General features: G+C 35.7%; 1 pseudogene; it reads right to left on the bottom strand.

The window, feature by feature from the left end:
* Positions 1 to 38,216: 38,216 nt before the first annotated feature.
* LOC134807760 (keratin, type II cytoskeletal 8-like) lies at positions 38,217 to 39,637 on the bottom strand (annotated as a pseudogene).
* Positions 39,638 to 72,089: the final 32,452 nt, after the last annotated feature.

Below are 72,089 nucleotides of genomic sequence, written 5' to 3' on the forward strand. Positions count from 1 at the left end.
AAAATACTTAATACCTATCATAACAAAGGCTTTTGGGGATCAGTCAGGTGTGGGGGTCAAAGGTATCAAGAAAAGAGTTCATCTGTGGTTAACTGAGAGAGAATTTCTCACCCAAAATAATTTAGATTCCAAAATTTTAAAACATTCTTCTCAACAAATAAAGAATATCTTTGAGACACATGAACTAAAGCTATCATTTGGAGATATTTTACGCCCCTCATAAGATTGCTATGAGGCCTAAGTGAAATAAATTTATGTAAGATGAAAACATATGATAGGCACTCCACAGATTTTAGTTTGCTTCTTTCCTAAATGTTCTGCCCCAACAATATTTACTAGGTTTTGGAATGTGCAAATTAAAAGAGAAAAAATAAAAAGATCATTTTATTCATTTTTTCATAAATTATTATTCATATCATGCTATTCTCTTACCACCTGGGTTCGTTTTTACTTGATTCTAAACCTATCCATCCAAATATTTGGACTTTAAAATCCCTTTAGTCTCTCATAAGACCCATCAATCACATTCAATCACATCTATATTCATCCATAAAACATAAACATGAAAAAATGGCCAGTATTCAAAATAGCCTTTTATAGAAATCATTTTATTATTCCTTTTGTGAGCTAGTTTTCGAATGTCTTTCTAATCCTCTTTTCTTATTAGTATCACTGTAGTTGCTAATGCCATATCATTTTGACAACATTGCTTATTCATTTCATCCTTATTTTCTAATGATTTATAAAAGGATTTGAAATTCTGGATAGGCATGTCTAATAAGCACTATTTTTCTCATGTAGCTTTATGGGCTAAAGCCTCCATAAAATCTTTCAGATGTTAAGGAGCATTGCTATATATGTTATTAACAGCACATTTAGATATTCTTAGAAGTATATTACATCCAGAATCTACAAGGAACTCAAACAAATCAGCAAAAACAAAACAAACAATTCCATCAAAAAGTGGACTAAGGACATGTATAGACAATTCTCAAAAGAAGATATACAAATGACCAACAAACATGAAAAAATGCTCAACATCACTATTGATCAGGGAAATTCAAATCAAAACCACAATGTGATACGACCTCACTCCTGCAAGAATGGCCATAATAAAGAAAAAAATTAAAAAATAATATATGTTGGCAGGAATGTGGTGGAAAAGGGACAATTTTACACTGTTGGTGGGAATGTAAACTAGTATAACTACTATAGAAAGCAGTAGGGAGTTTCCTTAAAGAACCAAAAGTATAACTACCATTTGATCCAGCAATTCTACTGGAAAAGAAGTCATTATATGACAAAGATACTTACACATGTATGTTTATAGCAGCACAATTCATAATTACAAAAATATGGAATCCAGCCCAAATGCCCATCAATCTATGAGTGGGTAAAGAAATTATATATATATATATATATATATATATATATATATATATATATATACACATATATGTATATATATATAACCATGGAATACTATATACTATTCAGGCATAAAAAGGATCAAAATAATGGCCGTCAAAGCAACCTGGATGGAATCGGAGACCATTATTCTAAGTGAAGTAACTCCGGAATGGAAAACCAGTTCTTACAAGTTGGAGCTAAGCTATGAGGATGCAAAGACATGAGAATGATACAATGGACTTTGGGGATTTGGGAGAAAGGATTGGGGGGTGAAGGATAAAAGACTACACATTGGGTACAGTGTACACTGCTCAGGTGATGGGTACACCAAAATCTCAGAAATCACCACTAAAAATCTTCATATGTAAGTTGGGATGAATGACACATAGGCACTAATGGATATAAAATGAATAAAGTTTATTATTCACACAATAAACATCTAAATAATTACTGAGGAGAAGGGCTGAAGTTTGGTCTGGAGTGAAACAAGAAGATCAAGGGAGAAGGATGATTCTGATTTTAATTGTAGTTAGGAGGTGTGGCTAGGGGGAATGTTTACTCGTAGGCCGGGATATGTGTGCTTTTAATTTCCACCAGCACCGAGGGGGGAAGTCTGCAGCTTTCTTACCAGCTTATCCAGTTGTTAAGTAAAAGGGAAAGGGGAAGGGTGGATCTTGCAAATAGTTAAAGATCAAACATCAAAACTGGAGTCTTTGTCTTTATCATAGTACATAAGTCTAATTCTGAGGGTTTTTTAAAAATAAGGTTAATGATCTCATTGATAGACACTTTGACAGAAACAAGGAAAAAATATTTCAGCAACCCATCTAAACAGTGTTCATCTAAACTTTAATGCTGCATTTTACCCAACATGCTAATGAAGCTGTGGACCATAATATCAAGGCATTTGTCCATACTTTTGTTTCCAAGAAGCAAATACTACTGTTTGTTAAATGTTACGTAAGAGAAGTATTGGTGCTACAATAAGAGTTAGAGAGGGTACACTACACTCTGAAAAAGAATCTGCTAAAACAAGACAAACAGCATCTATATTACAAATCAGATTTCCTTTTATGCTGTGCGGTATTCACATTTGATTTTATAATTCAAATTTAGGAACACATTTTTAACTTTTGTTTCCACACCTGAGAGGTTTGCTAATGTGTAATTCCACTGAGAAAATACACACTGATTCTATGTGCTCTTAAAGTGTCATTAACATACAGTATACACAACCTGTTCAACTCCTCTCTGAACTGTACTATAAATAAATGCAGAGCAGTTATTGTAATTATAGAGTAAATATAACAAATTGACATAATTATAATTAAATCCAGGAAAAGTGGTGAGCACTTTGAAATGTACAAAATTAATTCAAGACCCTTATTTGTGGTTAAAATTTCTCTCTCCTTGGAGAAGCAAAATATTAACTGATAACTTAGAGGTATAAAAATCAAAGGCTACAAAGCTACTTTCCTGTATAGGGCAAGAAAAAATGAACTCTAAGCCAAACTTGAGCTCTGTAAGTGTTCACCCAGTTTACATGAAAATGAACTTAAAATGCCTCTTTCATGCCTACTTCAAGAGATTTGAAATAAATGTTCAGATAAAACAAGCAAGGATGAAAACATGCATTCACATACAATTTTGCCTCATTAATGAGTTTCTAGTGAAATTATGATTGGGCCTAGGTTATCCAGAAAATTGTCTCAATTCTCTAACTCACTTTGCAAATTAAGAAAGACATATACGACCTTGTTTTTCCAATTTTTTTTTCCAAATAGTCTTGCCTAAAAGTTTTCTTGTAATTAATGTAGAAAAAAAAAAAAAACTAACTCACTCTGACATTTTCCTTCTCTTCTTAGAGACTGCTTTTTTCACGCCCAACTTTTCTTTGCTTTGATGTTACAGGAGTGAGAAACTTGTAAAAGAAATCCTTGGTGAGCATTTGCTATCTATTTTGCAGTTGCACACAGGACCTTCTTTCAACTATGTTCATTAGTATGAAGAAGATGAGTACTGACCACTCATCCTTGCAAAAGAATATACTTTAAGATTAATATAAAGAATGTATCATGAATAGCACCTGCAAATTGTCTATTATTACAAAATTCTGTTCAGTAAATGAATGTCAGTGATTAAAAAATATCTTGTGGAAATAGTTTCAAATGTAGATTTTTAAAACAAAGAATAAAAAAGGAAGAAATGAGCAAACAAAGGAAAGAAGATGATGGCAAAAAAAGTTAATAATAAGGAGAGACGTATGTAGATATGGAGTAACTTAAATGTGTATTTTCAATAGATAACAATGAGAATTGAACATAGATAAATGACAACTACAATGAGTTTCATTGCACAATTTTTATGCATCATTAAATATGAAGAATAAAAGATGAGTACAAAGTCTAAAGACAAATCTGAGTCTATCAAGAATGACAGATGAGGAATAGGAGCACAGAGGACAAATTTCACTGCATTGGCAAGGTCTGATATTGTGAAGTGATTGGACTTCATATGACATGGAGAATTAAGAGAATTAAAATAAATTTGGAAAACTCTTCAAAGAAACATTCTCGGCCATTTCATTATGGTGAAGATGTTTCTTGTATTTTTATTCATTATTCAATCAAAATAAACTGTTAAGTTAATAAGGTCAATAGCACAAAAATGAATGATGTAAAACAGGAATAAAAATATTCATCTATATACTCCTCATATTCTCTTTCTTAATTGATGCACTTACTCTGATATGAGAGACACTACAGATATAAGCAACAACAGCAACAACAACATTGGAATGGAAGAAACCTCCTGAGCCTTGACTTCAGGGAATTTTCACTAGCTCAAATTGTTAAACTGTAGACTTCCCATCTGTTAGTGTCTCTGTAGGTGATTTCTCAGATGTATCAGAAGATCCTCAACATTCAGAGTATACTCATAGCATTAATATTTGAAGCCAATTTGGCAGCTCAGAGACCAAAGTTATTTCTGACAATGTACTGCTACAATATCACTTGGTTTCTTCCTTGTCCTCAGAGTCTATTGTTGTCTTGTTATGCACAAGTCGAAATAAAGGGTCGTTCCATAATTTTTTAAGTTTACTTTCCATTAAAAAAATAAAGTTTTTCAGTAGGCCCATAACCCTGAATTGTCATGATTACCTACAGACTTCATATTTAAGGTACACACCTGTGGAGCAATTTTTTTTAAAAAACATATTGGTTTGTAATACGCTATCATAGCAAATCCCAATGTAGACATCTCTGACATAGCAAGTTGAACTGGACAGGGTTGGCTGAGAATATCCTTTTAAGGGCCATTATGTGTGTTTATAGTAATGCTGTCTCATTTTGCCAACACTGTTTTATCTACGTTTCAGGGCCAGAGAGTTGTATTCTGCAAACTCTTCATATCAGAGAGTCATGAGAATTTGTAAAATGTATGAGAATGCTATATATTGTTCCAAGAAAGAAACTTACACATACCATAAGTATGAGGGCAGATGAAAAGGTATCTGAGATAAGCCTTTATTTTATTCCTTAAAGGTGTGAAAAACTCAGGCACAATATTTAGGATACTACAATTAACCTTCAATTTTGACATAGAGTCTAGTGACTTTATTGGCTGAGAATGCTGCTGATTTAACTAAATAATCTATTAACTCCTAGAGAACTGAAAGAAGTGAAGAAATATGAGCAAAGAAGGTAAGAAAATAGATTAGGAAAGAAGGTAAAGGAGAGAATGAAGAGAGTAAAAAAGAAGAAAACAAACAGAAATTAAAAGTACCTACTTTAAAGAGTACTTTAGCAATTCAATCAAGTTTTTGATACATTCTTACAATAACCGTAGGAAGTCAGAATTATTATGATGTTTTACTACAGTTGAAAAATTAGATTTAGAGAGGCTAAATGTTTTACTTTTCTCCTAGTGACATAAATTATGAACTGTAGAAAAGAGCCCAACTCTTAGATTTTTCTCCCCAAACACACGGGCTGGTCCACTTTACCCAATGGTAGATCACAAAATCCCATGATGGGTAACAGTGAAGAACCAGTGACTGCCTCAGGTTTCCATTTGGGGTCCTCATGATGCAGAATGTCTCTTCATCTTTTGGGAGATCAACAACTCATGTTGTCGGGAAAAGAGAGAGATCAGATTGTTACTGTGTCTGTGTAGAAAGAAGTAGACATAGGAGACTCCATTTTGTCCTGTACTAAGACAAATTCTTCTGCCTTGAGATGCTGTTAATCTATAACCTTACCCCCAACCCCGTGCTCTCTGAAACACGTGCTGTGTTAACTCAAGGTTAAATGGATTAAGGGCAGTGCAAGATGTGCTTTGTTAAACAGATGCTTGAAGGCAGCATGCTCCTTAAGAGTCATCACCACTCCCTAATCTCAAGTACCCAGAGACACAATACACTGTGGAAGGCCACAAGGACCTCTGCCTAGGAAAGCCAGGTATTGTCCAAGGTTTCTCCCCATGTGATAGTCTGAAATATGGCCTCGTGGGAAGGGAAAGACCTGACCATCCCCCAGCCCGACACCCATAAAGGGTCTGTGCTGAGGAGGATTAGTATAAGAGGAAGGCATGCCTCTTTGCAGTTGAGACAAGAGGAAGGCATCTGTCTCCTGCCCATCCCTGGGCAATGGAATGTCTCAGTATAAAACCCAATTGTATGTTCCATCTACTAAGATAGGGGAAAACCGCCTTAGGGCTGGAGGTGGGACATGCGGGCAAAAATACTGCTCTGTAAGGCATTGAGATGTTTATGTGTATGCATATCTAAAGCACAGCACTTAATTCTCTACCTTGTCTATGATGCAGAGACCTTTGTTCAGGTGTCTATCTGCTGACCTTCTCTCCACTATTATCCTATGACCCTGCCACATCCCCCTCTCTGAGAAACACCCAAAAATGATCAATAAATACTAAGGGAACTCAGAGGCTGGCGGGATCCTCCATATGCTGAACGCTGGTTCCCTGGGTCCCCTTATTTCTTTCTCTATACTTTGTCTCTGTGTCTTTTTCTTTTCCAAGTCTCTCATTCCACCCAACGAGAAACACCCACAGGTGTGGAGGGGCAACCCACCCCTTCATCTGGTGTCCAATGTGGAGGCGTTTCTCTAGGGTGAAGGTACGCTCCAGCGTGGTCATTGAGGACAAGTCAACGAGAGATCCTGAGTACATCTACAGTCAGTCTCACGGTAAGCTTGTGCGCTCGGAAGAAGCTAGGGTGACAATGGGGCAAACTAAAACTAAAAGTAAATATACCTCTTATCTCAGCTTTATTAAAATTCTTTTAAAAAGAGGGGGAGTTAGAGTATCTACAAAAAATCTAATCAAGCTATTTCAAACAATAGAACAATTTTGCCCATGGTTTCCAGAACAAGGAACTTTAGATCTAAAAGATTGGAAAAGAATTGGCGAGGAACTAAAACAAGCAGGTAGGAAGGGTAATATCATTCCACTTCCAGTATGGAATGATTGGGCCATTATTAAAGCAGCTTTAGAACCATTTGAAACAGAAGAAGATAGTGTTTCAGTTTCTGATGCCCCTGGAAGCTGTGTAATAGATTGTAAAGAAAAGACAGGGAAAAAATCCCAGAAAGAAATGGAAAGTTTACATTGCAAATATGTAGCAGGGCTGGTAATGGCTCAGTCAATGCAAAATGTTGACTAAAATCAATTACAGGAGGTGATATATCCTGAAATGTTAAAATTAGAAGGAAAATGTCCAGAATTAGTGGGGCCATCAGAGTCTAAACCACGAGGGCCAAGTCCTCTTCCAGCAGGTCAGATGCCCGTAACATTACAACTTCAAACACAGGTTAGAGAAAATAAGACCCAACCGCCAGTAGTTTATCAATACTGGCCGCCGGCTGAACTTCAGTATCGGCCACCCCCAGAAAGTCAGTATGGATGTCCAGAAACGCTCCCAGCACCACAGGGCAGGGCGCCATACCCTCAGCCGCCCACTAGGAGACTTAATCCTACGGCACCACCTAGTAGACAGGGTAGTGAATTACATGAAATTATTGATAAGTCAAGAAAGGAAGGAGATACCGAGGCGTGGCAATTCCCAGTAATGTTAGAACCGATGCCCAAGAGGGAGAGCCTCTCACAGTTGAGGCCAGATACAAGTCTTTTTCGATAAAAATGCTGAAAGATATGAAAGAGGGAGTAAAACAGTATGGACCCAACTCCCCTTATATGAGGCCATTGTTATATTCCATTGCTCATAGACAGACTCATTCCTTATGATTGGGAGATTCTGGCAAAATCGTTTCTCTCACCCTCTCAATTCTTACAATTTAAGCCTTGGTGGATTGATGGGGCACAAGAACAGGTCCAAAGAAATAGGGCTGCCAATCCTCCAGTTAACATAGATGCAGATCAACTATTAGGAACAGGTCAAAATTGGAGCACTATTAGTCAACAAGCATTAATGCAAAATGAGGCCATTGAGCAAGTTAGAGCTATCTGCCTTAGAGCCTGAGAAAAAAAATCCAAGACCCAGGAAGCACCTGCCCCTCCTTTAATACAGTAAGACAAGATTCAAAAGAGCCCTACCCTGATTTTGTGGCAAGGCTCCAAGATGTTGCTCAAAAGTCAATTGCCGATGAAAAAGCCCGTAAGGTCATAGTGGAGTTGATGACATACGAAAAAGCCAATCCTGAGTGTCAATTGGCCATTAAGCCATTAAAAGGAAAGGTTCCCACAGGATCAGATGTAATCTCAGAGTATGTAAAAGGCTGTGATGGAATCGGAGGAGCTATGCATAAAGCTACACTTATGGCTCAAGCAATAGCAGGAGTTGTTTTAGGAGGACAAGTTAGAACATTTGGAGGAAAATATTATAATTGTGGTCAAATTGGTCATTTAAAAAGAATTGTCCAGTCTTAAATAAACAGAATATAACTATTCAAGCTACTACAACAACAGGTAGAGAGCCACCTGTCTTATGTCCAAGATGTAAAAAAGGAAAACATTGGGCTAGTCAATGTTGTTCTAAATTTGATAGAAATGGGCAACCATTGTCGGGAAATGAGCAAAGGGGCCAGCCTCAGGCCCTGCAACAAACTGGGGCATTCCCAATTCAGCCCTTTGTTCCTCAGGGTTTTCAGGGACAACAACCCCCACTGTCCCAAGTACCTCAGGGAATAAGCCAGTTACCACAATACAATTGTCCCCCGCCACAAGCGGCAGTGCAGCAGTAGATTTATGTACTATACAAGCAGTCTCTCTGCTTCCAGGGGAGCCCCCACAAAAAATCCCCACAGGGGTATATGGCCCACTGCCTGAGGGGACTGTAGGACTAATCTTGAGAAGATCAAATCTAAATCTAAAGGGAGTTCAAATTCATACTGGTGTGGTTGATTCAGACTATAAAGGCGAAATTCAATTGGTTATTAGCTCCTCAATTCCTTGGAGTGCCAGTTCAGGAGACAGGATTGCTCAATTATTACTCCTGCCATATATTAAGGTTGGAATTAGTGAGATAAAAAGAACAGGAGGGTTTGGAAGCACTGATCCGACAGGAAAGGCTGCATATTGGGCAAGTCAGGTCTCAGAGAACAGACCTGTGTGTAATGCCATTATTCAAGGAAAACTGTTTGAAGGGTTAGTAGACACTGGAGCAAATGTCTCTATCATTGCTTTAAATCAGTGGCCAAAAAATTGGCCTCAACAAAAGGCTGTTACAGGACTTGTCGGCATAGGCACAGCCTCAGAAGTGTATCAAAGTACTGAGATTTTACATTGTTTAGGGCCAGATAATCAAGAAAGTACTGTTCTGCCAATGATTACTTCAATTCCTCTTAATCTGTGGGGTCGAGATTTATTACAACAATGGGGTGCGGAAATCACTATGCCCGCTCCATTATATAGCCCCACGAGTCAAAAAATCATGACCAAGATGGGATATATACCAGGAAAGGGACTAGGAAAAAATGAAGATGGCATTACAGTTCCAGTTGAGGCTAAAATAAATCAAGAAAGAGAAGGAATAGGGTATCCTTTTTAGGGGCAACCACTGTAGAGCCTCCTAAACCCATACCATTAACTTGGAAAACAGAAAAACCGGTATGGGTAAATCAGTGGCCGCTACCAAAACAAAAACTGGAGGCTTTACATTTATTAGCAAATGAACGTTAGAAAAGGGACATATTAAGCCTTCATTCTCGCCTTGGAATTCTCCTGTGTTTGTAATTCAGAAGAGATAAGGCAAATGGCATGTTAACTGACTTAAGGGCCGTAAACACCATAATTCAACCCATGGGGCCTCTCCAACCCGGGTTGCCCTCTTCGGCCATGATCCCAAAAGACTGGCCTTTAATTATAATCGATCTAAAGGATTGCTTTTTTACCATCCGTCTGGCAGAGCAGGATTGCAAAAAATTTGCCTTTACTATACCAGCCATAAATAATAAAGAACCAGCCACCAGGTTTCAGTGGAAACTGTTACCTCAGGGAATGCTTAATAGTCTGACTATTTGTCAGACTTTTGTAGGTCGAGCTCTTCAACCAGTTAGAGACAAGTTTTCAGACTGTTATATCATTCATTATATTGATGATATTTTGTGTGCTGCAGAAACGAGAGATAAATTAATTGACTGTTATACATTTCTGCAAGCAGGGGTTGCCAACGCAGGACTGGCAATAGCATCTGATAAGATCCAAACCTCTACTCCTTTTCATTATTTAGGGATGCAGATAGAGAATAGAAAAATTAAGCCACAAAAAATAGAAATAAGAAAAGACACATTAAAAACACTAAATGATTTTCAAAAATTGCTGGGAGATATTTATTGGATTCGGCCAACTCTAGGCATTCCTACTTATGCCATGTCAAATTTGTTCTCTATCTTAAGAGGAGACTCAGACTCAAATAGTAAAAGAATGTTAACCCCAGAGGCAACAAAAGAAATTAAATTACTGGAAGAAAAAATTCAGTCAGTGCAAATAAATAGAATAGATCCCTTAGCCCCACTCCAACTTTCGATTTTTGCTACTACACATTCTCCAACAGGCATCATTGTTCAAAATACTGATCTTGTGGAGTGGTCATTCCTTCCTCACAGTACAGTTAAGACTTTTACATTGTATTTGGATCAAATAGCTACATTAATTGGTCAGACAAGATTATGAATAATAAAACTATGTGGAAATGACCCAGACAAAACAGTTGTCCCTTTAACCAAGGAACAAATTAGACAAGCCTTTATCAATTCTGGTGCATGGCAGATTGGTCTTGCTAATTTTGTGGGAATTATTGATAATCATTACCCAAAAACAAAAATCTTCCAGTTCTTAAAATTGACTACTTGGATTCTACCTGAAATTACCAGACGTGAACCTTTAGAAAATGCTCTAACAGTATTTACTGATGGTTCCAGCAATGGAAAAGTGGCTTACACAGGGCCAAAAGAACGAGTAATCAAAACTCCATATCAATCGGCTCAAAGAGCAGAGTTGGTTGCAGTCATTACAGTGTTATAAGATTTTGACCAACCTATCAATATTATATCAGATTCTGCATATGTAGTACAGGCTACAAGGGATGTTGAGACAGCTCTAATCAAATATAGCATGGATGATCAGTTAAACCAGCTATTCAATTTATTACAACAAACTGTAAGAAAAAGAAATTTCCCATTTTATATTACTCATATTCAAGCACACACTAATTTACCAGGGCCTTTGACTAAAGCAAATGAACAAGCTGACTTACTGGTATCATCTGCATTCATAAAAGCACAAGAACTTCATGCTTTGACTCATGTAAATGCAGCAGGATTAAAAAACAAATTTGATATCACATGGAAACAGGCAAAAGATATTGTACAACATTGCACCCAGTGTCAAGTCTTACACCTGCCCACTCAAGAGGCAGGAGTTAATCCCAGAGGTCTGTGTCCTAATGCATTATGGCAAATGGATGTCACGCATATACCTTCATTTGGAAGATTGTCATATGATCATGTAACAGTTGATACTTATTCACATTTCATATGGGCAACTTGCCAGACAGGAGAAAGTACTTCCCATGTTAAAAAACATTTATTATCTTGTTTTGCTGTAATGGGAGTTCCAGAAAAAATCAAAACTGACAATGGACCAGGATATTGTAGTAAAGCTTTCCAAAAATTCTTAAATCAGTGGAAAATTTCACATACAACAGGAATTCCCTATAATTCCCAAGGACAGGCCATAGTTGAAAGAACTAATAGAACACTCGAAACTCAATTAGTTAAACAAAAAGAAGGGGGAGACAGTAAGGAGTGTACCACTCCTCAGATGCAACTTAATCTAGCACTCTATACTTTAAATTTTTTAAACATTTATAGAAATCAGACTACTACTTCTGCAGAACAACATCTTACTGGTAAAAGGAACAGCCCACATGAAGGAATATTGATTTGGTGGAAAAATAATAAAAATAAGACGTGGGAAATAGGGAAGGTGATAACGTGGGGGAGAGGTTTTGCTTGTGTTTCACCAGGAGAAAATCAGCTTCCTGTTTGGATACCCACTAGACATTTGAAGTTCTACAATGAACCCATCGGAGATGCAAAGAAAAGCGCCTCCATGGAGATGGTAACACCAGTCACATGGATGGATAATCCTATAGAAGTATATGTTAATGATAGTGTATGGGTACCTGCTCCCACAGATGATCGCTGCCCTGCCAAACCTGAGGAAGAAGGGATGATGATAAATATTTCCATTGGGTATCATTATCCTCCTATTTGCCTAGGGAGAGCACCAGGATGCTTAATGCCTGCAGTCCAAAATTGGTTGGTAGAAGTATCTACTGTCAGTCCCATCAGTAGATTCACTTATCACATGGTAAGCGGGATGTCACTCAGGCCACGGGTAAATTATTTACAGGACTTTTCTTATCAAAGATCATTAAAATTTAGACCTAAAGGGAAACCTTGTCCCAAGGAAATTCCCAAAGGATCAAAAAATACAGACGTTTTAGTTTGGGAAGAATGTGTGGCCAATAGTGCGGTAATATTACAAAACAATGAATTTGGAACTATTATAGATTGGGCACCTCGAGGTCAATTCTACCACAATTGCTCAAGACAAACTCAGTCGTGTCCAAGTGCACAAGTGAGTCCAGCTGTTGATAGCGACGTAACAAAGTTTAGACAAACATAAGCATAAAAAATTACAGTCTTTCTATCCTTGGGAATGGGGAGAAAAAGGAATCTCTACCCCAAGACCAAAAATAATAAGTCCTGTTTCTGGTCCTGAACACCCAGAATCATGGGGACTTACTGTAGCCTCATACCACATTAGGATTTGGTCTGGAAATCAAACTTTAGAAACAAGAGATCGTAAGCCATTTTATACTGTCGACCTAAATTCCAGTCTAACGGTTCCTTTACAAAATTGCATAAAGCCCCCTTATATGCTAGTTGTAGGAAATATAGTTATTAAACCAGACTCCCAAACTATAACCTGTGAAAACTGCAGATTGTTTACTTGCATTGATTCGACTTTTAATTGGCAGCACCATATTCTGCTGGTGAGAGCAAGAGAAGGCATGTGGATCCCTGTGTCCATGGACCAACCGTGGGAGGCCTCGCCATCCGTCCATATTTTGACTGAAGTATTAAAAGGCATTTTAAATAGATCCAAAAGATTCATTTTTACTTCAATTACAGTGATTATGGGATTAATTGCAGTCACAGCTACGGCTGCTGTGGCAGGAGTTGCATTGCACTCTTCTGTTCAGTCAGTAAACTTTGTTAATGATTGGCAAAAGAATTCTACAAGATTGTGGAATTCACAAGCTGGTATTGATCAAAAATTGGCAAATCAAATTAATGATCTTAGACAAACTGTCATTTGTATGGGAGACAGGCTCATGAGCTTAGAACATCGTTTCCAGTTACAATGTGACTGGAATATGTCAGATTTTTGTATTACACCCCAAATTTATAATGAGTCTGAGCATCACTGGGACATGGTTAGACGCCATCTACAGGGAAGAGAAGATAATCTCACTTTAGACATTTCCAAATTAAAAGAACAAATTTTCAAAACATCAAAAGCCCATTTAAATTTGGTGCCAGGAACTGAGGCAATCGCTGGAGTTGCTGATGGCCTCACAAATCTTAACCCTGTCACTTGGGTTAAGACCATCGGAAGTACTACGATTATAAATTTCATATTAATCCTTGTGTGCCTGTTTTGTCTGTTGTTAGTCTGCAGGTGTACCCAACAGCTCCGAAGAGACAGCGACCATCGAGAATGGGCCATGATGACAATGGCGGTTTTGTCGAAAAGAAAAGGGGGAAATGTGGGGAAAAGAAAGAGAGATCAGATTGTTACTATGTCTGTGTAGAAAGAAGTAGACATAGGAGACTCCATTTTGTTCTGTACTAAGACAAATTCTTCTGCCTTGAGATGCTGTTAATCTACAACCTTACCCCCAACCCCGTGCTCTGTGCTCTCTGAAACGTGCTGTGTCAACTCAGGGTTAAATGGATTAAGGGCTGTGCAAGATGTGCTTTGTTAAACAGATGCTTGAAGGCAGCATGCTCCTTAAGAGTCATCACCACTCCCTAATCTCAAGTACCCAGAGACACAATACACTGTGGAAGGCCACAAGGACCTCTGCCTAGGAAAGCCAGGTATTGTCCAAGGTTTCTCCCCATGTGATAGTCTGAAATATGGCCTCATGGGAGGGGAAAGACCTGACCGTCCCCCAGCCCGACACCCATAAAGGGTCCTTGCTGAGGAGGATTAGTATAAGAGGAAGGCATGCCTCTTTGCAGTTGAGACAAGAGGAAGGCATCTGTCTCCTGCCCATCCCTGGGCAATGGAATGTCTCAGTATAAAACTCGATTGTATGTTCCATCTACTGAGATAGGGGAAAACCACCTTAGGGCTGGAGGTGGGACATGTGGGCAACAATACTGCTCTGTAAGGCATTGAGATGTTTATGTGTATGCATATCTAAAGCACAGCACTTAATTCTTTACCTTGTCTATGATGCAGAGACCTTTGTTCAGGTGTCTATCTGACCTTCTCTCTACTATTATCCTATGACCCTGCCATATCCCCCTCTCTGAGAAACACCCAAAAATGATCAATAAATACCAAGGGAACCCAGAGGCTGGCGGGATCCTCCATATGCTGAACGCTGGTTCCCTGGGTCCCCTTATTTCTTTCTCTATACTTTGTCTCTGTGTCTTTTTCTTTTCCAAGTCTCTCGTTCCACCCAACGAGAAATACCCACAGGTGTGGAGGGGCAACCCACCCCTTCACATGTAACCAACCAGAGAAGTAATAAAAGAGAAAAATATATGTTACAGAAGTTTCTGTGTAGCATTCAGCATACTTACCATTTGCTATCAATTATCTTACAGTAAGTTTTTACTCTGTTTTGAGTTTAAAACTAAAGTTTTGTGTTATATAAGTGGTTAATAGCTAATACATATGACTCATTAAATAACATAAAATGAGCTGGAACCTCAAGCTATGTGGCTGATCCTTTCCACTTGAAAACTTTGCATATTCAAAAGAAAAAAATCTCAATTTTGGCAATTTTATCTATTATTCTTAATGTTAAAGTTGCTTAAAATAATTTTCAAAGACCAAAAATATTATGATAAAAACATTTTATTGAAATTATTTATATTCCTTACCTCTTTCTTTTAATTTTGAATGCGACCTATTAGAAAAAATGTAAACTTGCCGGGTGCAGTGGCTCACGCCTGTAATCCCAGCACTTTGGAAGCCAAGACAGGCGGATCACGAGGTCAGGAGATCGAGACCATCCTGGCTAACATGGTGAAACCCTGTCTCTACTAAAAATACAAAAAATTAGCCCAGTGGGGTGGCGGGCACCTGTAGTCCCAGGTACTCGGGAGGCTGAAGCAGGAGAATGGCGTGAACCCGGGAGGTGGAGCTTGCAGCAGTGAGCGGAGATCGCACCACTGCACTCCAGCCTGGGGGACAGAGCGAGACTCTGTCTCAAAAAAAAATAAATAAATAAAGTAAGCTTGTCCCTATAAACCACATAACCTACTTAATTGCCCTTATGCTCCTAGACTTAGATCATCTCATTTAACCTGCAGGTAATTGGAAAAGTGATGATTTGAAAGAAATAATCAAGAAAGGATCTCAGAGTCAGGTTTCATGTTGTAGAAGAAGGCAACGGTGAATGATTTTTCTACATCATGCTGCTCTCTTCCTAGATCCATAGGAAGATAAATTATCCCTCCCAGTACAGAGGCAGAATAAAAGTAAAAACAAAAAGTGAGTTGTGAAATCATCATCTGAGGATACAGGAGGTTAGAGTAGTAAACCAAAACAAACTGCAAGACCTATCAAACATTCAGTTATGGAGGAATGAAGGATAACATGCAAAGGAAAACACAAAGGGAAAAAAGAAAGGAAACAAAAGTAAAAATAGCATCATGGAGACTGACCACCATGCAATGGAGTCAGAAGAGAAACAACAGCAAAATACAGCATTGCAATGCAAGTGGCAGCATGTGCAAACAAATGAGAGAAAATTACCAAAGAAAGAGAAGATGACAAAAAGGCACAAAAGAAACAGTAGAGAATAGTCATTTTTTTTTGAAAACCACATAGCCCTAGTAGGAACTAAAAGTATTATTAAAATATGGTAATTCATAAACTCTCTTGCATAAGCCTAGGAAGATTCCAGAGAATAATGAAAAAGAAAAAGAATCTAGAAAAACACTAAGGCAGTGAAAGCATGACAATACTCTAGCTACTGTAAATTTAAAAATATGCACAATTCCATTATGAAAAAAATTGATAGTTCAAACTTAGTCTCTATTTTCATGTAATTTGTTTTTAGTGAATCCCAATTATAATTGATTATTGCAATGCAATAATAATTTTTTAAAAACCTAAAAACAAAAGCAAAAAAAAAACATTCTGAAGGAAAAACAAACACTGCACAAATAAAATCAGAAAAATAATTAAATATTGGATAGCCTAGAAACAAAGTTATCTGTAAATATCTTAGAATCTAAATAAAAACTTACTCTTCATACTTTCAATTTCTTTTATCACCCTAAGAAGAAGAGACAGTATACAAAACAAAAACAAAAACAAAAACAAACCCGCCTTTTTTTTTTTTTTTTTTTTGCTTTGGTTCAAGAAACTAAAGAGAAGTAAGTAATTATGAAAAAAAAAAAAATCTAGAGCCATAAAGACCTACTGACTTCCAGTCATTGGACACAGATGGAGAGTCACTGATTGAGTCCTCCTGAGCCCCTCTCCACCATAGGCAGCAAGGTACATAACTGATACTTTAGCAAGGGTCTATTACTCCACGATGATAATAGTATTTCAAGGAGGCAACACAGATGTAATGACAAGACTTGAGGGCATTGAAGTAAGAAAATGAGAGCTTACATCTGGTTTTTCCACAAGCTAGCTGTAAGACCTAGGGCAATTCCTTTAATCTCTGTGATTCTCCATTTCTTGGAGAATATACAACAGTTGTTATTTTTATAAACGTTGAAGATATATTTATAAAAACAAAACCAATATTATTTCTCTTAAACTAAATGTCTAAGGCCACTTTATTCGGGAGGTATAAAATGGTACTCTAGAACTAAACATCAATTGAATGCTGCAGTTTTTAGAAAGTCAACAGTAAAATACCTTAAAAAGTAGTAATTTAGTTGTCTTTTGCTTTTTAAACTCACATATCAACCTATTTTCTCTATATTTTCCATAATGTTCAAATGTGAAATAAATGGAAAATATTATAAAATGCACCAATTTTAATGCACCAATCATTTCACATCTCATTTTTTATATCAGTTTATGTAACCATTTAGAGCTAGGGTTCTCATCTCAGATTGAATTATTATCAAGGACAACTGAATTTTTTGAAGAAAAAAACCACTGCAGAAATAGAATAAGAAAATTAATTAAAATTGGGTAGGCTAGAAACAATGAAAGTTATGTGTAAATATTTTAGAATCTAAATAAAAAACATACTCTTCATACTTTCAATTTATTTTATCACCCTAAGAGGAGACAGTATACAAAAAAGAGAGAAGACACAGGGTAGAATTATATGCAGTCTATACATGAGATACATCTATTATCTGACGGCTTTTTATAGAAAAAAACGATAAAGTTAAAATCAACTATTAGTGGTGAAAAAGATAATGGTGAAATTTTCCTCTCAGGTAGTAGTCATAAATAACATGCATTTTCACAACATTTGATTTTCTAAGTCAGTGTTATTTTGAAAATTATTGAACATAAAACCCTCTAAAAAATTGTGATTGAAACCTCTTGTATATCCTCGAAGGAAGATCATTTACTCATTAATTCAACTAATGATTATTTAGCATTCACCATGTGCCAGGTGCTGTTCTAAGTGCTAGAGATTCAAAGGAAAAGTAAATTGGCCTTCTTATGAAACTTTCCTTCCAGTGGGTAGAGAGGATATAATAGAGGTGGGATGGGACTGATATAGTCTGAAGCATGCAGCCTGGTTTTCTGGAGAAATGACATATAAGCACGTGGCAACAACTTGAGATAGGATAAAACACTTTGTTCAAGGGACTGCAAATAGAAAAAGCCACCTGTGGCTGAAGAATGGAGTAGGAAGTGGGAAGTGATGCAAAGTATGATTAAAAAGTGAGACATCACACTTGTAATCCCAGCACTTTGGGAGGCCAAGGCAGGCAGATCACTTGAGACCAGGAGTTCGAGACCAGCCTAGCAACATGGCGAAACCCTGTCTCTACTAAAAACACAAAAATTAGCCAGGCATGGTGGTACATGCCTGTAATCCCAAGCTACTCAGGGGGCTGAGGCACAAGAATTGCTTAAACCCAGGAGGCACAGGTTGCAGTGAGCTGAGATTGTGTCATTGCACTGCAGCCTGGGCAACACAGTGAGACTCTGTCTCTCTCCAAAAAAAAAAAAAAAAAAAAAAAAGGATGAGAGACAGACAGGTCAATTACTAAGCAGTTTTGCTGGCCATGGATTGTGATCTTTATTCTATGGACTCCAATGAAGCAGATGTGTGTGGTGAGTATATGTTGGGAATTTATTTAGTCAGTTTGCATTTGTAATTGATTCATGTTGAAGCACTAAGAATGGATGGGATTGGTGGAGAGAAAACATGGAGATAATGTTTAGGAAATGAGGACCACCAAAGAATGCACTTTTTTACTAAAAACCAAAGAGCATTTTCAAGCTTCATTTTTCTCCAAAACTGGAAACTAATCTGTGCATTGAAAAACAACAACAAATCTTTTTCTCTCTGTCTGTATCTTACTTTGATGTAATGGTTTTGAAGAAATTTGTCTGTAATTAATCTTTAATTAATATGATCATAAAATTCTCTCACCCTCACCCCATGACTTTAAATTACACTTAAGATTCCAAATTCATACCAAGACTTACTAGGCCTCATTAATATTGCCCAGGACTTCTTCTCTAACACCTTCTCTTACTACATATGCTGTCGCAATGTTCTCATGTATTCTCCAAACACTCCGCACATTTTTGTCTGAAGGATTTGCAGTAATCATGATTCTGCCTGGATGCTCTTTCACCAGCTGTAACAACGATATTTCCCTCATCTCAGGAATCTACATGGGTTTATTCCATGTATGATGTGTCTGTTGTCAATCAAAAATTAGTAAGTAAAATTTTCTGAGAATTTTTAAATTTACTTAAAAGGCAAGAAAAATAAGTACCTTATGTTACATAATTATAAATTGTTAAAAATGGAAACTATAATGCTCTTAGCTAAAAAGAAGCTTTAAGAAATTATGGGTATTACTGAACTACTTTATTCCATATTGTGAAGGACTGATAGAGGATTAAAAAGTGTATATACTCTCGTTTATTTTTTAGACAGTAAATGTAAAGGGAGGATTTCATCTGGAAATTATGACAGAATAAAACTTCTTGTTCCCTATAATTGCATCCTACTGATTACATAATACTGCTTACAAAGAAGCTTGTCCCAGTTTCTCATCTGTGAAGTATATTACATAATCTGATATATAGTAATGGAAAAAACAAAGTAGCTAAGCCTATTATTTTCTTGTTATATTTTTTGTTGTCATGTTGTCCTTGCAAACACACATTACTTAATTCAGATCAAGGTGGTAAATTAGATGGGGATGTGCCCGTATATCCACGTTCAGACGTCTCCCCAGTCTGAAGCAGAATGCTTGGAAGAGAGCAATGGAAAGTAAGCAAATGTAGAAAAAGAGGATAGACAAAGGAGCAGGCCAGATAGAGATGTTATATTTAAATATCTATCAAAGTTAGAAAATCAGGGGGGTATCGTGGAGTCCCTAGTGGTCTAGGATATCATGTCACTAAGGATATTTCAACTGAAGAAAACGTAACGTGTACATACATACACAAAAGTATGTAATGAAAAGGCAATAGTGAGAATGACATTTTTAATTAAAAAAAAAACTCTGCCAGTTCTGCGTATCTTTCATGTAATTAGGAAGAACACATTTTAGCATAGATATGTAAATTACATTAATGGTATCAAAAAGCATTTATTATACTTTGTTTAGAAATCAGAGCTGTCATTCCACTGAGTCAAAAGAGTTTACAGACACATCCTGTTTTACCAGTTGCAAAAGTCATCTGAAGTACAAGAGGAGAGGTTTTTCTGGAAAATGTGAATTTATTTGAAACTGGTTTTCTAATTATCTTAATGATTATATTTTATTCTGATTGCTTCTGAAAAAAGCACACCCTCTTTATACTCTCCTGCAAGCCTTTATACACTCCTGCAAGTCTTTATACTCTCCTGCAATCAAATACATTTAAAAAATAAAGTAAGATCTATTAGCATGGCATGGTGATACAGAGGTGTAGTACCAGTGACTCAGGAAGCTGAGGCAGGAAGATAGCTTGAGTCCAGGAATTTGAGGCTGCATTGAGCTATGATCATGCTGCTGTACCCCAGCCTGGGTGACAGAGTGAAAGCTGTCTCTAAATAAATAAATAAAGGAAATAAAGGAAAATTAAAATGTATTTTTCAAAACTGTGTAAGTTTACCTGTGTGTATGATTATTCTCTAATTGTTTTTCACTTTTTGTGAATCTCAAGGAAAAACATTTTTGTGCTGTGAATATATTTTTCAACATTTCAACCTATAGTGCTCAACTGTGACTTTTACATGCACAATTCAATGCTTTAAAAACTGAAGTCTTATGCCTACATGCCTACTCTCAGGTGAGATGTTCTAATGTGCACATCTGAGACAGATAATTAAGATAGTTGGATTATCCATTAGAACTTTAGTTTGTTAGATGCATGTGGTTATTGACTAAAGCTGTAACTTCATAATGAAAAATATCAGCCATGTTTTCAGCACAGATGGTTGTGGAAATTGATATTTTAACATGGTAATAAGTTCAATACCCTGCATGTTGCAGATTTCTACATTTTTCCCTCAAAGTGTATGCTTATATCCAATGGAGGAGTTCTTTAAACATGAATAATTTTAAATTGATTAAAAGTATGTGTAATTCATTCAATCTATCCTTCTAAAGTTCACCAGTGACATTCTTGAAAACAACTAGTCCACTGTAGGGATTGTGCTAAGTGATGAGAAAACCAGGATAAATAAAAGAGAGCTCATTTATTAATAAAAGACCATAAAACCATGGGGTTTAAAATCTAATAAAACATAGAAGGATATAAACAAATGAGAGCAGTTAAGTGTTACATATTGTATATAATATTTATATATTATGTTACATAATATATAGTGTATATATAGTGTTTTATACATACTTACATATATTCACATATATGTGTATATAATGTATATAGTATTAATATATAGTCTATTATCTGATATAGTATATATATACATATATATACACATATATAAATATAGCATTTGAGAGAGAGAGAGGCAGAGACAGAGAGACACACTGAGATGATAGAAATATAAAATAATTTTTATTTTAAGGAATTGGCTTATGCAGTTGTGGGAGCTGACAAATTTGAAATCTGTAGGATGGGCCAGCAATCTAGACATTCAGGTAAAAATAGAAGTGATATTTCTGTTCAAATTCTACTGGGCAGGCCAGCTGACCATAATCTTAGGTAGAGTTTCTATGTTGCAATCTTGAAGTAGAATTGTTTCTATTTTGGTAAGCCTATATCTTTGCTCTTAATTCCCTTACCTGATTATATGAGGCCCATTCATATTATGGAGGGTATGCATAATATGCTTTCCTCAAAGTCTACTGATTTAAAGATTAATCACATCCTAAAATATATATTCACAGCAACATCTAGACTGCTATTTGACCAAACAACTAACCTAACCTAGCATAGCAGAACAAGTTGACACGTAAAATTAACCATTACATTGATTCCTTGGAAATTTGAGAGACTCCACATCTCCTTAAACCATGCATAAATCTCTAAATAAAGAAAATGACAAACTCTTCCCTCTGCCTAACATGATACAACTATCCTGAATACAACCAAACATACTAACCCTTTATGCAGAAGAAAATGCAACATCCTTAACTGATGCTCACTCTTCCTGGTATCCAGTAACACAAATATTATGATGTAAGTTAATGATGCTTAAATAATATGGTGTGAAGTCAATATATCTTATGTTATGTAATAAGGAGATTCAATAGCTAGAATGCTTGCGTCTTCCCAAAATTCATATGTTGAAATTTAATCCCCAGTGTGATCGTATTGCAGGGAGGTTCTTTTGGAGTTGATAGCTTATGAGGGTAGAGCCCTCATGGATCATTTTAGTGCCCTTATAAAAGTCTCACAGAGCTCTCTTGACTCATTATGCCAAGTAAGGACACTATGACTCAGAAACTGGGCCCTTATTAGACAGTGAATCTACTGGTGCCTTGATCTTGAACTTCTCAGTCTCCAGAACTGTGAGAAATAAATTTCTGTTGTTTTTAAGCCAATCAGTGTATGGTATCTTTGTTATAGAAGTTCAAATGGACCAGCACGAGGTAAAGAGAAGGGAGAAAACGTAATGTTCTCTCTTTGTATCTATTTATCTATCTTTGTGTGCATACACAAATATATTCATGACAAGATAAGAAAGACATATAACAATTACATTCCTCATTTCTTCAGCTGGTCACGTGGTTGTAACTGATATCTTTAACTACTTTCTTCCACTATCCATTTCATATTCCCTTTGCCCTCAGCAAGCACCTTAGCTGGTCATGGTTCTTTGTCTGTTGGATTAACCCAAATCTCCATTCCTGAAGGGTTTGGACCATTAGTATTCTTGTCTGAAGTGGGTTATTGAAGTTTCACATTGACTTCAATCACAGAGGATGGTAGTACTAAGGGGCTACCTAAAGGATCACCTGCATTCTATACATACTCTTATTTACCTCTATTTTGTACTAGCATTCAAATTTCCCATTGGTAATTAGGATCAATTACCCCAGCCAAGAAAGTAACTCCCCATTTTTTTCTGTTGATTCAGAAGCATAAGGAACTAAAAGTAAATGGGTGCCAGTCTTACTTCCAATTCAATAGAACTGCTCTGGTATCTCCTGGTGGAATTATATATCCTTTTGGAGCTAACACCTTTAGAAAAGCAGAGAAAAGGATGCAAGGACAGGAAGTAAAATTATACTAATTGTTAACAGGATACATACTGAGTGATAACTCTCCCATTTCTACCCCTTGATTCCTGACTATGGAAGAAACAGCATCGTATAGTGGACACAACCGTTGCTAAATAATATCGACCATGACAAAATATAGATGTCGTAATAAATGGTGAAATACTAATGTTATTCTATACAAGATATAAGTAAGAAGCAGATGCCTGTTGCCTCCATTATTATCCTACAGTTTGTGCATTATGGAAAATGCAGTCAAAATTAGAAACAAATACAGGTCCAGGCTGGGAAAGAGAAGACAGTATAGTAGAAGTGGAGACCATGGCATTTGGTCCACTTTTTCATGTAACTTACTTGTGCTTCCAGGGCCAGCTCCAGCTCAACATCATATACACCACTTCCATTTGATGAAGGAGTGCTGCTTTGTACACCCAACTTCATGGCTTTGTGGGTAAGATGACACTCAATCAATGATGGGCTGCTCAGGTACTCAGTGACCCTCAGTTAAGCATTCAATCTATGTTAAGGCCCAATAACAAGCCAAAATCTGTTTCTCAAAAAAGAGTAGTCATCTGCAGAGGATGGCAGTAGTTTGCTCCAAAATCCTAAGGTTCACACTGGCATTCACCTGTAGCGACTTGTCAAAGGCTCCAAACAGAACCTCTATCTGCTACAGACACCTTAAACACCATTGGATTTGCTGGATCATATAGCCTAAGTGGCAGAACAAATCGTACATCAATCTGGATGTATTATCCAGGCTCCACTCAAAACTAATACCTTTTCAGGTAACTTGGTGAATGGACTGTTGTACCACAGGCAAATGAGGAATATGTTACCACCCAAATCTAAAGAGGCCCTCTAGGCAATGTGTCTTCTTTTTTGTCATAGTAGGGGTCAGATGCAACAGCTTATCCTTCACCTTAGAAAGTATGCATCAACATCTTCCACACCGTTGGGTTCCTAGAAATTTCACTCAGGCATAAATGCCCCTGAACTTCTGTTGAATTTCCCACCCTCCGACATTCAAATGTTTTATCAATAAACCTAGAGTAGTTGCCACTTTTTTCTTAGTCGGTCCAATCAGTATATCATCAATGCAATGAACCAGTGTGATGACTTGTGGAAGGGAAAGGTTATCAAGATTCCTAGGAACTAGATTATGTCCTACGGCAATAGAGTTGAGATACCTCTGAGGTAGGACTGCTAAGGTATACTGCTGGCCTTGCCAGCTGTGTGCAAACTGTTTCTGTTGCTTTTATTAACAGATAGGAAAGAAAAAGCATTTTTCAGATCAATAGCTGCATATGATGTACTAAGAGATGAGTTAATTTACTTGAGCCAGGTAACCACATCTGGTACAGCAGCTACAATTGGAGTCACCATTTGACTAAGCATACAATAATCTACAGGCATTCCCAGGATCTGTTTTCAGCACAGACCAAATAAGTTTGTGGAATGGAAATGTGTTTGAATCACCACTCAGGTACACTTTAAATCTTTGATGGTATCAATAATTTTTGCAGTTCTTCCAGGAATGTAGTATTGACTTTTGTTTACTATTGTCCTAGGTAGAGGCAGTTTTAGTGGTTTTCACTGTGCCTTTCTCATCTTTCTAGATCAAGTAACCAACATTCTTCCAATTGCTGCATGTATCTATTCCAAATACGTATTCTAGAACTGGGGAAATACCACAAAATGAGATTGGGGACCCACTTGGCCCATTGTGAGATAAGACTGAGCTAAAACTCCATTGATCTCCTGGCTTCCATAAGCCCTTATGGTAGACCACAATGGCATTTTGGGGTTCCTGGAAGTACTGGCAATTCAGAGCCATTGTCCAGTAATCTGAAAAAGTTTGATTATTCTTTTTTCCAATGTATAAGTCATTCTGGTAAATAGCCATAGGCCCTTTGGGGAGCCTGAGAGAAAGAGTAACAGTGTCATTTTTTGTTAGCAAAGTACTGTCCTTCCTCAAGAAGAACTTTTTATTCAAAAGGCATCCGTTGTATTCAAAGGGCTCTGGGGTCTCTAAACTGGATCAAGCCTGGGAATTTGCTGAGGGGCCTGACTCTCTGTTTTTGTGTCTTTCATTTTCCCTCTTATAAACTGAGAGGTCTGTTGTGATTATGTTGTCCATTTCTCATCACCGGATGTTGGATGTGTGGAGGGAAGATAACTTGACTTTGAAAAGGAAGAGGCCAGGTGCAGTGACTCACGCCTGTAATCCCAGCCCTTTGGGAGGCCAAAACAGGCAGATCACTTGAGCTTAGTGTTTGAGACCAGCCTGAGCAACATGGGGAAACCCCATCTCTACAAAGAAAATACAAAAATTAGCCAGAAGTGGTGGCGTTCGGCTGTGGCCCCAACTATTCAAGAAAAAGAAAATGAGGAAATGTACCTTAGATGTTTCTTCAGAAGTATGTCTTAGGAGCGTCATCAATATCTAATGATGAGATCCTGTATTATGAGCTAATGCTCTAATGAATTACATATTTTGAAGGAGGACTTGAGTATGTATTTTATCTATAAGAAGGATATGGATTGTTGTGGCAAGAGGGTGGACTGTGATAGTTTCTTACAATGGATTCCTTCCCTCCCTGTACCAATATCCACATCTAAGAATAGAGTTTATTTTCTCTTCTAAATATAGGCTGACTCTGACTGCTTTGGACAATAGAATGTCACAGAAATCAAATACTGGGATTTCTGATTCTGAGCTTTTCTTCCTTTTGGAATCAGGCACTCATAATGCGAGCTCAAGCCATATGGATCAGCCACATGAAGAATATACTAGATTTTTTATCTGCTAAATTTCCAGGGACTCCATTTTAAAATAGCCAATGTCAAAGTTCTGTGTGAGTATGACTATTCTGATTATCGTTTGCTTCCACTATCCATTACAGTAACCATGATCATCTTGTCTTTGGTGAATAATTTCTGCCACTTGGTCCCACTACCCTAGCATTCTATCATCTCTGTTTCATTTAGGGATCCCAGTTCAATGGTAAAACTTACCACTGGAATCTTTGACCTACAAGGAAGGGTTGCAACAGAGATCTTCAAGGATGGTGAGGTTCCCCTCAGAAATTTATTTCTTATAGTTTTGATAAAAAGTTTGTATTATGTGTTAAAAGTATGTGTGTGTGTGGATATGTTCCTTTATAGTATACCAATGACTTTCTATCATTTCAACTTCACTTAGTGTAGGCCACGTTTTAGTCCATGTTTCAGTCTGCCAACTAAGGCAAATTTTAGAGCCCTTCCTAGTCATTTGAGCTAAAACATTAAATACAGAATTGCAGCTTAGTGAGGCCATATCAATAAAATAGATCTGATCCAATGTTATATCCCTTTTACCTTGATTCCTCACTCTTAAGTTCCATGTCCACACATATGCTCTAGGTTTCTTTATATTTAAATGAGGAAAATCATGCCATTCTCGTGTGTATTGCATCACCTTGTGGGGTCACACTGTTTACCTTACCCTTGGGGTTTGCTGGTACTCCAGTCTAATTTTAGATCTAGAATAAAAGGGGGATGGCAGGGGTGGGTACTAAGAAAAATAAAAAGTAGCTTTCAAGGCTACATTGGGGGAGATCATTACAAATTCATCAAGCTAAGTAGAGTTAATTTCCTGAGATAAAAATAGGGCCATTTGTACCTGCATTAAAATCTGAACAGAATTTAAAGGTTCAATTTCCCAATTTCAATGGCATCTTTCCTTATGCCCCCCCTCAAAAAGTTCATAGGTTGAAATTCTACCTCCCACCATATAAATATACAGGGAAGAGGAGCTATCTTTGAACCAGGAAATGAACTCTTACCAGACGGTGAATCTGGTAGTGTCTTGATCTTGGACTTCCCAGTTTGAGAGCTGTGAGACACAGATTTCTCTTGTTTATAAGACAATCAGTTTATGGTATTTTGTAGTAGCAAGTAAAACTGACTAAGACATGTCCCCATTCCAATTTTTAGTATCCTTCTCATGGGTCACAATACTTTGTACCTTACCCCCTGGAGCCTGCTGGTACTTGAGTTGAATGATAGGTCTAGAAGTAAAGAGAGATTGTGAAGGTAGGTCCTGAGGAGAATCAGCAGGACTTGCAACTCAGGGAGGCCATTACAGGTTTTTTAGGTCAAAGAGGGCTAGCCTTTTCCCTTTTTGAAACCTTTTCCCTCTTTGAAGAGGGACTTTTCAAAGACAAAATTCAGTCAATGGTGAATAGGAATTTTGAAACTCAGGCAGGGTGGAAGCTGCTTCTACTGGCCAAAAGCCTCAGCAGAATTTGGAGGTCTAAAGACTTCCAAATTTAGAATTTTTAGAGGTTATTTTCACTGGAGTCTACCCATGTGTCTCTATTCTGATTTTCAGTATCCCATTCTTCCTCAGTCAATGCCTAACTTTGAAAAGGTGACTTTGCATGTTTGAAGTTCTAATTTGCATTGTAATTAAGTCACTTGCAAAACGTGACCTTGGGTTTAGTTTTCAGAAATCTTGACCTTGTAGTTACAGGAAATAGGAATTATTTTCAGAGCAATCATAGAAGTTTTCATGTCTTTCATGCAGATCTTGAGCTGCTAACTTAAGATCCTAAGCTTAAAATTCATTTTCGTAAGTTCTTTAGCACAGTTAGAAACACTCAAGTAATTCCATTATGTGTTCATTTTAATTCAAATGTTCTAAGGTGGAAAATATTTTGTCCCCCAAAGTCTTGCCTTCTATAGGTGCTTTAGTTATCTAAAGGTGATCATTTGAATAAGTCGTTTGCCATATCATGCTATGGTTTACCAGTTTCTCCTCTACCACTAGAAACAGAATCATTTGCTTTTAAATCAAATCAGATTAAAGAGTCAATTCTAGAACTTACAGAACCAACACAAACATACACACTCACACCTGTGTGTGCACATATACATTTTATAAAACATTTCATATTTTATGTATTTAGGGATTTGTTAAAGGCAATTAGCTTACATACTTGTGAAAGCTGATTTAAGGGTCTGTAAGGCTGTTGCCTCTGCCTCTGATGCCGAAGCTTGAAGTTCATAGGGAAGGCAGTCAGAAAGGGAATATCACAAGCAGGCTGGAAGACACACGCATGAGGTGGAAATCCATGAGAATAGACTAAACCTTGTGTTAACTCCTATTGCCTTCCACCTTGGCGATAAGGTTATCATGAATAAATTGAGCCCTTTATTACAAAGATGAAAAATATACACCTGGCCAGGAGTCAAAGAAGCTAAAAAGGAACCATAGGAAGGTAGAGAAATGGCCTGTCCAGCTGCCATTCCTCCCAACAAGAAAGGTCAGGGTGTCACACAACATGCATGCTACACAGTGAGTGCTGCTTCCCTTCCAATTTACAAGTCTTGCAGGAATCTCATTTGTGGCTCACCCTGACCATAAACAATAAGAAAAGGAACTCTGGGGAATGTAGTTTAGCTTAGCCATGTTGACATATTACTAAACCATCATCTTTATCATGGTTTATTATGCTTTTAATAAAATTCAAAATTTTTGTAACACTTTCTTTCAGAGTTCTGCAATTGTATACACAAGTCAAGTTGACTGTAGTATTTTACATGAGAACATGTTTGTGTGTGCATGCACATGAACGTGTTTACATTATTTTTATCAAGTTTTGCTATTAAAATGATGTTAAATTTATAAAATGAACTACAATGGTTATCATCTTTTTTCTATGATCTTGGCTATCTGCAATAAGATATAAGATTCTGAGGCTGGGCCCAGTGGCTCACGCCTATAATCTTAATACTTTGGGAGGCCGAGGCAGGCGGAGCATGAGGTCAGGAGATCAAGACCATCCTGCCTAACATGGTGAAACCCCATCTCTACTAAAAATACAAAAAATTAGCTGGATGTGGTGGCAGGTGTCTGTAGTCCCAGCTACTCAGGAGGCTGAGGCAGGAGAATCGCTTGAACCCAGGAGGCAGAGGTTTCAGTGAGCCGAGATCGTGCCACTGCACTCCAGCCTGGCTTACAGAGTAAGACTCCGTCTCAAAAAAAAAAAAAAATGTGGTTTCTTATCTACAGGATAGATTAAACTCAGCTATAAAACCATCTGGATTTGTATTCTTATCAAATAATAGATTTTTTAACAAAAATTTGTATTTATTTTGTGATTATTGGTCTCTTTTTTTTTTTTTTTTTTTCCTTTTTTGAGATGAAGTCTCACTCTGTCTTCAGGCTGGAGTGCAGTGGGGTTTCACCATGTTGGCCAGGATGGTCTCGATCTCTTGACCTCATGCTTGGCCCACCTCGACCTCCCAAAGAGCTGAGATTGCGTGAGCCACCGCGCCCAGCAGGTCTCCTTTTTATGCAAATTTAGATGTGCAATATAATGACTACATTGTCATCTTGTCATGTTGCTATAAAATTGTAGGTTATATTAAGTAAAAACTCTAGTGCTAAAAGGCAGCCACCTCTGGAGTGAAGATTAAGATGAAAGCGAACAGTTATTAAGTCCTTACAATGTGCTAGATATTATTTAAATTATTTGCATACATTTTCTCTTTTTATCTGTTTGGTGGAGAGAATCTGTGCAATAGGTGTTATTGGCTCCATTTTAAAGTTGAAGAACATGAGACCCATAAAGATTAAGGCATTTGCCCCAAGACTATCAGTCAATGTGTGTGGTGCAAGGATTCAAATCCAGCTAAGCAAAGACCAGACACTAAACAGTGTTAATATGCTTCTTTGAGAAACTGCATGAAAAAACCCTGAGTTAAAGTCACTATTTGACTTAGAAACAACCAAGCTGAGAGAGAGTTTGCTTGGTTTTGTTTGTTTTGTTTTTGTTTTGGCTTTTCAGATGAAAATTCAGTTTCTTGTGTGGCCTTGTTGCTTTTTGCCTGTGTGTTCCAACTTTCCCACATAAAAGTGATGCATTTTTTAAAAATATAACTAAGCTTTGTGAGGTCCTGTTACTTGAGCCAAAATACTCGACTAAAAAAGAGTGTATTATTTTCAACCTAGTTAGTTATACTGTAAATTAAAGACTTGGCGAACTAACTAAACACCCAGTAAATATTCCATAAATTCAAACTGCGGCTCTTTAGGTTGGAAAGTATGTATTATCCATCTTTGTATTCGTCTCTAAAATTCTGTGCCTTAGCCACAGTTGGTGTTCACTAAATCTATTGAATGTTGAAATCTCTTATGTTGAACTACATAAAACTGTCTTGGTATTTAATCACTGTGTATTACTATATCTTTTTTTTCATTTTCCTATTGATTCTTTATATACCAACCACATTTATCATTTCTACAAGGCTGTTTCCAAAATCTAACTCCAAGGTTCATATACAAATGTTTTCCTTATAAATATTTTGTATATATTATACATTTGGTTTTCTCCAAGTGTGCCACCTTCTATAGACATCGTCTTATTGTCAGCCTTGTAGGCACTGGTGCAATTATAATCTTCCATGATTAATGTCTTAGCTGTTTTACAGACTTTTGTTATCTGCATACATACTTCTAAATCTATGTTTCATGCTGCTTCAGACAAAGTAACTTCTTATCATTTATGTTCTTTCCATTTCTATCTTTTCCTATATTCCAAACCATCTTTTTGGTCTTTAGAGCATATACTTCATCTCTCTTTAAATGATTCTGTATATCGTTTCCTCCTATCTGACAAAGTCTAGCCTTCTCCTAAAAACATCCTCCTGATTTTTAATAGGGTTCTAACCTACTTCATTCTAGCTTGCTACTTTGGTTATATTAATCTCTATTTTGTGGCCTTGAAAACATAGCTTTATTCCATCTGTTTAAAAAATATATACTATTCCAAGAAAGCAAATAAACAAATAATAGCTATACTTTTTCTCACTGCTTGGGTTTTGTTTTGATGCTGATGTTATTATTGTTTTTGTTATTTAGGAAATGTTAGTCCTCAGTTCTCTAATGCTATCTTTCTTCCCCTTACTTTGATTGTTGAAATAGCAGTCAAGTTTTGGATTCACCCTTTCTATACTCATGGCATGTTATTTACCAAGTTACCAAAGCACAGTACATGCATGCATACGTGTTATTTCACTGTATCCTTGATTTTTAACAAGGATTTTATAACTAAACATCTACACTTAGATACATGTAACTGGCACAATTATGGAGTCCCAGAAAAATTTTTAAAAATCAAAAATGTCTTACTTCTAATTTTACTTACTGCTCTTTTTTTTCCTTACTGGCCCTTGATAGCTTTCTAAACACAGAGAGAATAAATACAATAAATTGCCAGAGTGAAAAGTTAATATTTTGATATTAAAAATTCATATGATAGTAGGTTCAATTCTGTCTCCTGCCAACTCAAAATATGCCATTTCAAGTTGGAGGAAGGGGAGGAAGATAGAGTGTTTGGGTGTATTGCAGATTATTGATGTTAAAAAATCCAAAATGGAAAAATCTCAGCTGTACCTCCAGTTATTAGTGGTCATATAAAATTAAAGTATATAATATAATTTATTTTTAGCATTATGTCAGTTATTTCTGTTTCTATCAGGTTGTATTTTGGTTTTCTGATCCCCTGCCTATAACTTCTAACAGAAGTGCAGTGTGTAAAATTGTCTGTGAGTTTATGATTCTAGTTTTCTTATTACACTCTATTTTCAGTATCATCTCTATCTACCTTTTGTTTCCATTTCCCTTACTTTCATTTTAAACATACAGCTTATTTCTTGCTCTTCGCACCCTCTTCTTGATCATTGTTATTTATGACTTCACTATCTTACTCCTATCTAAACTATGAACACAATGATAGTAATTTTTCTTCTATACATTTCATTTTGCAAAATGTATATATAATTTTTTTTATAAACTGCAATTGTGGCAAAACGTGTACATGGATACATGATTCTCTAGTTTCAGAAATGGCCTTTGTTATTGTTTTTCTTTAACCATTACCAGAGTCCACTGAAATCTAGCCACTTATGGAATGTTACTAGTATATATAGTGTGTGGAGAGGAAATTACACGTTTTTAAATATATGGGCAATGAGGTTCCAGAGATATCTAAGAAGCCAATTTAATATTCCTGGTTTCTCTATTATTGTTTCTAACATTTTTGTTTGTTGATTTTTTCACATTATTTCCATTTCAATTGTTGTTTAGTTACTTGAAAGATACATGATAATAAGAGATTAAGTGCATATCCATATTTATTTTCAACATATAAAATGTTTCAAGGCAGGAGTTATGTAATGTAAATGAGATAAAATATAGATACTCTCAATAAATACTTGTGGATCTACTTGACAATCTTTGTTTACAAGGCTATTCTTATAATAGACTTTGGAAACTCTGAAAGGTAGGAGGGTGAGAGAAGAGTGAGGGATGAAATACTATGTATTGGGTACAATGCACACTATTGGGGTGATGGGTACACTAAAAGACGCTTCACCATCACACAATATATCCATGTAGCACAACAACACTTGTACCTCCTAAACCTATCAAAATAAAAAAAAGTTGAAAATTTAAAAAGGCTATTCTTAATATAGAAACCAGTATAATTTTTATATCAAATTTAAAGACATAAAGAAGACTTTGCATATTTTATCAATGTATTAATTATAACCTTAGGTATACTTCTTTATTTTCATGGAAAGACATTAAACTATTAATATGTTTTTAAAAGAAGCTACATACTAAAGCATGGCTGTAAGCTCAAATAACCTCAAATATATACCCAGAAAACTTGATCGTGAGTATAATGTGGTATAATTTTCAAACTATACGAAACTGACAATTGAGTATTTGAAGATGATTGGTTCTCATTATATTAAAGGAAAACAAAAGGAAGAGATAGAAAACTCCATTTTTGAACATGGCCTTTCATGCTGTTTCCACTAGATACTATCTTTTGAAACATTCCAAAGGACTTTAAAATATGTTCTATCAGTGTCAGTTGCGAAGGCACCCTATCATTATCTCTATCTGCAAAAAAGCAGATTGTCCCTATGCCTCTATCCCCAGCCACCTCACTGCATGCCCATGCTGTGAATTAAAACACTGAAATTTTCCTTGAAAATGGTTGTCTCTATTGATCAAGTTCTCACTTAAATTAGGAAAAGATAGAATATAGCAATGAATTACAACAATGTGTGGTGTGTTAGCATATATCAAAATCTATGCTGTGGTTAGAGAGGAAGAAAAAAATTTTGATTGAAAGAAGAAAAATTATGATATAAACTGAGGGAGCAATTACTATTACTACCTCATATACAATCCCCAATTTGTTCCCTGGAATTATTTAGAGATCACTTTTCTTAAATATCAAGGTATACACTTTGAGAAACACTGATTTCAATCAAGTGGCTTAGTCAACATAGGTCAAATTACCTTAATTATGTGGTTGTTATTGGTACATCAGTCAATTCTGTTTAAACTATGTGTGCACAAAAGTAAAAGTTCACAGTTCAGCTTACACCAAAAGAAAAACATTTAGAGTACTGTTATGCAAATTCAATTATTTAAGGATCTTTAATACTGTAAAAAAAAATTACATGAAGAATTTATCTGTTCATATTTAAGAGCCCAAATTTGGTGAAAAATACTTTAAAATTCTACAAGACTTGGAAATGTCAAAAATCTCCTAAAATTTTTTTATGTCTTCTGTGTAAACATGAATGAATTAGATATATATACAAATAATTTATCCTTAGATTGCCAATACATTCAAACATAAAAGTGAGAAATAAATTAATGAATATATTCATTGTATAGATTGGCATTAGAAATTAAAATAAAGATGTGGATGTTTTCTAACCTCAAAAGTTATTTTTATTTTCCTGGAAGTGGTTTAGAATGTTAACATATAGAGAAAATATAGTAGTGCTTTAAAATCACTTATATTCTTACTATGTGTTCATTAAAAGTAAAGTACAATTCAAATTGCATACTTCCACTGTCTATGATATCATTTAGCATCAAGTAATAAGTGTACTAAATGTCTATCACACATGTATTGTACACATATTGCAAATACATTTAATTTTTATTTTATTTGTAATTATAGATTACATTACTGCATGATAATATGCATTTGTCTGGATAAACATATATAATTATTAAGATTTATAGTTCTGCCCGATAAAGGGGCAGATGACATACACTATCATTTTGTAATGTGTAATTCAATTGCTGGCACACTAGGACTTTGAACGTAAGGCTTAAAATGTAAATTTCAATTCTGTACTCTGTCAGTAACTAACAAATGCTGAATTATTTCCTTCCTTAGACATACGCCATTGGAATCCATTTAAAGTGCTTAATGATGTATTAATAAACCATGATTTTCCAGCAGAGTTTCTCAACTCTCTTTACTGGCGCCAGCTCTTGTGCTGCCAATCAAATTAGAATGCTATGGTTTCTTAGTAAATAAAGGTTAATTGGACATATAAAGGGAAACTGAACATCAGAAATATCCATACTCACATTACGCTTCTCTAAAAGTTAGGTTATTAGATTTCAACTTATTATATAAGCAGCTAAAATATATTTCTCATTTTGAACACAAAGAGCTATCTTCTTATAATTTCAGAAAACTCAAACATACAAGGCTTATTGCTTTTATCTTTGTTAAGTTTTCTAACTGATAATTTAGCAGAAGGAAAAAGAAACTTATATAGAATCATTTGTGTTTCATAAACTTTCCTGTAAATGCTTTTTCAAAACTATCCTCTCCAATCTCAAAACTCTTATTCTTCATAAATATGCAAAAAATATTTACACATACATATCATTATTTCCTCTAAATAGTTTCTATTTCCATTCTTACTTCCTGATCTGTTAGTTAGCCTCAGATATGGCCTGCTTTTGATTAGTTCTATAGTCTAGTATTGAATTCAGATGTGAACCATGTGTTTGAACATATGAATTGTGTACTTGAAAAGTTCTAATAGAACTGCATAAAAAACATACAAAGTGGATATTGACTTTCACCAGCCACATACTTTTAGAAATTTAAATTTACCTAGTGAGAAAAATCAGAGTATGCTTGCTAAGGATTAAAAATTCAGAGAACAGTTGAGGATTAAATGTTCAGAAAAACTACTCCAGATACAGTACACTTATTAATGCTGGATAAAATATAAAGATATATATTTAAAGCATGCCTGATGTAGCTAGAAATTTAGAGAATGCTTTAGAAATCAGAAAAGAAAAAGAAAGTAGAGCCAATAATTGCAAGTTTAGAGGCCGGCTTTCAATGAGTTAGGCATGCTAGCATCTAAGTCAAGCCATAGAACAAAGCTCGTGAGAGGCCACTAACCCCAACCACACTCCATTATCCCATATTCATATTCTACATCCCCAAAGAAAGAATTCTTAGTAGATGACCTGAAAGAATAATAAAACTCTCAGGAGAGTAAGAATTTGGGAATTTAACCCAGTCTCATCATTGTCTCTGAATTCTAAACACAAATCTTCAATAACCCTACATTTGTACAACCTTCCCTCAAAATCCCCAAATTTTAAACTTGAAAATGCCTTTGAAGAAGAGTGCGAGTTGTTATTATCCCTTGCAATAATTAAGCACAATCACTCGGGAGAAGTGCATGCAATTCATCTCTGTAGGAAATAATTTCAAACCCAGGCCTCAAAGTTTTCCCACAAATGTCCAAGGAAGGTAGGCTCACCATTGAAAATTACTAAACTATGAGAAAAACCAATCACCATGAGGAAATATGAGATAAACATCTAAAAATGTATGATTAGGCCCAAAGCAAATTTAGCTGTTAAAAGATCAGATGTAAAATATAAAATAATATTTTTAAATAAATATAAAATATACTGAAACAATGACAGGCAAGAGACTATCAATACCAATAAGCCAGATGTGAAAAAGTACAAATGAGAAATTCTAAAAAAATTTAACTAAAATTTTGTATATTCTAAATATTGTATATTGTAACCAACAAAAAAGACAGTCTGAAGAAATGATAATAAACACTTACATACGTAACTATGTGGAGACACTTTTAATGCAGATTATACATATTGACTTATTTAGTCCTCACAACAGCATTATCAGTTAGATATTCTTGCAATCTGTATTTTATAGGTGATACATTAAGCAGGGAGTTTTTTTTTAATGTGCCTAAATCCCACATATAGTGAATGGCACAGCCAGAATTTGAATGCAGTTTAGTTCCAGAATCCATAGTTTGCAACTACATTGTAATAGGAATTTCACAGAAAAGAAAATACTAATGTTCAGTAAACAAATAAAATGATGCTTAGCCTCAATAACAATCAGAGAAATGTAAATTGAAGTATGGGATACCATATCATAACTTCCATTTAAGAAAATATAAAAAGTCTGACAATATTGAACATTTGCAAAATGTACAGCTTTGGAGACTCTTATATTGCCTAGGGGTGTACAAATTTATACACTCACTACAGAAAAATGTTTGATATTATCTATTAAGTTCAGCATGTGTGCATCTTTATAAATTCCAAAAATATTTTTGTTTGATTTTAGATATACATTTTAAAATTTAAAAGCACAGTCAAGCAAGATGACAATTAGGGATTTCTTTGAACCATTAATTGGCATTAATATCATGGGGAAGATTCTATCTCATATAATGTGATAGCCAAATTCCATCTCACTTTACTTTGGACTGTAACACAACATGATTTCTTAGCAAACATGTTGTTCTTCCATTAAATTGCACCTATGTATTCCAAATATTTTATTTAACATGAATGAGAATCTCTATTGGTACTAATGTAGAATGAATATCAATAAAGATGGATAATTCTGATCTTAAGAATGTACCCTGGTGAAGTTAAAATGAATGTTTTACCCACCACTGTGTTGATTACAGATTAAGCATAAAATATATATACATATATATAATCATATGTAAAGTGATATATATTTTGTTAATTTCAATTTTTATTATAGATATGGGGTTACATGATCAGGTTTATTACATGGCTATATTGCACTGAGCTAGTAAGCATAGTATCCAGTAAATAGTTTTTCAACCCACACTCCCTCCCTCCCTTCCTCTGTAGAAATCTGCAGTGTCTATTGTTCCTATGTTTATGTCCACATGTGCTCAATGTTTAGCTCCTACTTTTAAGTATTTGGTTTTCTGTTCCTGCCTTAATTTGCTTAGGATCATGGCCTCCAGCTCCTATAGATTCTGAATGTTAGACTTTTGTTGGATGCATGAATTGTGACTATCTTCTTTCATTCTGCAGATTGTCTGTTTACTCTATCAGTAGTATCTTTGGCTGTGCTGAAGCTCTTTAGATTAATTAAGTTCTGCTTGTAATTTTTGTTTTTGTTGCACTTCCTTTTGGGGACATAGCCAAAAATTCTTTGACAAAGCCAAAGTTGAGAAGGGCATTAACTAGTTTTTCTTCTGTGATGTTTATGGTTTGAGGTCTTACATTTAAATCTTTACTTTATATCGAGTTAATTTTTGTATACGGTGAAAGATGAGGGTCTAGTTTCATCCTTCTGCATATGGCTAGCCAGTTATTCCAGCACCATTTATTGAATAGGGAGTCCTTTCCCCATTCCTTGTTTTTGTCAGCATCATCCAAGACCAAGTGGTTGTGTGTGGGTTTATTTCTGGGTTCACTATTCTCTTCCACTGGTGTCTATATCTGTTTTTATGCCAGTACCATGCTGTTTTGGTTACTGCAGCTCTGTAGTATAATTTAAAGTCAGGTAATGTGATTTCTTCAGTTTTGTTTTTTGCTCAGGATGGCTTTTGCTATTCTGGAATATTTTTGGTTACATATAAATTTTAGTTTTTTTTTTCCCTTTTTGCAAATTATGTAATTGGTATTTTGATAGAAATGTGTTTAACCTGTAGATTGCTTTGGGTAGTATTGGTTTTTGTTTTTTTGTTGTTGTTTTTTTTTGACAGTTGGCAGAGCTAGCTGAGGTTTTATTTTGTAAAAAACAAAAAACCCATTGAATTGTTATGTAGCTGGAGGCATGGGCAAGGGGGGTACCCCAGGCAGTGAACACCCGCAACGGGTGGGCTGAAGTCCAGGGCTGAGCCTTAGGTGGGTCTTCTCTTCCCTGTGCTGCCCTACACAGCAGCCTCCCTACCGGGCTCTGGGGCAGCCAGCCGCAGGAGGGATAGTCTGGGAGGGGCTGCCATTGCTGTTCACTTGGGGAGGACGTCAGAGGACTCAGACACCAGCTTCCCATTGAGGGTCTCCATCTTCTTCACAACCATGGCCCTGGTGGAGCTGGTGCGGTTGAAGGAGATGGAGCCTGTGCAAGAGTCAAAGCTGGAGCCCAGGCCGTAGCTGAGGCCGGGGCTTGTGAGGCCCCCATAGGTCGAGCTCAGCCCATCTGCCTAGCCGCTGGTGGTCTTCGTATGGGTACTTATGTTCTGCATCCCACACTCCAGCCGGCTCTCCTCGCCCTCCAGCAGCTTCCTGTAGGCGACGTCCAGGGCCAGCCTGAAGTTTATCAGCTCCTGGTACTCCTACAGCTGCCTCGCTGTGTCCTGCTTGGCCTGCTACACGGCGGCCTCCAGCTCGGACAGCTTGGTGTTGGCATTGTTAAGGGCCAGCTCCCCATGCTGCTCGAAATCTGCCGTGGCAGCCTCCGGGGAAGCCCTCTGGCCTTTGAGGCCCTCAGTCTCAGCCTGGAGCCCGCTGATGTTCCTGTTCATCTTGGAGATCTCAGTCTTTGTATGCTGCAGGTCATCCCTGTGCTTCTCTGCCAGCATCTGCAGATCCTCATACTTGATCTGGTGCATGCTCTCAGCCTCAGCCCAGCTGCAGTTGGCAAGCTCCTCGTACTGCCCCTTGACTTCAGCAATGATGCCGTCCATGTCTGGGGGAGGCTGTTGTCAATGGATAGCACCACAGATGTGTCTGAGATCTGAGACTGCAGCTCCCAGATCTCCTCTTCAGACAGCTGCCTGAGGAAGCTGATCTCATCAGTCAGCCGTTCCAGGTGAGACTCTATCTCCACCTTGTTCGTGTAAGCTTCATCCACATCCTTCTCGATGAGGACAAATTCATTCTCCATCTCTGTAAGCTTATTGATCTCATCCTGGTACTTGTTCTTGAAGTCCTCCACTAGCCCCTGCATGTTGCCAAGCCCTGCCTTCAGCTTCAGCTTCTCCTGGCCCAGTCTCCAACTGCTGCCGAAGGTTGATGTAGCTGTTGAACATGTTGTCCATGTTGCTCCGAGGCATCTTCTGTGCTGCAGGCTCCACTTAGTCTCCAGCATCTTGTTCTGCTGCTCCTTGTTGATGAAGGAGGCAAACTTGTTGCTGAGGGTCTTGATCTGCTCCTTCTCCTGAGTGCGCACGGCCTGGATGTTGGGGTCCACCTCCAGGTTAAGAGGGCTCAGCAGGCTCTGGTTGACGGTGACAGCGGTGATGCTTCCCATACCACAGGACCTGCCATAGCCTCTGCCCAGGCCACCCAGGAAGCTGCTGCTGACCACTCGGGAGAAGCTCGAGGAGCTGATGCAGGCACCGGACTCACTCTTGTAGGAGCAGCTGCTGAAGGCCCAGGGGCCGGAGGTGGACACCCTGTAGGACTTCTGGGTCACCCTCATGGACATGGTGGAGGCAGGAGTGGAGGCAGGCAGGCTGAACCAGGCATAGATTCCAGAAGGAGAGGAGAAGCTGCTTCTTGGTCAGTACTGTCATTTTAATAATATTGATTCTTCTAATCAATGAACATGGAAGATTTTCTGATTATTTGTGTTGTATCTGCGTTTTACAGTTCTCCTTGTAGAGATCTTTTATCTCCTTGGTTAGATGTATTCCTAGGTATTTCTTTTTTTTTCTAGTTATTGCAAATAAAATTTTATTCTTCATTTGGCTTTGAGAATTGACATTAGTGGTGCATAGAAATTCTACTAATTTTTGTACATTGATTTAGTGTCCTGAAGCTTTACCAAAACTGTTGATCAGTCCTAGGAGCCTTTTGGCAGGGTCTTTGGGGTTTTATAGGTACAGAATCATTTTATCAGCAAAGAGAGACAGTTTGACTTCTTATTTGGATGCCTTGCATTTTTTTTTCTTGCTTGATTACTCTGGCTAGGAATTACAGTGCTATGTTGAATAGAATTGGTGTGAGTAGGCATCCTTGTTCCATTTCTTAAGGAGAATGGTTCCAGCTTTTGCACATTCAGTGTGATGTTGGTGATGGGTTTGTTACAGATGACTGTTACTGTCTGGCTTTTATTATTTTGAGGTGTGTTCCTTCAATTCCTAGTTTGTTGAGGGTTTTTATCATGAAGAGATGTTAGATTTTATAAAAATACTTTTCTGTGTCTATTGAGATGATCATATGGCTTTTGCTTTTAATTCTGTTTATGTGGTGAATCAAATTTATTGACTTGCTTTATGGTGAATGAGACTTGCATCCCAGGAATAAAGCCTACTTGATTCTGGTGTATTAACTTTTTGATGTGCTGCTGGATTTACATCCATTGTTTTGTTGTGTTTGCTAGTGTTTTGTTTATGATTTTTGCATTTATGTTTGTAAGTGATGCTGGCCTGAAGTTTTTTTGTTTTTGTTGGTGTATCTTTGCCAGATTTTAGCATCAGGATGTTGCTGGTTTTGTAGAATGAGTTAGGGAGAAGTCTCCTCTCCAGTTTTTTTGGAATGAGTTCAGTAGGACTGATACCAATTCTTCCTTGTACATCTGGTAGAACTTAACTATGAATCCATCTGGTACTAGGCTTTTTTTGGTTGGTAGGTTTTTAAATACTAATCCAATTTCAGATCTTGTTACTGGTCTGTTCAGGTTTTCACTTTATTCCTGGTTCAATCTTGGGAGATTGTGTTTCTAGGACTTTATCCATTTACTCTAGATTTTCTAATTTGTGTGCATAGAGGTGTTTATAATGGTCTCTAAGAATCTTTTGTCTTTCTGTGAGATCAGTTGTAATGTCATCTTTGTCATTTCTATTGTGCCTATTTGGATTTCTTTTTCTTTGTTAATCTAGCTAGTGGTCTATCAGTCTTGTTTATTCTTCAAACCAACTCTTTATTTTTATTCAGAAAACCAACTCTTGGTTTCATTGAGCTTTTATATAGACTTTTTGCATCTCAGTTTCACTCAGTTCTGTTCTGATTTTAGTTAATTTTTTTTCGTCTTCTAGCAGGAGTTTGTTCTTTTTTTTCTGGTTCCTTTAGGTGCAAAGTTAGATTGTTAATTTGAGATATTTCTAACTTCTTGAAGAAGGTGTTTAGCACTATAAAATTTCCTCTTAACTGCTTTGGCTGCATCTCTAAGATGTTTGTTTGTTGAATTACTATTTTTATTAATGACAAAAAATTTTTAAATGTCTGCCTTCAATGTTCACACAAGAATTATTCAGGAGCAAGTTGTTTAACTTCCATGTATTTGTGTGGTTTTGAGAGATCTGCTTAATATTGATTTCTATTTTTATTTCACTGTGGTTCGAAAGTGAGCTTTATATGATTTTATTTTTTTGAATTTATTGAGATTTGCTTTATGAGAGAGCATGTGGTTGATCTTAGCATATGTTCTATATGCAGATGAGAGAAATGTATGTTATGTGATTTTTGGTTGGAGTGTTCTGTAGATGTCTATTAGGTCTAATTGATCAAGTATTGAGCTTAGGTCCAGAGTTTAGTTTTCTGCCTTGGTGGTCTATATAATGCTGTCAGTGGGTTGTTGAAATCTCCCACTATTATTGTGTGGTTTTCTCAGTCTTTTTTTAGGCCATGAGGAACTCGTTTTGTGAATATGAGTGCTCCAATGTTGGGTGCATTCATATTTAGGATAGTTAAGTCTTCTTGTTGGATTGTACATTTTATCGTTATGAGATACCATTCTTTGTCCTTAATTTTTATTAGATTAATATCTGTTTTATCTAGTATAAAAATAGTGACTCCTGCTCTTTTTTTGCTTTCCATTTGCATGGTATGTCTTTTTTCATCCTTTTACTTCGAGCCTGTGGGTAACGTTACATTTGAGATGGATCTCTTGAAGATAGCAGATGATTAGAACTTGTCTTTTTTATATAGTATGCCACTCTATAACTTTTAATTGGGGGCATTTAGCCCATTTACAATCAGGGTTAGTATTAATATGTGAGATTTTTCTCCTATCATCATGTTGTTAGCTCTTTTTTATGCAGGCTTGGCTGTGTAATTGCTTCATAGTACCCGTGGGCTATGTCCTTAAGTGTGTTTTTGTGGTAGCAGGAGTCATTTTTCTTTCTCTTCTTACTTTTTTGTTGTTGTTGTTATTGAGACAGAATCTCACTCTGTCACCTAGGCTGGCGTGATCGTGGCTCACGGCAACTTCCGCCTCCTGGGTTCAAGCGATTTTCCTGCCTCAGCCTCCTGAGTAGCTGGGATTACAGGTGCACACAACCATGCCTGGGTAATTTTTGTATTTTTAGTAGAGACGGGGTTTCACCATGTTGGTCAGGTTGGTCTCAAACTCCTGACTTCGTGATCCGCCGGCCTCGGCCTCCCAAAGTGCTGGAACTACAAGCATGAGCCATCGCGCCTGGCCAGGAGTCATTTTTCTATTCCATGTTTAGCACACCCTTAAGGGCCTATTGTAAGGCTGGTCTGGTCAAAACAAATTCAGCATTTGATAATCTGAGACAGATTTTATTTCTTCTTTACTCTGAAGCTTATTTTGGCAGGATATAAAATCTTTGTTGGAATTTCTTTTCTTTAGGCATGCTGAAAATAGGTCCCCATGGCCGGGCGTGGTGGCTCACGCCTGTAATCCCAGCACTTTGGAGGCTGAGGCGGGCAGATCACAAGGTCAGGAGATCAAGACCATCCTGGCTAACATGGTGAAACCCTGTCTCTACTAAAAAATACAAAAAATTAGCCACGCCTGGTGGCAGGCGCCTGTAGTCCCAGCTACTCGGGAGGCTGAGGCAGGAGAATGACGTGAACCCAGGAGGCAGAGCTTGCAGTGAGGCTAGATTGTGCCAGCGCACTCCAGCCTGGGCGACAGAGTGAGACTCCGTCAAAACAACAACAACAACAACAAAAAAAACACACACAAAAAACCAAGAAAATAGGTCCCCAATCTCTTCTGGCTTGTAAGGTTTCTGCTACAGGTCTGCTGCTACCCTGAGGAGTTCCCTGTCCCTTCTCTCTTGCTGCCTTTAAGACTTTTCTTTTGCATTGACCTTGATGAAACTAATGACTTAGTGCCTTGGGGATGGTCATCTTGTAGAGTATGTAGCAGGGTTTTCCTGTATTTTTGTTTTGTTTTTTTGGATTTGCATGTCAATCTCTCTAGCAAGATTAGGAAAATTTCTGTGGACTATACCCTCAAACATATTTTCCAAGTTGTTATGTTCTTTCTTTTTCTCTCAGGAAAGCCAATGAGTGATAGATTTGGTCTATTTACATAATCCTGTATTTCTCAGATGTTTTGTTCATTTAAGAAAAAAATCCTTTTTCTATATTTTTGACTGACTGACTTGATTCAAAGAACCAATCTTTGAGCTCTGAAATTCATTCCTCAGCTTGGTCTACTCTGTTAATACTTCTGACTGTATCATGAAATTCTTGTAGTGAAATTTTCAGTTCTAGAAGTTTAGTTTGGCTTATTCTTAATATGGTTATGTTGTCTTTTAGCTCTCAAAACATTGCACTGGATTTCTTGGATTGGGTTTCCACTTTCTTCTGAATATTAATGAGCTTCCTTGCCATCCAGATTCTGAATTATATGTCATTTCAGTTATTTCAGACTGGTTATGAACCATTGTTGGGAAGCTAGTGGACTCATTTGCAGGTATGGGGACACCAGCTTTTTGAATTACTAGAGTTCTTACACAGATTCTTTCTCTTCTTAGAGTGCTAGTGCTCTTTTAACTCTGGTGTAAGTTGAGTATAGTCAGTTGACTTTATTTCTGGATGTTTTTGGCAGGCTGAGGCTCTGGCTAGAGTCTTAATTTGTGGCCACATTTTTGTCTTTGGTTTCACAGTAGGGTATATTAGCAACGTATTTTTATTGTTGTAGTTTGGGCGGTGATTCACTAGATGGTGCTTAAAAGTCATTGCTTGTAATTAGGCTTTTACTCAGCTGGATGGCTTTTTTATATTTCCTGGTGTTTGCAGCCCTATTCTGTGGTGTGTGGTGGAGAGAGGTGACCCTCTCATGAGGTTGACTCTTGGGCCTTGGGGATGTCCCTGTATTTGTTCGTTTTTATGCTGCTGATACAGACATATTCGACACTGGGTAATTATAAAGGAAAAGAGGTTTAATGGACTCGCAGTTCTATGTGGCTGGGGAGGCCTAACAATCATGACAGAAGGCAAAAGGCGCATCTTATATCTCAGCAGGCAAAAGAGAATGAGAGGCAAGCAAAAGGGGAAACCCCTTATGAAACCGTCAGCTCTCTTGAGACTTATTCATCACCACAAGCACAATGTGGGGGAAACTGCCCCCATGGTTCAATTATCTCCCACTGGGTCCCTCCCACAACATGTGGGAATTACGGGAGCTACAATTCAAGATGAGATTTGGGTAGGGACACAGCCAGAATGTATCAGCCCCATTTGATCACTAGCACTACACCTGCATTTCTTTTCTTAGGTGTTCCAAGCCATGGGGTTCCTGTGGGCAGAGGCCACAGCAGGGAGATAGACCATACTTTTTCCAGGCCAGCCCTGTGGAGGGAGGCACACCCTACTCCCATGGCTCCCCATGAGCCCATGTGACACACCCCTCTCAGTTCTCTGAGAGAGTGGGCTCCTCTCCTGCTTGAGTACTGCCCAGGGATCTCTGCTCAGCACTCACAAGATACACACTGCTGCCCTGGGATAATCTCAGGCATTTTGTCTGCTCTCCAGCTTGGGGGCAGCAGGGGCAAGGATTGTGGTGGCACAATGGCAGAGAGCCTGTCAGTTGCCCCTGGTGGCTCCATCCCAGAGAAATATAGAGCCAATGTCAATTGGAGTGATTAGCTGCATCTCCTGTCTTTGAGAGCAGTATGCACTAGCTGCAATTGCTTCCTTGATGAATCCCTATGTGGCTGTTTGGATGATCCACTAGAAGAACTAGTGTTTGCTCACTATTCTGTCTCTTCTGTGAGAGCAGTGTATACCAGCTGCTTCTAGTCAACCATCTTGGTGCTTCTCAAATAATATTTTTGAAAATAAAAGTATATGGGTAATTTTGTCAAGAAGTGAAAAAAGAAAACATACATAAACATTGTTCACAAACAGCGATATTGAGATTTACAAACATTCAAAATGGAAATTTCTGAAAATGTAATTTATATTGAATTTAGGTTTCCATGTTAAACAGAAACATTTGTGGTTACTTCTTTATCTCATTAGTAAAAATTTTATTTCTGTAAGAATTAAGTCTAATATGACTGAGAAAAATTAAATTATACATTATTTTACCCAAAAGATAAATATTATATGTACTCTATGACTCAGTAGTTCTATTTCTAACATATCTTGAGAAATTCTTTCACTTGTGTGCTAATAAATCTCTATAAGAATATTTGTAGCATTGTTGTTTGTATTTGTTAAAAACTGAAAACAATCAAAATATCAATCAATGGTGAGAGGAAATGAGATACATTAAAACAATGGAATAGCATAGAACAATAAAAATGAGTGAATTCCATAAATCAATATGAATATTTCCTCCCAATTTAAGATGAGGTGTAATTCCATTTATATACATTTAAAAATCAGGCTACATTTAAAAGTACTATTTAGGAATATGTATATTTTGCAAAATTGTGGTAACAGAAAAAGCATGAAACTGATGTATACAAACTCAGAAAAGTACAAACATTTTCAGGTAGGGGAGATAATGTAATCAGGATGGTACACTAAGAAGAATTTTAAAATGTTTATTTCTTTTTTATTTTATGAGCTTAGATATTTCACAAGTAAATAAAATTTTTATTTTGAAAACATGATTAGATGTATTATTTGGTATATATGTTATATTGTTGTTATATCTGTTAAGTATAATATATAAGCACTCCTCAGTATATCTGCTATATTTATAAATTTTTAAAGGGAAGAAAAATATATTAAAGAATTTTTCTTATGAAGCTTTATCACTAAATAGCTGCAAGTTTGGAAGTTTTTTAGATACTTGTGTATATTTCTTTTATTTACAAAATAAATGCACTAGAATTATTGAGTAATTTATTTATTAATTCATTTTTTTGTTGTTATAAGTATTAGGCATTTTCTATATTCCAAGCAATATGCTACCTTAAAGGCATGTAAAGATACAAGCTATGGCCTTTGCCATTAAACAGGCATTCTAGCACAGCAGCTGATGATGGCTCCTAGTTCTAATTTTATTTGCAGATAACAGTCAGTTGAATTCATTCCCCTCATCATGACAAAGGAAAGAATTTGGCAGGGACTCTGAGCTGGGTCTTTAACCTGGCAGACATTCACAGAAAGTTAAAGTGGGTAGATAGAAGGAGATGACATATATGCAGAGGGAGTAAAAAGAACAAAAGTTTCTGGTTTGACATCACTGACATAAAATAAGGTAATAATCATACATATGAAATCATATTCTCACCTTGGGTAACAATAACATAATGATGCTTGGACTCGTAAGCATCATATTCTCTTTCAATGTATATACAAATTTTCAAAGCTTTAATAGGAAATGCAAACACACTGAGAATGTATAAACTGGTAATGCTAAGGTTGAGTTGGTAGTTTATGATATTGCAGGGAAACAAAATCTATGTCTAATGTTCATGATTGAATTTGGACTTGCAAACTCTGTATTGTTTCTATTAGAGAGGTAAACTGATTTGAAGGCTTTATGGAGAACTTTAGAATTTATTCTCAAGTGATAAATTCTGCTTTTCTATTCTAAATTTTGAAATAAAAAGTGTTTACCAGGTTTCTAAATTGAGTTCCCGAATTTTACACAAGTTTATAATGTATGTATCAGAAATCTTCTAGCAGAATAAAAAAATCAATCTAATTGAAACATAAATAGATGTGGATGTTGCCAACATTTGTTTGAAAATTTACATGCCAACTTTTGGTAAACTGAATTTAGTGATCCATTTTCAGAGTTTGAAAGGGATGCTTTGCTCCATAGAAGTATGGCTAAGCAACTTTACAATAAAACTATCTGTGCTTCTGAACAGGCTTGGTTTAGGTTTGAAGGAAAGAAAACAGACACACACACACACAGACATACACACACACATACAAAAATATGATTTGTGTTTTGAAATATTTAAGACACTTACAATATTAAGTTTAGGTCTGACCTTTCTATTTTTCCCCTTTCTCCCCAATGCTCTAGGTGTGCCTTTAGTTATGGAAGCTAAAATTAACTGACATATTTTTCTTTAGTTTAGCCCCATATGTGTCTACTGAGTTGGCTTCTCTCTGAGCTAATTGACAAGAGTGGCAATGTAAATGTTATGCAAATTAATCCCCTCTGGGACTCCTGTTTCTAAGTCCAATTGATGCCTATGCAAACACAGTACTTTGTAATATTTCAAGTCATTTAATTTTGAGGTTTATGTAGACATTCAGTGTTATTGACCATGATACAGAGGCCTGCTATGCTATTTATCTCTGACATTCTTTGCTTTAAACACATCACCATGTCTGATAAGTTTGAAGCACCTGAAATGAAAGCAGATAATGTTGTCATGATAAAATTAAGTCAAGGAAAATTTAAAGCTGTGCTAATAGAATTTCCCAACACACCCACACTCTCTCACACACACAAATACACACACACACACACACATCAAGATGTATAAAAATGTTCTCTGAAGGTATAACATAATCAGAAATAGAAATTCCCAGTGTCCATGACTGTTCAGATTCAAATGTTTATTTTTAAAATGTGACTACATTCAAGTTGGTTTATTCACATATTATATATTTTACCTCCCTATGATTTAGCCTTTGCAAGTACCTTAATGAAAATTTAGGACTCATCAATCTATTTCCAGAAGAATGCTTTGAAGATGTTAATGATCACTTGTTTTACTTCACAGGCTGTTATTTAAGATGATTGTCACATGTTGCCATTTCACATTGGAAGGCATTTTGTAAGGTTAATTTACAAGATGTCTCCTTCTCATTATTTTCATCTTTATTTGTCATATATAGTAAAATGAATCCATTTTAAGTATGGTGTTTATTGAGTTTTGACATATATAGGCACACCTGTGTAAATATCATAATAAAAAATATTCTAGAATACAATAAAGTTCCCTCATACTGCTTTGCAGTCAATCTCCCAATATATCCTTACCCTCAGCCAAGCATTAACTTTCTTTCTGTCCATATAAATTATTTTTGCCTATTCTAGAATTTCATATGAATGGAACTATACAAATTTTAATCTAGGGGCTCTTTCATACTGGCTTTATTTTTTCAATAAACATGTTTTGAGATTCGACATTGGTTTATTTATCAGTAGTTTGTCCAATCTAGTTAATTTTTAAATTTCAGATATTGTATTTTTTATCCTTAGCAATTCTATTTTTATGCCTTTCATTAATCTTGTTATGCTTATATTTTTCTTTACATTTTAAAGAATATATGTAATGGCATATTTAAAGTTCTTGATTGCTCATTCCATCATCTCTTTCATTTCTAACACTTCAGATTAAATGTTTATTTTTTCCCCTAGTTATGGGAGATATTTTTGTGCCTTTTCACACACTGATTAATTTTTGAGTGTATGATTGACATTGTGATTATTTCATTGCCTTGTGTTCTGATTATGTTGTCTTCCTTTAAACAGTGTTCTGTTTGATAGGCAGTAAATATACTATTGAATTGGATTTTCCTTTCACAGCTTAATTTTAATCTTTGGGAACAAACCTTTACTCCAGGGCTAGTTTAGCTGTACTACCAAGATGGAGTTACCCAACATCAGTAATTTTCACATTGTACCTAAATATCTCTTTGTTGTAGGAGGCTGTTTTGTGCATTGCATTTACTGATATTTAGTGACATCTCTATCCTCTATCCATGAGTTGCCAGTAGTACACCCTATAATTGTGAAAACCAAAATTGTCTCTAACATCCCTAAAGGGCAATATTACCTCTAATTGAAAATCTCTGTACTCGGAGGTTTCTACTAAATGTATCACACATTCAATGAAAACTCTACTCTGACCAGTTCAAAAGTGTGAACTCTCAAGATTTTTTATCTCTCAGTTCTCCAGTAGTTTGTCTTTCTTCTAGAACTGTTTCCTGCCAATCCTTGTAATATTCTACCTTGTAAGTGTGCAGTTTCGTATTTGGCCAAAACACTTAAGGAAACTCATATACATGTTTCTAGAGCTCTTTTTCTACATAGCTCCTTTATCTCTCACCATGTGTTCCAAAAATCCCCATCACATCAATCTCCCCAAACTCTAAGGTCTTTTTCCTCAACCCTATGTGACTAGTATACCATTCATGTGATTCTCTGTTGACTGCAGGTAGAAAGCCAGAGAGATCATAGAGTTAACCTCTCTTATTTTTCTCCTGTAAGGATCATAGTCCTATACTGCCTGTTGTACAATTTCTGAAACAGTGATTTTACATAGTTTGTTCCATTTTCTCTTGTTTGTATCAGGAGATCAAGTTCAGTTAGCGTTATCTTTTGATGGCCAGAGTAGAAACAGACTAGCAAAAACTCTAGACTGCTGGGTAATGTTTGAGCACACTTCTACCCTCATGATTTGAGTTGAATCTTCACCTATAAACAAATGTATTTGTTCCCAAACATGTTTATGCAGCAGGTATTTGTTAATGTAACCTCAGATTTTAATTATATAAAGTATTATACAAATTGGTTTTTATGAAATCCAACTTACATGCTTTTGAAGTTTAGATAAAAATAAATATTAGTGACTAAAAGAAATATTATTGTTTCATTATAGGCAAAATAATTGTCAAAGAATGGGAAAATTTAAAGAGACTAGATGACTTTAAGTCATGTTTCCTTACAAATAGCTTCTATACCAAATTTAAAATTATAATTAACGCCATTTTACTGTTTTTTATTCTATAAACACTAAGTGAAACTGCAGTTAGATTTCTAAAAGAAAAACTTTTTCCTATATTAAAATGTCTAAAAGAAACCATATATTTACAAATTATAATTAAAATAATGTTATTGTCAAAGACCAGCAGAGCAAGATGGCCAAACAGAACCCAGCAATTGTTCCCCACACAGGAACACCAAATTGTACAAGTATCAATACAAGAAAGCACCTTCTTAAGAAGCATAAATCAGGTAAGCAATCACAGTACTTGGTTTTGGCATCATATCATGAAAAGAGGCACTTAAGAAGGTTGAAAAGACAGTCTTTAATTGTCTACACCACCACTCCCCATCTCCTGGGAGTACAACATGGCTTATAATGAGAATCTCTGTGTGTGAGGGAGAGCAAAGTGCCTGTGGGACTTTGCATTGGAATGAAGTGCTGCTCTGTCACAGTGGAAAGTAATGCCAGGCAGAATTCAGCCAGTGGCCATGGAGGGAGCATCATGACCAGTTCTAGCCAGAGGGACATTGTCCATCCCAGTGGTCAGAACCTGAGTTCCAGCTAGCCCCACCACCATGGGCTATAGTGCTCTGGGGCCTTAAACTTTAAAGACAACCCAGGCCACAGGGACTGTAATTTCTGAGCAAGTCTTGGTGCTGTCTTGAGCTCAGAGCCAGTGAACTTGGGGTGCATGTGACCCAGTGAAACACCAGCTGGGAAGGCAAAAGAGTGCTTGCATTACCCCTTCACTAACCCAAGGCAGTGCAGCTTATAGCTCTGGGAGAGACTCCTTCTTCTACTTGAGAAGATGAGAGGGGAAAATAAAGAGAACTTTGTCATCCACCTTAGATACTGACTCAGTCACAGTAAAATAAAGCACCAAGCAGAGTCTTAAAGTCCCCATTCCAGGCCATAGCTCCAAGATGACATGTTTAGACCCACGTTGGCCAGAAGGAAACCCGTTGCCCTGAAGGGAAGTAGTCCTGGCAGAATTCATGACCTGCTGACTAAAGAGAACCTGGGCTTTGAATAAACATCAGCAGTAGCCAGGCAGCAGTCACCATGGGACTTAGGAAAGACCCAACACTATATGGGCTTCAAGTATGACCCAGCACATTTCCAGCTATAGTAGCCATGGGGAGATACTTTTTCTGCTTGAGTAAAGGAGACGGAAGAGTAAAAAGGACTTTGTCTTGCAACTTTGGTACCAGCTCAGTCACAGAAAAAAAAAAAAAAAAAAAAAAAGCACCCAGCAGATTCTCAAAGTTCTCAATCCTAGGCATTAGCTCCTGGTTGGCATGTCTAGACCAGTACTGGGCCAGAAGGGTACCCACTCCCTCAAAAAGAGAGACCAAGTCCTGACAGGATTCATCACCAACTGACTGAAGTGCCTTAGGGGCTTGAATAAACATCAGTGGTAGCCAGGAAATAGTTGTCATAGGCCTTAGGCAAGACCCAGTATTCTCCTGGCTTCAGATATGATCCAGCACAGTCCAAGAGGTGGTGACCATGGGAATGGTTGCTACACCCCTCCACCAACTCCAGGCAGCTCAGCATGGACAGAGAGATTCTATTTCTTTAGGGGGAAAGTAAGGGAAGAGAACAAGAGACTCTGCCTGGTAATCTAGAGAATGCTTCTAGATCTTACCCAAGATAACCAAGGTTTGTACCTTGGTCTGCCAGAGTCACAGTGTTACTAGGCTTGTGTGGCCCCTAATGCATATACAGCTGTAGTTACCAAAGACTTATATCACAACACTCAATTTCCTTTGAATATGTGGAAAGCCTTCTCAAGAAGGATAGGTACAAACAAGCCAAGACTGCAAAGATTAGAATAGATACCTAACTTTTCAATGCCCAGTCATCAACAAACATCCACAAGTACTAAGACCATTGAGGAAAACATGACCTCATCAAACAAACTAAATAAGCCACCAGGGACCAACTCTGGAGTGACAGAGATATGTTACCTTCCAGACAGAGAATTCAAAATAACTGCTTAGAAAAACCTCAATGAAATTTAAAGTAACATAGAGATGGAATTCAGAATCTATCAAATAAATTTAACAAGGAGATTGAAATAATTAAAACCAATCAAGTAGAAATTCTGGAGATAGAAACTTTAATGAATAAACTGAATAATGTATCATAGTCTCTCAACAGCAGCATTCATCAAACTGAAGAAAGAATTAATGAACTTGAAGACAAGCTACGTGGAAATACACAGAGGAGTTAAAAGAAAAAAGAATGAAAATGAAGAAGCATATCTACCAGATGTGGAAAATAGCTTCAAAAGGGCAAATCTAAGGGTTATTAGCCTTAAAGAGGAGGTAGAGAGAGAGATTAGGGTAGAAAATATATTAAAAAGGATAATAACAGAATTTTCCAAACTTAAAGAGAGATTTCAATATTCAAGTATAAGAAAGCAATAGAACAAGTAGATTTAACCCAAATAAGACTACTTCAAACGTTTGATAATCAGACTCCTAAAGCTCAATGATAAAAAAAAAAAGGATCCTAAACCAGCAAGAGAAAATAAAAATAAAAATAAAAAATAAACATGTAAAGGAGCTTCAACATATCTGGCAGCAAATTTCTTCAGGGAAGCCTTACAGGCCAGGAGACAGTGGCATAGCATGACATATTTAAAGTCCTGAAGAAAAAATATTTCATCCTAGGATATTATATCCAGTGAAAATATCCTTCGAACATGAAGAAAAAATAAAGACTTTTTCAGACAAACAAAAACTGAAGAATTTCATGAATACCAGACCTACCTTATGAGAAATGATAAAGAGAGTTCTTCAAGCTGAAAGAAAAGAATGTTAATAAGAAATAAGAAATCATCTGAAGGCAGACAACTCACTAGTTACAGTAAGTACCCAGACAAATACAGATTATTACACAGTATAATTGTGGTGTGTGAACTCTGCATATCTTGAGTAGGAATACTAAAAGATAAACTTACCATAAGTAATAACTACAACTTTTATGGTAATAAACTGTATAATAAATAGAGACAAGAAAAAGTCGAGAGTTGGGAGGAAGAAGTTAAAGTGTAGAATTTCTGTCAGTTTTCTCTTTGCTTGTTTGTACAATCCACATTAAGCTATTATCAGTTTAAAATAATGGGTTATAGGATGTTGTTTGCAAACCTCATGGTAATTTCAAATCAAAAAACCTACAACAGATGTAAAAAAAATAGAAAGCAAAAATTGAAATATACCAGAATTTTTAAAGAAATTTTTAAATTTTTAAATTTTAAATTTCTTTAAAATTTTCTTGAAACAAATGAAAATGGAAACCTAAACCTACAGTAAAAGCAGTACTAAGAGGAAAGTTTATAGTCATAAGTGCCTACATCAAAAAAGTAGAAAAATTACAAATAAACAACTTACCAATGAATCTTAAAGAAAAGAGAAAAACAAAGCAAACCCAAAATTAGAAGAAAAGAAATAAAGATCAGCAAAGAAATAAATGAAATTAAAATAAGAAAACAATACAAAAGATCAATAAAACAAAAGTAGGTTATTTGAAAAGACAGACAAAATAACAGACAACAAAATCAACAAATTAGCCAGGCTAAGAAAGACAGAAGTCCTAAATAAATGGAATCAGAGATATAAAAGGAGACATTACAATGGATACCACAGAAATTTAAAGGATCATTAGAGACTAATATGAGCCACTATATGAGAATAAACTGGAAATGCTAGAAGAAATAGATAAATTCCTAGATACATACAACCAACAAAGATTGAACAATGAAGAAATCCAAAAGCGGAATAGACCAATAACAAGTAATGTAATCAAAGCTGCAACAAAGTATCTCCCAGCAGAGAAAAGCCTGGGACTTGATGGCTTCACTGCTCAGTTTACCAAGCATTTAAAGAGGAACTAATACCAATCCTACTCAAACTATTTCAAAAACCAGAGGAGGAAATACTTTCAAACTCATTCTACAAGGCCAGTGTTACCCTGATATCAAAACCAAAGATACATAAAAAAAAAAAAAGAAAACTACAGGCTAATATCTCTGATGAATGTTGTTAACTCCTCTGCCAAAAACACTAGCAAACCAAATTCAGCAACACATTAAAAATATTATTCATCATGACCAAGTGGTATTTATCCCAGAGATGTAAGGATGGTTCAACATATGTAAATCAATCAATATGATACATCATATACACAGAATAAAGAATAAAACCATACACATTTCAATTGATGAGAATAAAGCATTTGATAAAATTAAACATTCCTTCATGATAAAAACTCTAAAAAAACTGGGTATAGAAGGAACATACCTCAACACAATAAAACTCATATATGAGAGATCCACAGCGAGTATCATACTGAATGGGGAAAAGTTGAAAGCCTTTTCTCTAAAATCTGGAATAAGACAAGGATGCCCCCTTTCACTACTGTTCAAACTAATACTGAAAGTCCTAGCTAGAACAGTCAGAGAAGAGTAAGAGGGCATCCAAATTGGAAAGTGTATTAAGTTGTTCTTGAGTTGCTGCAAAGGAATACCTGAGAGTGGGCAATCTACAAAGAAAATAGGTTTAATGGGCTCATGGTTCTGCAGGCTGTATACGCATGGCACAAACATCTGTTTGTCTTCTGTTAAGGGCCTCCTCAGAAAACTTAGAATTATGGTGGAAGGCAGACAGGAGCTGGTCCATCACATTACTAGACTGGGAGCAAGACAACAAGCAGGGGGAGGTTTCTGACTTTTTAACAACCAGATCTCACATGAAATAACTGAGCAAGAACTCATTTATTACCAAGTGGATGGTGCTAAACTATTTATGAGTAATCCACCCTCATAATCAAATCACCTCTAAATAGGCCCCACTTCCAACATTGGTAATTACATTTCAACATGATATTTGGAGAGGAAAGACATCTATACTGTCCTTTCTAAACTTCAGAAGGGAAGAAGTCAAATTATCCTTGTTTGCAGATGATATTAGCTTATATTTGGAAACACCAAAAGACTCCACCAAAAACCTATTCATCTGATACAAGAATTCAGTATAGTTGCAGGCTACAAAATCAACATACAAAAATCAGTAGAATTTCTACATGATAACAGTGAACAATCTGGAAAAAAATCCAGACAGTAATCTCATTTATAATAGCTACAAATAAAATTAAATACCTAAGAATAAACTTAACCAATGAAGTGAAAGGCCTCCACAATGAAAACAATGTCACTGATGCAAGAAATCAAAGAGGACAGAAAAAAAAAATGAAGGAAAGCTATCCCATGTTCATGGATTGTTAAAATGTCCATAGTACCCAAAAAAATCTACAGATTCAATGCAATCTCTATCAAAATACCAATGGCACTGCTCGCAGAAAAAGAAAAAAAAGTTTATATGGAACCACAAAAGACCCAGAGTAGTCAAAGTATTACTGAGCAAAAAACCACAAGACAAAACTGGAGGAGTTACATTACCTGACTTCAAATTATACTACAAAGTTATAGTAACCAAAACAGCATGGTCCTGGCACAAAAACAGACACATAGACCAGTGGAGCAGAATAGAGGATCCAGAAATAAATCAGTACATCTACAGTGAACTCATTTTCAACAAAGTTTGTAGTAATTTACATTCAGTAAAGGACAGTCTCTTCAATAAATGCTGCTCAGCAAACTGGATATCCATAAGCAGAAGAATGAAACTAGAACCCTGTCTCTCATGATATACCAAAATTAAATCAAATCAAATGGATTAAAGACTTCAATATAAGATCTCAAACAATAAAACAACTAAAAGAAAACACTGGGGAAATGCTTCAAGACATTGGTTTGGCAAAGATTTATTGACTAATACCTCAAAGCAAAGGCAACTAAAGCAAAAGTGTACAAATAGGATCACATCAAGCTTAAAATCTTCTACACAGCAAAAATAAATAAATAAAGCAAAGAGACAGCCTAGAGAATGGGAGAAAATATTTGTAAACTACCTGTCTGATAAAGAATTAATAACCAAAATATATAAGGAGCTCAAGCAATTCAATAGAAAAAATCTAATAAACTGAATACAAAATGGACACAAAATCAAAATAGATATTTCTCAAAAGACATACAAATGGTAAATTGGAATATCTCAACATCATTGATTAACAGAGAAATACAATTAAAACTACAATCAGATATCACTTCACTCCAGTTAAAATGGTTTTTATCCAAAACACAGGCAATAATGGATGCTGGTGAGGATATGGAGAAAAGAGAACCCTCCTTCACTGTTGGTGGGAATATAAATGAGTACAGACACTATGGACAGAGTATGGAGGTTCCTCAAACAACTAAAAATAGAACTACCATGAGATCCAACAATCTCCTTGTTAAATATATATCCAAAAGAAAGGGAATTCATGTATTAAAGAGATATCTGCATTCACGTTTGTTGCAACATAATTTTCAATAGCCAAGATTTGAAACCAACCTAAGCGTCCATCAATAGACCAATGGATGAAGAAAATGTAGTACATATACAAAATTGGGTACTATTCTGACACAAAAAATAATGAGATCCTGTGATTTGCAACAACATGGGTGAAACTGGAGGACACTGAAATAAGTCGGGCACAAAAAGATAAATTTCACATGTTCTCCTTCATTTGTGGGAGCTAAATATTAAAACAAACTCATGGAGAGAGAAAATAGAATGATGGTTATCAGAGACAGGGAAGGGGAATGGGAGGGGGTGGAAAATGGGGATGGTTAATGGGCACAAACATACAGTACAATGAATAAGATCTAATACAATGAATAAGATCTAATATCTTATAGCACAACAAGGTGACTACAGTCAGTAGTAATGTGCTATACATTTTAGAATAACTGGAATAACTGAGGGAGTACAATTGGAATGTTTGCAAAACAAAGTAATGGTGAATTATTGAGGTGAGAGGTAATTCATTACCTTGATGTGATATTATGCATTATATGTCTGTATCAAAATATTAAATATTTTCATGTATATAATAAAAGTACACACATACTATGTACCTATAAAAAATAAGAATTAAATTACATAGTTATTTTAAATATTCAAAATTTTAATGAATTCTGATTTAAGTAACTACTTTGATTATATAGCAAACTATTTGCCTTTATGATGTTGAGATATGTTTCACATTTTTAAGATTAACAAAATAATTAACAATTAATATTTGTTGAGGAGTTGTTGGGTACCTAGCAAATTACTAAGACCTGAAGATTGAGTGGTCAGCAATGTTTGGCTTATGTTCTAGTGACATTGATAGACAATAAACAAGGTAAATAATTATAATATATATGTATGTTTGTCTTATAAATGAGTCAGAAATATCCTCTCTGTATTAGTCCCTAGGTTGTTAATTTTTTCCCTGCAGGCTGAGACTCATTAGCTCCAAATGGCTACTGGCACCAAACTAAAATGTTTATAGATCTACATATTTTAAAAATAGCCCAAACAACAATTTTTTAACCAGGTAGGGACCACTTGCTTCACACATGCAGGAAATCACACCCAGCACTTATGGATAAGATAGAGTCCTAAAGGTATTAGGCCTCAAGCTGCTATAGAGTGCTCTGATCCAGTTATTCCCTTCTAGTGCTACTGAACTTCATCTAGACAAATGATTCCCCTCTCTGGATAATACTTTTCTCTTTCAGGAGTTCCCTTGCTTTCCTCCCTTTCTGAGTAGTGACTCCAGCTCTGGAGCCTGAATAGATTCCTGTGTGGGGGATTTTCCCTCTCATGCAACCCTCTCCAACAGCAACTCAAATAAATTTTGTTGTTGGTTAATGCCGCTTGAGGTCATATATTTATCTTCAATCAGCCTTAAATATTTCAAACCCCCAGGAATTGTAGATACTGGAGATTATTGACAAGAAAATATGTAAGGAGGTAGAATATAAAATAAGAGAATTTATCTATTTTAAATATAATAACAAGTCACATTATCACTGAGGACCTGTCTGTTGAGTAAGGCCATAAAAATTTGTGTGAGTTGGTCACACATGGTATCTATTTATTTATTGTCTCTATTTCTCATTAAAATTAATGTTTCATGGAAATGCATACTACATATTTTGTTCACTATTAATATCCATTACTTAAACAGCACATAGAAACTCATAGATAATTAATAAATATATGACTAATGAAATAGTCTTCCAAAGGCTAAGATTACTTATCTTCCAAAACCTATCAGAAAAAAAAAAACAAAAAAAAAAACCACATCAATTTTCAAGCAATCCTACAAACTTCAACCCATTGTTTTGACATGGGGCTCAGTTCTTTATATGTTATAGTGTTGTACAGGGTGGGGTAGGGATTTACACCTTTTCCCTTCCACTTGCTTGCTGTGTAATTTTGAGAATGATTTTGAATCTTTCTAAAGCTTACATTCTTATCCTTGAAACAAGATGACAATGGAGCAGCCCTATATCATTTTGCTAAGAATAAAATTACATAAGGCAGGTAAAGCATTTAAAATAAGCTCAGAAACTCAGCAAGTGTTCAATTAACATTAGCTAAATCCATCAAACAATAATTGAACCGGCATTAATTAAGTGTCTTCCATCTGACAAACAATATGCTTGGTGTGAGTACCATACAGCTGATAAAACTCATACACTTTTGTAAAGAAACTCACAGATCATAATTGACGGTGGACATAACAAAAATATAAATTCAATCAAGATATGGGGAATGCTGCAATGGTCATTGCAAAAACTAGTACAAGAACATAGAAAATAGCAAAAACATGCCAAATGGTAAAGACCATTGACGCTATGAAGAAACTGCATCAATTAATGGGCAAAATAACCAGCTAACATTATAATGACAGGATGAAATTCAAACATAACAATATTAACCTTAAATGTAAATGGGCTAAATGCCCCAATTGAAAGACACAGACTGGCAAGTTGGATAAAGATTCAAGACCCATTGGTGTTGTATTCAGGAGATGCATCTCACACGCAAAGATGCACAAAGGCTCAACATAAAGGGATGGAGGAAGATCTGCAAAGCAAATGGAAAGCAAAAAAAAAGCAGGGGTTGCAATCCTAGTCTCTGATAAAACAGACTTTAAACCAACAAAAACAAAAGAGACAATGAAGGGTATTACATAATGGTAAAGGGATCAATGCAACAAGAAAAGCTAACTATCCTAAATATACATGCACCCAATACAGGAGAGAGCACCCAGATTCATAAAGCAAGTCATTAGAGACCTACAAAGAGACTTGGACTCCCACACAAAAATAATGGGAGATTTTAACACCCCACTGTCAATATTAAGACAGATCAACGAGACAGAAGGTTAACAAGGATATCTAGGACTTGAACTCAGCTTTGGACCAAGTGGACCTAATAGACATCTACAGAACTCTACACCCCAAATCAACAGAATATACATTCTTCTCAGCACCACATCACACTTATTCCAAAATTGACCACATAGTTGGAAGTAAAACACTCCTCAGCAAATGTAAAAGAACCAACCAAAAAAAAGTCAAAGACCAGATGGATTCACAGCTGAATTCTACCAGAGGTACAAACAGGAGCTGGTACCATCCCTTCTGAAATTATTTCAATCAATAGAAAAAGAGGGAATCCTCCCTAACTCATTTTAGGAGGCTAGCATCATCCTAAAACCAAAGCCTGGTAGCGACACAACAAAAAAAGAGAATTTTAGGCCAATATCCCTGATGAACATCAATGTGAAAATCCTCAATAAAATACTGGCAAACCTAATCCAGCAGCACATCAAAAAGCTTATCCACCACGGCTTCATCCCTGGGATGCAAGGCTGGTTCAACCTACATAAATCAATAAATGTAATCCATCACATGAACAGAAACAACAACAAAACCACATGATTATCTCAATAGATGCAGAAAAGGTCTTTGAAAAAATTTAACAGCCCTTCCTGCTAAAAACTGTCAATAAACTAGGTATTGATGGAACATATCTCAAAATAATAAGAGCTATTTATGACAAACCCACAGCCAATATCATACTGAATGAGCAAAAACTGGAAGCATTCCCTTTGAAAACTGGCACAAGACAAGGATGCCCTCTCTCACCACTCCTATTCAACATAGTGTTGGAAGTTCTGGCCAGGGCAATCAGGCAAGAGAAAGAAATAAAGGGTATTCAATTAGGAAAAGAGGAAGTCAAATTGTCTCTATTTGCAGATGACATGATTGTATATTTAGAAAACCCATCATCTCAGCCCAAAATCTCCTTAAGCTGATAAGCAACTTCAGCAAAGGCTCAGGATACATAATCAATGTGAAAAAATCACAAGCATTCCTACACACCAATAACAGACAAACGAAGAGCCAAATCATGAGTGAACTCCCACTCACAATTGCTTCAAAGAGAACAAAATACCTAGAAATCTAACTTACAAGGGATGTGAAGGACCTCTTCTAAGAGAACTACAAATCACTGCTCAACTAAATAAAAGAGGACACAAACAAATGGAAGAACATTCCATGCTCATGGATAGGAAGAGTCAATATCGTGAAAATGGCCATACTGCCCAAGGTAATTTATAGATTTAATGCTATCCCCATCAAGCTACCACTGACTTTCTTCACAGAATTGGAAAAAAACTACTTTGAAGTTCATATGGAACCAAAAAAGAGCCTGCATAGCCAAGAGAATCCTAAGCAAAAAGAACGAAGCTGGAGGCATCATGCTACCTGAATTCAAACTATACTGCAAGGCTACAGTAACCAAAACAGCATGGTACTGGTACCAAAACAGAGATATAGACCAATGGAACAGAACAGAGGCCTCAGAAATAACACCACACATCTACAACCATCTGATCTTTGATGAACCTGACAAAAACAAGTAATGGGGAAAGGATTCCCTATTTAATAAATGGTGCTGGGAAAACTGGGTAGCCATATGTAGAAAGCTGAAACTGGATCCCTTCTTTATACTTTATACCAAAAATTAACTTAAGATGGATTAAAGACTTCAATGTAAGACCTAACACCATAAAAACCATAGAAGAAAACCTAGGCAATACCATTCAGGACATAGTCATGGGCAAAGACTTCATAACTAAAACACCAAAAACAATGGCAACAATAGCCAAAATAGACAAATGGGATCTAATTAAACTAAATATCTTCTGCACAGCAAAAGAAACTATCATCAGACAACCTACAGAATGGGAGAAAATCTGTGCAATCTACCCATCTGACAAAGGGCTAATATCCAGAATCTACAGAGAACTTAAACAAATTCACAAGAAAAAAACAAACAGCCCCATCAAAAAGTGGGCAAAGTATATGAATAGACACCTCTCAATTTATGCAGCAAACAGACATATGAAAAAATGCTCATCATCACTGGTCATCAGAGAAATGCAAATCAAAACCACAATGAGATACCATCTCATGCCAGTTAGAATGGTGATCACTAAAAAGTCAGGAAACAACAGATGCTGGAGAGGATGTGGAGAAAAAGGAGCACTTTTACACAGTTGGTGGGAGTGTTAATTAGTTCAACTGTTGTGGAAGAGAGTTTGGCGATTCCTCAAGGATCTAGAACTAGAAATACCATTTGACCCAGCGAGCCTATTACTGGGTATATACCCAAAAGATTATAAACCTTGCTACTATAAAGACACATGCACATGTATGTTTATTGCGGGACTATTCACAATAGCAAAGACTTGGAACCAACCCAAATGTCTATCAATGATAGACTGGATTAAGAAAATGTGGCACATATACACTATGGAATACTACGCAGCCATAAAAAAGGATGAGCTCATGTCCTTTGCAGGAACATGGATGAAGCTGGAAACCATCATTCTAAGCAAATTATCACAAGGACAGAAAACCAAACGCTGCATGTTCTCACTCATAGATGGCAGTTGAACAACGAGAACACGTGGACACAGTGGGGGGAACATCACACACCGGGACCTGTTGGGGGGATGGGGGCTGGGGGAGGGATAGCATTAGGAGAAATACCTAATGTAAATGACAAATTGATGGGTGCAGTAAACCAACATGTAACAAACTTCCACATTGTGCACATGTACCCTAGAACTTAGAGTATAATTTTAAAAAAGAAAAAAAAAGAACACAGAAAATAGGGAAATGTGGCATACACACAGCTTCATAAGTTTTCTGAGAAAACTTTTTCCTAAATCAATTTACTGCTTGCCTAAATTTTTAAGTATTATTTTTCTGAGTTAATCATCATGTTTACGTTGTCCACTCTTAAACTGTTAATTATTTTTGGTTTTACATTTTAGTCTTTAATCCATCTTTAGTTAATTTTTTGTATATGGTGTAAGAAAGAGGTCCAGTTCCAATTTTCTGCATATGGCTAGACAATTATCCCAGAACCATTTATTGAAAAGAGAATCCTTTCCACATTGCTTGCTTTTAACAGACTTGTTGAAGATCAGATACCTGCAGTTGTGTAGTCTTATTTCTGGGTTCTCTGTCTGCTCTATTGGTCTATGTGTCTGTTCTTGTATGATTGTCATGCTGTTTTGGTTACTGCAGGCCTGATGTATAGTTTGAAGTCTGATAGCATGATGACTTCAGCTTTGTTCTTTTTGCTTAGGATTGTGTTGACTATTCAAGTTTTTTTGGGGTTCCATATGAATTTTAAAATAGATTTCTATAGTGCTGTGAAGAACGTCAATGGTAGTTTTTAATGGAAATAGCATTGAATCTATAAATTGATTTGGGCCATATGACAATTTTTTAATGATGATGATTCTTCCTATCCATGAGAATGAATGTTTCTTGATATATTTGTGTCATCTCTGATATCTTGGAGCAGTGTTTTGTAGTTCTCCTTGTAGACATATTTCACCTCCCTTGTTAGCTGTATGCCTAGGTATTTTATTCTCTTTATGGCAATTGGGAAAGGAAGTTTGTTCATGATTTGGCTCTCAGCTTGACTGTTGGTATATAGGAATGCTACAGATTTTAAATGTAAACCCTAAAACTATAAAAACCCTGTAAGACAACCTAGGCAATACCATTCAGGACATAGGCACAAGCAAAGATTTTACGATGAAGATGCCAAAAGCAGTTGCAACAAAAGCAAAGATTGACAAACGGGATCTAATTAAACTAAAGAGCTTCTGAATAACAAAAGAAGCTATCAACAGAGTAAACAGACCATCTACAGAATGGGAGAATATTTTGCAAACTATACATGTGACAAAGGTCTAATATCCAGCATATATATGGAACTTAAACAAATTTATAAGAAAAAACAGCCCAATTAAAAAGTGGGCAAAGGACATGAACAGACACTTCTCAAAAGAAGACATACATGCAACCAACAATCATATTTTTTAAAAAAGCTCAGCATCACTGATCATTAGAGAAAAGAAATCAAACCCACAATGGGATACCATCTCACACCAGTCACAATGGCTATTATTAAAATGTCAAAAATAACATGCTGTCAAGGTTGTGTAGAAAAAGGAATGCTTACTCACTGTTGGTAGGGGTATGTATTCATTCACCCATTGTGGAAGACAGTGTGACAATTTCTCAAAGACCTAAAGACAAAAATACCATTTGACCTGGCAATCCTATTACTGGGTATATACCTTCCAAAATATAAATCATTCTATTATAAAGATAAATGCATGAGTATATTCATTGAAACACTATTCACAATAGCAAAAACATGAAATCAATCTAAATGTCCATCAGTGATAGACTGGATGAAGAAAATTTGGTAGATATACACCATCATGTCCTTGCAGGGACATGGATGGAGCTGGAGGTGATCATCCTTGGCAAACTAAGGCAGGAAGAGAAAACCAAACATCACATGCTCTCACTTATAAGTGGGAGCTAAATGATGAGAACACATGGACACATAGAAGGGAACAACACACACTGGGGCCTATTGGAGGTGGAGGGTGGGAGGAGGGAGAGTATCATGAAAAATAACTAATGAGTACTAGGCTTAATACCTGGCAATGAAATAATCTGTACAATGAATCCCCATGACAAAGGTTTACCTATGTAACAAACCAGCGTATGTGCCCCTGAACTTAAAAGTTTTTCTAAGTAATTACAGGAGATTTAAACAAATTTTTAAAAAATAAATTGTTAATCATGTCAAAATGTTAACATTTGAATATTAACTATATCAAACAATTGACTCTTTAGAGTCATTCTTAATGCCTCTCTTTCTTTACAAAACATATCTATATCATATCAGGAAATTATTTCAGCCCTACTTTCATTTCATGTTTAGAATATGGAACCTTACACCATCTTGACTTCTATCACCCTCTTCTGGACCACCATCATCTCACATATTACTGCAATGGTTTTTCAACCAGATTCCCTAATTCTAACCTTATATTTTTGTCATACGTGTTACTTCTGCTTGTAATGCTCTTTCCCCATGACTCACTTATTCCATTTCACCATCTCTAGAGGGCAATCCTAACCATTCACTTAAAATTCCAGTCTTCTCCTTTTACACCTTGGGCATCTCATATCTCCATATCCTGCCCTCTTTCTCTATTACACTTACCACTCTACCATGCCATATATTATATTAATGTATTATGTTTATTGCTTATTTTATGCTACCTACTATAATAAAATCTCTGTAATGCCAGAGATTTCTTTTTCTTTCTTTATTTTTTACGGATATATCACAAGTCATAGCATGACATGTTGATGCTGTGTGTGTGTGTGTGTGTGTGTGTATACACACTCATATGAATGGCTGACTGACTAGCTGAAACAAAGAGCCAGTCTACTACACTTTATCCATAGTAGAAACAAAATAAGTATCTGTTAAAATAAATGAGGCTTTAAAAAAGTAACCCCTGTGGGAACAAAGAACTTTGTGGAGTTGAGATCTGTACATTACTAAGACAGAACTTTCTAAGCAATTTCTTAATTTCTTCCCAACACTGGTACATCAAAATTGTTTCAGGAATTACACATATATAAAAACTTTCTACATTATATATAAAATCTGGTACTACCCCAAACAAACAGATCTTTTGCCAAATTATACAGTGTTTTCATCAAAATATCGAGGCCAGCCTCAGTTACTGAAGGTCCAGAAAGTGGTTAGCAAACTAGACCGTCACCTGTTTTTGTAAATAAAGTTTTATTGAACAAAGCCAAACTCATTTACTTACGTTATCAATGACTGCTTTCATGCTACATTGCAGAGGTGAGTAGTTGCTACAGAGATTGTATAAAATGAGCCTAAAATACTTATCACATTGCATTTGAGAAAATGTTTGCTGATTCTTGGTAGGATATATTGGCAATAACAAGAAAACAAGCTCTGGATCATCTTGGGTAAAATAATAAATAACATTGTAAGAACTTCCCTTTTGTTTATTAATATTTCTTTTGAATGTCCTATACATAGGCAATGGGATATTTTACCCCATATTAAATTTTGTCGGCTTTGGTAAAGTACAGTTTACATAAAATAAAATTAATCAATTTTAAATGTACAATTTGATGAGTTTTGACAAATATATACAATGACTAATTAATGCCACAATCATGATATGGTAAATTTTTATCACTCACCGCTAAGTTTCCATATGGAAATTTATAGAAAATTCTGTCCCTGCAGTTTCTAGTTCCCGACAACTTCTCATGCACTTTCTGTAATAACAGATTTGTATTTTTTTAATGTTATACAAATGAAATCATAAAGTATGTAGTCTTTTGTGACTAGATTCTGTCACTTAGCATAAAGCTTTTGAGATTAATCCATGTGGTTGTCTCAATCAGTGGCTCATTCCTTTGTCTTGTTTACAGTACTCCTTTATATGGTTATATCACAATTTTCTTATGCATTCACCAGTTGATAGACATTTGGGTTATTTCTAGTTTCAGCTATTATGAATAAATCTGCAGTGAATATTTGCATAAAATTACTTGTGTCAATGTATCTCTTGGGCTTGAGAATGTAATTGCTAGGAAATATGGTATATTTAATTCTAAAAGAAACTACCAAACTGTCTTCCAAAGTCACTGTTCCATTTTGCATTCCCACAGCAAAATATGAAAGGTTCTAGCTGTATAGCATCCTCCAAAACACTAGAAGTATCAGTCTTTTTAATTTTAGGCATTACTGTAGTGGTGTACAGGTGTCTTATTGTGCTCAAAATTTGCATTTTCCCAAGGATTAATAATGTCTATCATTATCATTCACGACCCATTTATCTTTTTTGGTGAAGCTCTATTCAAAACTTTGGGCTATTTTTTTAAGCAAGGTTGCTTGTCTTTGTATTATTAAATTGTCATGGTTATATATGCTGGGTACTAATTCCTTAGAGGACATATGTTTGGCAAACAAATATCTCTCAGTCTATAGTCATCTTTTGATTTTCTTAATCATATTAGTTGAAGAGGAAATGTTTTTAATTTGGAAAAGTTCAAGTTACCAAATTTTCCTTTATAACTTATGTCTTTCGTGTCCTATTAAAAAAAGCATTAACTAAACCAAGATCATTAAGATTTTCTACAGTATTTTTTTCTAGAGGTTTTATATCTCTAGCATTTATATTTCAGTCTATTCTGCAGCTCAAGTTATTGTGTATGAGATGAAGTATCTGTCAAGGTTCCCTCTATTGCATAGAAATGTCTGTTTTACCAGCACCACGTTTTGACACAATTATCATTTCCCAACTAAATTACCTTGACACCTATTTTGAAATTCAATTGGCCGTATATGTATTGGTCTATTTTAAATATTTTATTTTGTTATTTCTATCTATGTCTACCTTTATGCCAATGCCTTACTCTTTTGATTAGTTCAGCTTAAGAGTAATTCATGAATCAGGTAGGCTCACAACTCTAATACTGTAATTTTTCAAAAAAAAATTGGCTATTTTGCATTTTGATATAAATTTGAGAATTAACCTGATAATTCCTACAAAAGAATATGCTGGGAATTCCTACAAAAGAATATGCTGGGAATTTGATTGGGATTGTGTTGAATCTAAAGAACAATTTGGGAAAAGTTGATAACAATATTGAGTATTTTGATCCTTAAGCATGGTTTACCTCCCCATTTATTTATAAATTCTTTAATTTCTCTCAGCAGTGTTGCATTGTTTTCAGGATTATTAATTTATTCAGGATGCAGATCTTGCACATAGTTTAAGATTTTCCTAAGTATTTCATATTTTTGGTGCTACTATAATTTATAAAATTTCATATTGCCAAATTTCATGTTGATACAGAAATAAAATTGATTTTCTAAAGTTGATCTTATATCCTGAAACATTTCTAAATTCACTTCTTTCTTCTAGTATTTTTATCTTCTGTAAATTGTTTAAGATTGTCTATATAAATGGCCATGTTGACTGTGAATAAGTACGACTTTAGTAATTTGCTTCCAATACGTATGTGTCCTTTCTTTTTTGCCTTATTGTACTTGCTAAAGTCTCCAGTAAAAAAAACTGAAAAAATTCTTGAGAGTTGAAATCCTTGATGGCAGAAAATTGTGATATAACTATATAATGGAGCATTAGAAACAATAGAAAGGAATGAACTACTGATAGAGGCAAACTTAATGAGATGCATTGATTCTTTATTTAGTTTGATGTTACCAGTAGGTTTTTTGTAGGTGCTGTTTATCATGTTGAGAATATTTCCTTGTATTTTCAGTGTACTGGGAGTTTTTCCACGAACATGTGTTGAATTTAATCATACGTTTGGTCTGCATGTATTGTGATGATTATGTAATTTTTCTTTAAGGATGTTATTATGCAAAATATTTTCAAAAAGAAAATCAGTTTTGCATTACTGGGATAAAACTAACTTGACATTATACATTATTAATTTTAGATATTGCTGGATTAGAGGAATATAAATCATTCTACCATAAAGACACATGCAAGCAAATTCTTATTATAGCACTATTCACAATTGCTAAGACATGGAATCAACCTACATGCCAATCAATGACAGACTGAATAAAGAAAATCTGGTTCATATACACCATAGAATACTATGCAGCCATAAAAGAGAACGAGCTCACGTCTTTTGCAGGTACATCAATGGAGCTGTAGGCCATTATCCTTAGCAAACTAATGCAGGAACAGAAAAGCAAATACTGCATATTCTCACTTAATTTTAGTCATTTGTGGAGTAGTGTACAGGTGTCATATTGTGCCCATAATTTGAATTTTCCCAATAATTAATAATGTCTGTCATTATCATTTGCAAACCATTTATCTTTTTGGTGAAACTATGTTCAAATCTTTGGACAATTTTTTTTTTAAACAAGGTTGCTTGTCTCTATATTATTAAATTGTAATGCTTTATATCTAGGTACTAGCTAGGGAGCTTAATGATAAGAAACTATTAATACAAAGAAGGGAATAACAGATCTTGGGGTCTACTTGAAGGGGAGGTGGGAAGAGGGAGTGGAGTAGAAAAAATAGCTATTGGATATTGGGCTTAAAACCTGAGTGATAAAATAATAAGTACAACAAACCCTCATGACACGTTTACCTATGTAACAAGACTTCACATGTACCCTAAAATCTAAAATAAAAGTATTTTTAAAAATAGAAATTGCTGGATTTTATTTGCTAGTATTTAATTAATTTTTTTAAAAATCTATGTTTATGTGAGTTATTGGTCTGTTGTTTACTTTTAATATCGTTGTCTTATTTTGGTATCAGAGTAATGGTCCATTAGAGTGATTTGCTTTGATTGACTTTCTCTTCTAGTATAGAATTTTTACTTTTTTACTTACATATTTGTGTAGTGTATATATATATGTGTGTTATAATTATTATAATTCATTAGTTAGGTCATCTGCTCTTGAGGGCTTCATTGCCTTTAAACTATGAATTAAATTTCTTTAATAGATTCAAGATTATTTATAGGATCACCTTAACCAGATTTGTTGGATTTATTGAAAGAAAGATGTTTGTGATTCTTCTTTATTATTCATTTAACACCTATAGTATATTTTAGTATATGTGTACAAAAGTCACCTCTAATTGTCACCAAATAGACTGGTAATTTTTGTTTTCTTTTTCCTGATAATTTGGGTTTGACAATATAAACATATTTATTTCTTTATTATCTTTGGTTCTCATTGATTTCTTACTCTTGTTTTCTATATTCTCTTATATTAATTTTCACTCATTTATTAGTTCCTTCACTCTGATTAATTTGGTTATGTGTTGGTCTTCTTTTTTTGTTTCTTAGGGTGGTAGTGAAGATCATTGATAGGAAAACTTTTCATATTTCTAATAATTTTTTGATGCTATAAAATTTCCTAAAAGTACCATTTTGCCTCCACCCAGCAAATAATGATGTGCTGCATTTTCATATTCTTTAAGCAAGTAATATTTTTTGCTTTGTTTTCTGATTTCTTTGACCCATGAGTTATTACCGTTTTTTAAAATATTTTCAAATATTTGGGGAGGGGATATTCACGATATCTCTGTTTTTACTTGTAGTGTACTTTTGCTGGGGACCAAAACATATTAATATAGATCAGTTTCAAATAGTCTATATTAATTAAGAATTGTTTTATGGTCTTCAACATTATTCATTTTACTAATTGTTCATATGCACTAGAAAAAATATGTCTTTTGCTAAAGCTGTATGAAGTATTTTATAAATATCATTTAAATGAAGATGATTGCTAAGGCTATAAAATATTTCCATATCTATATTAATGTCTTGTCAATTTATCATATTAGGTATTGAGATACAGGTTTTGAAATATTTAGCTACAATTGTGGATTTCCTATTCCTCTTTATATTTCTATGAGTTTTCTTGTACATAGATGTTCTGTTATACACTTAAGATTGTTACATCCTCTAGACAAATTGACCCCTTCATAAATGTTTTTCCCTGGCATTTTTCCTTTCTTTAAAAACAACTTTTAAAAATAACTTTTCATGATATTAATATATCCACTCCAGCTTATTTTTTATAGCATTTGTGTGTTATATTTCTATCTTTTTACTATAAATCCACTTGTGTTTTTATATTTTAGGTGTGTTTCTGATGGATAGCAGAACAGTTGGGCGTTGCTTGTTCATCCAATTTGGCAAACTCTGCCTTTTGTTTAGCTTTTTAGTACATTTGCATCTAACATTATTATTTATATAATTGGATTTAAATCTACCATTTTGCTATTTGTTTTCAATTGGTACCATTAAATTTTTTTTCTTTGTCTACCTTCTTTTAGATTGAGTAAATTTTAGAATCTACTTTCACCTTCAATATTGGTTTATAAGCTGTACTTCGTGGTTTCTTTTATAAATGGTTGCTTTAAGATTTAAAATATATGTTTTTTACTCGCTATAGTCAAACAATATTATAGCACTTTGTGTACAATATAAAACCTCTATAACATATGCTTTCATTCCCCCCGCCCCACAGCATTTATGTCATTGCTGCTATTTTAATTTCAACTATTTAAAAAAATGTGTAACATGTCATTATCTCTTCTTTAAAATTATCTTCGAAATTGATTTTTTAAATGAGATAAAAATGTATTTTATATTTACCCATAGATTTACTTTTTCTTGTCCTCACCAATTTTTGGTACAAATTTAAATATCCATCTGTTATGATCATTCTGCTTGAAAGACTTCATTAATGATTATTATATTTCTCTTACACTTTTTGTTGATCATATAAGCTTTTGTTTTTCTGAGAGAAAAACAAGTTATTTCTACTTCAATTTTAAAAAATATATTTGCTACTTCACTTTAAAAATTTTTTGTATTACATGGATTTACAGATATTTAATTATAATGTATGTTGATGTGATTTTCTTCATATTTCCTCTGCTCAATATTTCTTGAATATCTTAGAACTTCGCGTTTAAAGTGTTTTTAAAATATTTTCATGACATATCTTATTTTGTTGCTGCTTATCTTTTTCTCTTATATGAGACTCCAATTATACGTACATTAAGTTGATTGAAAATGCCCTATAGCACAACGAAGCTCTCTTCTGTTCCCAGTGTTTTTCTCCTTTTTTAAAAAGTTTATTTTGGATATATTCTATTGCTGTATGTTCAAGTTCACTAAATTGTCTCGTGTGGTTTCTAATCTGCTGTTCGTTTTCTATTTTCCAGTTTAAATCTGTGTTTTTCACCTTTAGAAATTTCTTTTTTTTTTTTTTTTTTTTTTTGAGATGGAGTCTCGCTCTGTCACCCAGGCTGGAGTGCAGTGGCGCGATCTCGGCTCACTGCAAGCTCCGCCTCCCAGGTTCGAGCCATTCTTCTGCCTCAGCCTCCAGAGTAGCTGGGACTACAGGCGCCCGCTACCACGCCTGGCTAATTTTTTTTTGTATTTTTAGTAGAGACAGGGTTTCACCGTGTTAGCCAGGATGGTCTGGATCTCCTGACCTCGTGATCCGCCCGTCTTGGCCTCCAAAGTGCTGAGATTACAGGCGTGAACCACCGCACCCGGCCTAGAAATTTCATATAGTTTTTAAAAAATATTCTATACTTCTTATCCTCTATCCATGCATTTCTTTACATCCCTAAAAATATGAAAACTATTTACAGTAGCAGTTTTAATGTTTTAGTCTGTTGATTTCATTATCTCTCTTATTTATGTGTGTTTCTATTGATTGGTTTGTCTCCTGGCTGTGCATTTTTTGTTTTTATCATTTTTAATTTGATATCAAATATGTTACCTTATTGGTTACTGCACTCTATTTTACATCTTTAGTGTAGTTTTTTTTGTTTTGTTTTGTTTTTTTTCTGTCGTATAGTGAAGTCTCTTAAATTTAATTTGATCCCCTTGAGACTTTAAGTTTTCTTAGCAGGGGTTCTGGAACACCTTTACTTTAGGATTAATTTTATTTTATCACTACAGCAAAACCCTTTTGCGGTGAAACCATTCTTAGGACTCTCTCTTATGTCCTATGTTCTTTCTCATCAGTCTGACAAGAAAACCAACTATTCCTGGCACTGTGTAAGCTCCACTTTGTTTTTCCTTCTGTTACTTTCTGGTGGTACTTGCCTAATCTTGGT

The sequence above is a fragment of the Pan troglodytes genome, chromosome 1 (assembly GCF_028858775.2).
Source record: "Pan troglodytes isolate AG18354 chromosome 1, NHGRI_mPanTro3-v2.0_pri, whole genome shotgun sequence".
Taxonomy (NCBI): domain Eukaryota; kingdom Metazoa; phylum Chordata; class Mammalia; order Primates; family Hominidae; genus Pan; species Pan troglodytes.